The sequence below is a fragment of the Pinus tabuliformis genome, chromosome 2_2, assembly GCF_031772625.1.
Source record: "Pinus tabuliformis cultivar Carrire ecotype Pingquan chromosome 2_2, CPIR1, whole genome shotgun sequence".
Lineage (NCBI taxonomy): Eukaryota > Viridiplantae > Streptophyta > Pinopsida > Pinales > Pinaceae > Pinus > Pinus tabuliformis.
The window spans coordinates 803,593,141-803,655,640 of record NC_142300.1 but is presented as its reverse complement, the minus strand read 5'-3'; the positions used below and the strand labels follow the sequence as shown (position 1 = coordinate 803,655,640).

Here is a 62,500-nt window from a genome sequence, read left to right as displayed (position 1 = left end):
ATTCTCAAACTCTTTCTTAGTTTAGAAGTTCATCGAAGAGAAAAGATTGTTTAAATCATCTTAGGTGCATCTTTTTAGTGATTTCGGGTCGAGTCTTTACACCACGAGTTTCATCTCCTCCATCTCTTGACTTAAACAACAACCACTAAAATTAACGCTTAAAATAAAATTCACCTAGTAACATTTTATTTCTAGGGCTCTGATACACCAACTTAGCTTAGGCTAGTGTCTTGGAGTAGGAGAGTAATTAACTCTCCAAGACAGTAAAAACAAATAAGTAGTTGTATCTTGTGGTAGGAAGAAATCCAATTGTTGCATTTATGCTCTGGGAAAGCTCCTCTTAAAGGAGAAGCACGAGATCATGTCCGAACCAGTGTGGGAATCAATCCTTCCTCATTGGGAATGACGCCAGATATTCACGTATTAAAAACGGTAAACCTCAGATTAACCATTGTCGAGGAGCCTGGGGTCACTTGTTGGTAAACCTTGGATTATGTCAAGGAGCCTTCAAGGGGATTGAGCTTGCTACTCTACCCTTGCGTGCGTATCAGATCGTAGACTGTTCTCCCAGGTGTATTTGTCTCAGTTGGTAACCTTAGAGGCCATATTCTTTAGGATTCTTCCCAAGGTGACAGTGGTGGGAAGATCCCACTGTACCTGGAGCAGACGTCAGCTAGACTCACTTGGATTTTCTGGGGGGTTCACTTCACTCGAGATAGTTAAGTGGAGGAACTTGGTCCAGTCTATTCATTAAGCAGGTTGCCGGGGTAACTGTTCCAACCTCCATTTCTGTACTGAATTCTACGACGTTGGATTTCATCACCAACTAGTGTTTTTGGTCCGGAAAGTTACTGTTTGTGTGTGTTTGATCTCTAGATTCTTTAGGCGTGTGATTCAAATTTGTTTGGTTCTTTAGAGGCTTTAGGTATTTTTCATTGAGATTTCACTTTGTTTACGTGTGAAGTAGTTAAAAGTTTTTAACTGTGGCTGAATTACCAAGACAGTCTCGTAGACTTCGGGGCCAATCTCCTGAGTTTGTAACCGTGGCTGATTTATTGAGGAAGTCTCGTAGACTTCGGGGCCAGCCTCCTGAAGAAGTCCCAAGCCAGCTTGAAGGCTTGAAAGTCCTCGTAACTCCTAGTGGTAGTAAAGTTGGGTCACCTGAAGAAGGAGAGTCTTTATTGGTTGTATATCCTGATTACCAAACTCTAGTGACAGGTTATGATCCGTAATCGATTTCAGTTTCCAAACTTGCTGGTAGCTTTTCATCTACTAGTGATATAGGTGAAGAACCTGAGATATCTGAACCTATTACTCCAACATCAGGTTTTCTCTCTCTAACTTCTAGTGTTCCTGATTCACCTAGGGTAGAAAGAGTACCCAAGATCTTCCTTCTGGACTTATTACTATTGAAGAACTTGCTTCGGAAGAAGAAGTAGGCATCCCTATCCCTGAAAATCAACCTATTCTTGATCTAAGGGAGCGTGAATCAATTTTTTACAGTCCGCCTAGGAGTACTACTTGGTATCTTTCTTTGACTAATTATTTGGAAAACCCAGGGTTAAGTTTTTCACCACCTCGTGCTCCTTATCATCCTAGAGGATTTTATACTCCTGTAAATATGTCAGGTCAGTCATCCATGTTTACTCAATCGCCTGAATCGTTTTTGTACAGCGGTCCTTCTGTTACCTTTCTAGTATCAATCACTTTCTGGTACTTTTTCGGGAGCATCTCCTCAACCCATTGAGCAAGGGTTATTAACTGGAAGCAATGGTACAAAGCCGTTGAGTGTAGAAGACATTCTTATGATGTCAGGTTCTATTCCCAATTCTCAACCTCAGGGTGGCCAGTTACTGCCTAGGGGGAAGCCTCAATTAACGCCTGGGGGGCAACCTCAAGGTACACAATTTGCATCTGGGGGACAACCTCAAGGATAGTACATACCTACAGTACAGTACGTTCCTCAAGGTCAACCCCAGACTCAATATGTACCCCAAGGTCAATCCCAGTATCAATTTATCCCTCAAGGTCAACCCCAGTATCAGTACTTGCCTCAAGGGTATCTACCCCAAGGTCAGTACTCAAAACAAGGTTTCCAACCACCCCAAGGTCAATCTTATGTTCAAGGAACAGGAAATGTACCTTTCAATTATCAATCCTACCCTCAACCCGGTTATGGTCCTCAATATTCCCAACTTGTTATGGGTCAGTAACCCAGAATGAACATAGTGTGGGATCCATCACAAACCCAACAGGTGTTGCAGCCAAGTGTACAGTTGTCATCTCAAACTGGACAACCCTTATTTTCTGGTACACCCCAGCAACCAGTGCAGTCTAACATTCAAAATTATGTACCTTCGGTAGTTTCTTAGTCAGGGCCTACTGTGCCTCGTACTCCATCTCAAACAACTGTTGCAACTGCCGCAACATCTGTTCAATCTACCCAACCTACTTCTGGAGTATCGATAGCTCCGGTTTCTACTGTTCCTGTATCTACTCCTCAGACATCTTTACCACCGTCTGGATCCACGATTCAAACTACGGTTCAGATGCCTGTAGGACAACCTGGCTTAAGTACGGTTGTCACAAGTCAACCACAATTCACCTACCAACCGTACCAGGGACAGTACCAATTCGGTCCTGCTGTCCAGCAGCCATTTTATCAGTATCAACTGTATCCTGGGTACACTTATCAACAACCTCAACAACCCCAGTACGGTCCGGTTAATCCTGGTTTTCCGGGAGGATACAATATCCCGAACGCGATTCCTATTCCTAGTTATCTTGAATATCCTCCTCTTGGGGCTGGTCTCATGACCTAGAGTTTTAGGGATCCTAATCGGCAGTTACCATTTATCGAAACTTTCGACTTACTAGACTTGTCGCGCCTAACGAACGATCCCATTAATTATCTTCCGTTTTGGCCGCCAATGCCGAATAAGTTGCCCAGTGACATTCCCAAGTTCGAAGGTAAATCAGGAGAGGACCCGTCGAACCATGTGATGACTTACCACCTTTGGTGTGCATCTAACTCCATCACAGATGATTTGATCCATCTTAGACTTTTCCAGCGCACTCTAATTGGTCTCGCAGCCAAGTGGTACATTGAGTTACCGCGAGGCACTTTTTATAATTTTAGTCAGTTAGCTACCTCGTTTTTAACTCATTTCCAGTTGCCAGTCCGATATGACAATGGCACAGAATTTTTAACTTCGCTAAAACAGTCGACATCCACGTACATTTCAGATCATATTCATGAGTGGAGACGTCAACGTCGTTTAGTGAAGGTATTTATTCCGGATCAAATCTTGGCTGAGTGGTTTGTAAAATCTTTGTTGCCAAAGATCACTGAAGATGTTGCTAAAGCCGGAGTGGTTACTGAGGAGCAAATCATTGCTCAAGCACAGTACCTTGACTTAGTTTATACTCAGTCAGGTACGTTACACGAAAAAATCCCCGATCTTCCCAAGTCAAATCAAATCGATGCAGCTCCTTCAGGATCTCATGTCGCTGATGGTATGATTGGCACAGTTAACACTAAAGGTAAGAAGAAATCCTCCAAGAATTCTTCTCCTATTATAACCTTGCCTGATTCCCCAACAGGAGATTCTTCTGTAGAGATTTCTGCCGATATTCACGTTGTAGAGTCATCTACAGCTAAATCAAAATCCGGTGGGAAGAAGAAAGGAAAGAAGAAGAATAAAACGGACAAAAGTTCAAAGGAGAAACCTGAAAAGGCGGAATCTAATGATGAAAAGCGTAAACATCATTATCCATGTTTCATTTGTGACGATGAACATTTTACAAGAGACTGCCCTCATCGTGCAGAGGTTGCGAAGATCGTAAAAGGTTCCCAAACTCTTGTTGTTTTGAAGGATCCATTTCCAAGTCAAGACAGCAAAATGATAGATTCTTCCTCGAGTGCCAATGAAGAACCCATATTGATGATGTCCCATGTTAGGATTGCGACTCGATCGCAAGATTATGGTAGTAAAAGTCCTGTTGATGGCAAAGAAGCAGAATCTTATCATTCTAATCCATCAACCTCAGCTCCCGGTTCTGATCCACTACAGATCGAGAAACCTAACCTGGACTTGGTAATCAAACCGCCCGCCAAGGGTATACTTCAAAAGTCAGCTTTCAATCCACATGCGAGAGCGGCTCAAAATTATAACATTGTTGAGGATTTAGCTATTTCACCCTTGGAATTGTCGGCTTTGGAAGTGTTGCAATCATGTCCAGCACAACGTAAATTACTTTTGTCAGCTATAGGAGCTGTTGACGTTCAGGACCCGAACCTAATAATTTTCGATCTAGAAAATAGTACACTGTGCCTCCCTCATCAAATGGCTTTCCAGATCCCAGTGATAGTCAAAAATAGGCCTATTCATCGGACTGTAATTGATGAGGGAGCCTCAACGTGCATTATGTCGATACAGTGTTGGAGATTGCTTGGTTCTCCTTCACTAAATCAATCTCCGACGATTCTTAAGGCCTTTGATGGCCGTGGGTTTCATCCTTTTGGCATTCTATAGGATTTGCCTATAGGGGTTGAAGGAAAAACCGTTAGTCTAGATGTGGAGGTGGTTGATGCCCCTCTAGACTACAACCTTCTCTTGGGTCGAAGTTGGTCTTATGCTATGACAGCGGACGTTTCATCGGTCTTTCGAGTAATAAAGTTTCCACATAATGGAAAGATCATAACAATAGACCAGCTTGCTTACTTTTCATCCGACCCAGCCTCTTCGGAGAGTATTCAGCATGTTGGTAAAATGACTATCCCATATAAGGATGTTGGAGTAGGATTAGTTAAAGATGTCGGTTTACTGGGAACTTTTCCTTTTCCTCCAATCAACGCATCATCTTCATTTGCAACTATTCATATGATCACATCAGACACCATTATTTATGATGATCCTTGGATCATCCCTTCTAAATCTGAGATAGACTCATTTGGTAATTCCATGCCTTTGAGTCCATATGAAATTTCCTATGAAGCCGTGCAGTCTTTTGCCGACCTGGGTTCAACCGAAATTGACTTAATGAATGTGGTCCGTGAGGAATCACTTTTCACATCAACCTCGGATTTAACTACGTTTTCTGAACTTGTTCACTCTGATGAGCAAATTCGTGAAATCCTATGTGTAGATGATTTACCATGGGAAGATCTCCATCACATATCTTCGTTTTTACCTGAGGATGATCATTTTGAAAATGATTTCTCATCAATTTTTACAACTGAATATGTCAAGGAACCTCAGAATCCAATGAAACATCCCGATTCAGAGTTAAATTTGGGAAACATCTCTCGAACTATTCCTATTGACATTTCAGTTAAGCCCGGAATTGTTGAAAACATTCATATAGGTGCCTCGTGTACAGATGACGAAATTCAATTATATAAGGCCCTATTTCAAGAATTCTGTGACGTGTTTGCATGGTCCTATGAAGAAATGCCAAGAATTGATCCCGCAATTGTTGTTCATGAGATCAAGACTTACCCAAACGCTAAACCCGTCCGGCAACGTTTGCATCATATTCACCCACGAAAAGCTGCTGCAATTAAAGCAGAAGTTGAAAAACTGTTGAAAGCAGGTTTCATTTATCCAATCTCGTTAATGGATTGGGTATCGAATATTGTTCCGGTTAACAAAAAGCAGGGAACAATAAGAATATGCATCGATTATAGGGACATTAATCGAGCCTGTCCAAAGGACAATTATCCAACTCCCTATATCGATCAAATCATTGATGATTGTGCCGACAACGAAATATTTTCCTTTATGGACGGTTTTTCCGGATACAATCAAATCAACATTCTACCTGCCGATCAACCAAAAACGGCTTTCATTTGTCCATGGGGGACATTTGCTTATTGTAAATTGCGTTTTGGGCTTAAGAATGCCGGAGAAACTTTTCAAAGGGCGATGTCTTATGCATTTCATGACATCAAACCCATTGTGTAACCGTATCTCGATGATTTTCCTGCTCACTCTTTACACCGAGCTGATCACCTTGTCCATTTACGAGCAATATTTATGAGGTGTAGGCATTATCGTATTCGGTTGAACCCACACAAATGTGTCTTCTGTATAGAAACGTTTCGATTGCTGGGATTTGTAGTTTCTAAAGCCAGCGTTCGCGTTGATCCCTCAAAGGTCGAAGCTATCATCAAATTACCTCCCCCTTTAAGTCTTCGCCAACTCCAAAGTTTGCAGGGGAAAGCAAACTTTTTACGACGATTCATTCCTAACTACGCCGAGGTTACAAAGGGTTTTACCCGATTGTTGAAGCAAAACACTCAATTCTCTTGGGATGAGATAGCTCAGAAATCTTTTGATGCACTCAAACACACGTTGACCCATGCACCGTTGTTGCATCCTCCCAACTACAACCAGGATTACTTCTTGTATCTCGCCGCCTCCCATTCCACCAATGGAATGGTCTTAGTTCATGAATATGAATTCAGAACGGAACATGTGATATATTACCTTAGTTGAATGTTAAATCCAACTGAGCTAAAATACTCACATGTGGAGAAACTGGCATTGGCAGCCGTTCAAGCTGTCCAACGTTTTCGTCACTACATTTTACTACGTAAAACTACGGTAATTTCGGATTGCAACCCTATGATCTACATTTTGACCAAGCAATTGCTAGGGGAAAAGTACTCTAAATGGATCGTTATCCTGTAGGACTTCGACTTGGAGTTTGAGAAATCTAAGTCTAAGAAATCTTTAGTTTCTGCGGAGTTAATGTGTGACTTCCCGCATGCTGACACAGAAACTGTGGCAGAGGAGCCCATTGCGGACGAATCTTTGTTTCTAATCAACACTTTAGATCCGTGGTATGGGGATATCATTGTCTATCTCCAGACCCAATCCTTTCGGCCAAAAATTTCAAGGTCAGAACGTCGGAAAATTCATTTCCAATCCCAACAATTCAAAATTATTGGAGATAGTCTTTATCGACATGGGGCGGACTCTATTTTTCAACGTTGCTTAACTCACGAAGAGGCTGAAAGGGTTCTAAATGACGGTCACTCTGGAGCGTGTGGCGGTCATATGTCTGGGTATGCCACAACCCAAAAGATATTTCACGCTGGCTATTTCTAGCCGTCCTTGTTTAAAGATTGTATTACGGAGGTCTGAAAATGCCACAACTGCAAGATTTTTGATCGTAAGATGCGTGCTCCACGTTCTCCTCTCCACCCTATAATTTCCGTTGGTCCTTTTGCCAAATGGGGTATCGATTTTATTACATGTAACCCTCACTCGGCCGAGGGGCATGCGTATATCATCCTTGCGGTAGATTATTTTACTAAGTGGGCCGAGGCGATGCCTACATTCGAGGCAGATGGCAAAATAGCTGCAATTTTCATGTTCAATCATATAATTGCTAGGTTTGGTGTCCCACAAGCGATAATCACTGATCATGGGCATCAATTTCGAAATGTTATGATGACCGAACTTACAGGCCAGCTTGGTTTACGTCACGATAGTTCAACCCCTTATTATCCACAAGCGAATGGTTTGGTTGAATCCATCAACAAAGTTTTAGTTATCATGATCCAACGAATCATTGGGATTCATCAGTCGAATTGGCACAACATGTTATTTTCAGCACTTTGGGCGTACCGAACTTCAGTAAAAACATCAACAGGGTTCACTCCTTTCCAACTAGTCTATGGTTTGGAAGCTGTGTTACCCATTGAATGCGAAATCCCGTCACTGCAAATGGCCATCGAGTTACTTCCAGCCACTTCTGAAGAGGAAAATCGTTTGTTATACTTAGCTCAATTAGATGAGAATCGACGTGATGATGCATTGGCAATCGAGACTCACACAAAACGTATGAAAGCTCAGTATGATCGAGATGTGACCCCTCGAAATTTTTCGGAAGGAGACCTAGTGTTATTATATGATCAAGCCAATGATAAATTAGGCGCTGGAAAATTTGTTCCTATGCGGCATGGTCCCTATATTTTCAAGCGAAAGCTAGCAAAAGGGGCCTATGAATTGGTAGACTTTGATGGGGACTCTTTAGGTAAACCCAGAAATGGTCTTTACCTGAAGAGGTATTATGCTTAAAAGAATGGGTATGGAGATTTTTTAGTTAGGTTAGTTTTTCTTTCTAGCTAGTGTGTTTTACATTAAAAAGTGTGCTTAGCTTAGAGAGTGTTTTTCCATCATTATTCCTGCTTATCTTGGTTTTACTCTTGATATTGCAGATGTCGATGCCTCTCCAAACATACATCGAATTTGCTGATGGTGCTTGTCGTAATACACGGAACATCTCTTCTGCAGCTTGGGTTATCTATTCGCCCTCTGATGAGTTAGTTTCTATGCATGGGGTAAGCCTCGGTCAAACAAAAAACAACATTGCAGAGTATAGTGCAGTGATTGAGTTATTATCTGAATCTATTTCATTTGGGATTCGGAGTTTGATAGTGAGGTTAGATTTTGAACTCGTTGTATTACAATTTAATAGAGTGTATGCCATTAGAAATCCAGTGTTATTGAGATTATTCTTGAGAGTGCGTCTCTTGGAACGTGAATTTGATTACATTGAATATTAGCATATTCTAAGGTCTTTAAATACATTAGCAGATGCAATTTCTTCTCGAATGTTAAATAGACATTTGCAACAATCATACATGTAAATTTAAAACCATTTCATAACATGATTTACAAGATAAGCCGGTAATAGTGATATCTATATAGGAGTTTGTCAAAAAATACATTGTCCTCGATCATAGGTTGAAAAACACCTTATGATCGGCAAAAATGATAGGTACAAAAAACCAAAATGTCACATGTGCCCACAATAGGCGATCATCCTATCACTGGTGATGATCTCTATAAGAAACCACTACCCGCGCCACCTTGCAACGGAACCTCCTAAAAGGTCCCGGGACTCCAATCACATAGCGCTGAAGTCGACGAGGAATGTCTTCTATAGTGGTCTCAGGAATATCCCCTGTCAAGCGCTCAAGATGACCCTCCAACTCGGCCAAAACCTCTGCTGATTCATCCTGTGGGGCTGGTGTGGGTGCAACTAGTTGCCTCCTCTCGAAAGGCCGGAGAGTGGCTGGTCGCTGTGGACCCACATCTACATTTGAAATTTTTACTATCAGTTTTGAGACGATGGAAAAAAAAAAAAATAGAAAAAAGTTGAAAAGGATTTTACCTGACTCGTCCCACTGCTCTCCTGGTGGAAGAGCCATGTCTGGGTCACCACGAAAATCTATCCCAGCATAAGGGAAGTCCTGAATGGAAAAGACCTGGTTTTCCAACCATTGGAAACACTCAGGTTTGAACCGAGCAACCTCTTTCCTCTCGTCTAGGTGACGGGCCATGACTGCGACCCATCGCATCAGTTTGGGCTCTCGAGGAAGCCCAGCTCCAACAGTAAGGTGCTGTGGAATCAGCATAGGAACCCTCTCCAGGCCAAAACTCATGACCAAAGCCCCATAACCAAAGGTCTTTAGTCGTCCGCTCTTGGCCCTGGTCAGTTGGCCTTTCACATTGGCCAGCACAGCATTGCACCAGTTGAAGATGGTTCCTCGAAAGAAATCAACTGCCATACGCATCTCGGATCCGGTGGCAATATGTAATGCGGCAACTCCGCAAAGTCTGGTGACAGTAAATGCAATCACCATGAGTTCAGGATGGGATATGGTATTTATGTCTATCCCTTTGTCTCTAGCCTGGCCGTTGCAGTACTCTAGCCGGAGGCTATCAACGGACTGGCCACCTGGCCTAGTCCTATGCAGAGTCAAGTCTTTGCCTCTCTTAGGCAAACTAGTCAAGAAATAAATGTCCACCGTCTCGATTTCGAGCCGGTGGCTACCAATGAAAAAGCACTGGTCCTGTATGCTCCATCTTTCAACCAGCCACTGTAAGAAATCCACCTGAGCCCTCATGCCAGGAATGGTCCAGAATTTGTACAGTCCGCACGCCCTCAAAGCATCAAGTGAAGGCTGATGATTCCATGCGGCAACATCCACGTCCTCATGCTCTCATTCATGCCAATCTAGCATGACGTACTCTCTGCATCAAGTATAAAGATTAATTAAATTGCTAGAAAACATTTTGGTTGGTCCATTTTTGAGAATTTTTGGGTTCAAAACCCTTGCAGCAGGGTACGCACCCTCCAAGTTAGACACAGTGTGTGGGTCCGCACTTTGTCTACACGGAAGGTGCGGACCCCGAGCTTTTTCCCAATGGAGAAAAAGTCGGGGTCCGCGGGTCCGCAATGGTAAACCTGCGAACCCTGCGCGCGGGTTTTGCGCCTAAAAACCCTCCCAAAAAATGAAATGAAGGACTAAAACAAAAAACTAAACGGTTGGAAATGAAGAGTAGGATGATGTGGATTACCTGGAGAAGACGACGCTCGATTCCGACGGTTGGATTTTCCACAATCTTCACGGGAAGTTTTCTAAGCAAAAGGACTATTTTCTCACCCAAACGCAAACGGTAAAAATCAATCGACAAAGGCCCTTTTTATAAGTTTTTTGAGTAAATAAATCGCAAATTTGTTTATGTTTCACTTTGAAAAGGTCTTTTGCGACGCTTTTATCTATTTCAAACAGGTATGAGTAATGTTTGTGTTTTTGTGTAGAATAAAGGATTATTCAGGCGAAATCTATCATTTTTGACAGAAAAACATGTAGAGTCATCTTTAAGCTCTTTTCTGACTCCTAAAACATGAAAAGATTGCCGAGTGTTTCTTTTAAACTCGTTAAAATTGAATTAAAAGACGGTCCACTTATAGCTCTTTTTCCGACCGTAAAAACGTGAAAATATTGCCGGATTTTTGTCGTTTCAAATTCGATATTGGTTATAAAACGACGTGTCATTGATCGCTTTTTTACTTTTTTGGGTCAAGGGCACTAATAAAGAAAAGTAATCCTTGGTCGTAAAAGATCAAGCGGTTCTCTCAAGTATTATTTTATACTTTTTCGGGCTTGGGAGACACAAATTTACGAAAAAGGTCAACCCTAGAGTCTTCTTAAGTTTTTTCAGACTCTCTAAAATTGAAAAACGCCGAGTTTCTCCTATACTAGACTCATTAAAATTTCACAGTAAAGGACCTGTTCAATTACAAACAGGAACGAACCACTCCTTCTTAGGGTTCGAATTTAAACTAAGTTGGACTCATCCGAAGGATGAGCTTATAATCAAGCAAATGTTATCCTCCTCAAGCTTGTCAAAAATAAAGAGGTACTTGCCAGAAATGGTCGGGGAAAAGAGAGAAAAACGAATCTGTTTGTCATACTTTGTAACCACTCTTGAACACGACACTTTTATTCACCTGGGTTGGGAAATCCTTTGCCTAACAGTTGATCAAACCACATTGAAAGTCTTCAGTTGGTTTCTGGGTATTAACTTTGAGTCAATTGTCACCAAGCCATCTATCGTGTCGTTATGTGTTCAAGAGGTCACTGCCAATAAGCCATTCATCTGCAAAATATCTGTCATCCATCTTGACCATCCCTGAGTCAGTCCTTGCAACTAAATTCCTTGAACTTGATCTATGATTTCGTGTTGTGGGCTTTCCTACGACGGATCGCTTTCTGTCAACATCAGCTCATTATCTAGAAAGATGATCTAGGAATCGTCAGTACCTTGAGATCTGCATGCCTCAATGGCGGGTTTCTCGCCTTCGATGACAGTTTACATCATTGACTTTCGATCGAAGGATTCCATGATATGTTCGATATCAACACATTTATTCACATCTCATGGATTGTACTGGGTACTTTGAGAGCCATTGACATCACTGGTGGTTTCTCTCACACTTGTTAACAGTTTACATCATTGACTGGTAATCAAGTGATTTCTACCATGTTCGACATCAACACATTTATTCGCATGGATAGAATCGTACTATTTCGGGAAGTAGAAATGAATACTCTGGATCTAGTTTCCACCATCCAGGTTGCGAGGAATTTTGTATTTATTATGTTGTGGACTATTAATAAACAGATGGTTGCGCCCATACTATGTTCACATGAGTCTATACTTGTGATGTTTTACAAGATCATTCCTACATCAGAGCAGTAGATAGTTTTCTAGTTAGTTTTGGTCTGAGTATGGGAATGCCTACCTCAGCGATGATATGATCTCATATATATATCTTGCATTGAATGTTTTTACAGGTTTCGACCGGGCTCTCCACAAGATGATCCTCGAAATGATAGAGTACTTCACTCTTCCTATATGATAAATGAAATCCTCATTTATTACAGACTTCACACTTTAGGGGGCAATCTGTTACACAAAAATATCGTCACCATGATTATTTGCAGTCAGTATGGGTCTATCATCACTTGTACTGTCCTCCTAAGCAAGTCTAAGACCTCAGCTCTTCAAATCAAGCTTTGGAAATGGGAGAAAGACATTAAAAATCAATGTAACTCTGGTTCCGAACTTTCTCTCATGGTCACCTGCGATCCCGAACCTTCTGTGTACAAAATCTGCGTACCTACCCGCTCTGTCCCTAACGGTGTAGGTGCGAACCCCTGTGAAAGTCAAAAAGCGCAAGTTTTATCTTAAAAAACTCACTTTGGGTTAACTCTAGAGTTTTCTAGAAGGAATTTTGATGTGGATTGTTCACTCTGAGGTGGTTCATGCATCCCAAAAGAGAAGGAGCTAATCCCTTGACTAAAGGAGCTATCCCTTTGAAGGAGGGCTTTATCCCTTTGAAGGAGGACCTAGTAACTTCCCTCCATTGCACTATAAATATAGGCATTGGGGTGAGGACTAAGGAGGTTAGAAGCTGAACATTTTGAGGGTAAATGCTGGTGAAATTAAGACTTCCTAGTTGAGCTTAAGAGGAGAGATCACATACCTTTTTGGCTTCATTGGGGAGTGAGTGAAACTTGTCAAAGTAGAGGAGACTTCTTGTTGGACCCTGGGAGGAGCTTGTTCAGCGTCAAGGCAAAAGGTTGTAAGGTTCTTCTTCCTTTAAATGAATACAATCAAATTCATTTTTCTCAACAAGTATCTTATGTTATTTGTTTCATGGACTCCTTGACTTTCATGTTAAATATGTTTTATGCAATTGGTTTTTCAGGTGCTATTTAATTTGTTTGCCTTGTTTGTGTTTGCAGATTCGCGAAAAGGAGCTCATTGGAATCAAAGGAGCGAGGGCATCCACAAGCTTGCATTGGACCAAAGGTAGGCCCTAAAAACACTTGTTTGTTATTGTTTATTAAAGCATATTTAGGGAAAGATAGTGTCTGGTTGGTTTGCTTGTCATTAGGTCTTCTTTTAGATTCTAGGAAGGTCTATCTTGTCCGCAATATCGACTCATTCCGTGTGACACGCCCAAAATTTGGGGCTTCCATGTCGCACCAAAAATTTGGGGTTTCCATGCCACACCCCGGCGCCCAAAATTTGGGGCTTCCATGTCTCGCCAAAAATTTTGGATTTCCACCCGGTGCCTAAAATTTGGGGTTTCCACTAGGAACCTAAAACTCGGGGCTTCCATGTTGAACCAAAAATTTTGGGTTTCCACCCGGTGACTAAAATTTGGGGGTTCCGCCCAGCGTAGAAAAAAAATTGGGGTTTCCATGTCACGCCTAAAATTTGAGGTTTCCGCCCGACGCAAAATTTTTTGGGGTTTACAAGTCGCGCCCAAGCCTGGGGAAACTTGGGGTTTCCATGTCACGCCCCGACTGAAACCGGTGGCGCCCAAGCCTGGGGAAACTTGGGGTTTCCATGTCGCGCCCTGACCGAAACCGGAGGCGCCCAAGCCTGTGGAAACTTGGGGTTTTCGAGTCGCGCCCCGTCGCCCAAGCCTGGGGAAACTTGGGGTTTCTGAGTCGCACCATGACCGAAACCAGCGGCGCCCAAGCCTGCGGAAACTGGGGGTTTCCATGTCGCACCACGACCGAAGCCAGCGGTGCCCAAGCCTGTGGAGACTCAGGGTTTTCCATGTCCCGCCCTAGCGCCCAAGCCTGGGAAGCTTGGGGGTTCCATGTCCTGCCCTTGATGGAACCATGGTTTCTGCATTCTACGGCACAAGGGAAACGTAGGGAACTTGGGGTTTCCATGAAGATGTAAACCAGCTCGCAAGTCTCCAAAACTTTGGGTGTTTCGAAACCACTGCCCAAGTCTGGGGAACTCGTAGTTTCCATGTCGCTGCACACCCTGAATCACCTGAGAGTCTATGGAACTTCGGATTTCCATGTTGTGGGGCCACAAAGAGCCGCCAAAGTACTGGGAACTTGGGGTGTCCATTTCACAGCACGATGAAAACTGCTACCCAAGTCAGCAGACACACACGGGGTTTCCATTTCGTGTCACAACAAAAATTGCTGCCCAAGTCTGGGAAATGCGGTGTAAGGACCTGCGGTTTGGTTTCTCCCCATTGGTGCGAAGTTCGAACTCTACGATCGAAATGTACGAAGTGACAAAAGTATAATATGTGCATTAGAGGTGGAGCGATGGTTGGTTTATAGCGTGGGAGTGTTTGGCATAACCCACGGGTCAACTTACATGTTGTGGTGACTTGAACAAAGGATTGTTTGCTGACCAACAATCGGATGGCAATTTTGCGACGTGTAAAGGACGTTTTGGCACATGGTGGTCGAGTCGGCCTGGGCAGCGACTCACCCAACCACTCGTATAAATATGGCAAGGCGTTGGAGCATTTGGCATTCATTCGAAGATGGACATTCGAACATGAGCATTTGGTGATCAAGAAAAAAGTGTGAAGTAGTGGAGTAGGTCACAAAAGAGGCGCGGGCATATATGCACTCGCTTTTGGGCAAGAACACATGATACACACAGGTTTCGGTTATCGGGTGAGGGCGCGGGTAAGGAAGGCACCTGCTGTTGGGTGTGACACGGGGTGTCTCGGGTAGGTCACTCGCCCATCGTGGAAGAAGAAATGCGGAGGTGTCTCGGGTGACTCGGGTAAGTCGCCCGCCCATCGTTCAAAAGAAAATGCGGGGTGACTCGAGTGAGGTCGCCCGCACGTTGTGCAGCAGTAAACGAGGTTCGGTCGAGGAGTACGGTTGGCAGCTCGTGTGAGGGCGCTCCCGCCCAGCTCGGGCAAGGAACTTGGTTGGCACACGGAGGTGTTGCCTATTTGTAAAATTGGCTAAGTATGAAACTTGGTGTTTCCCAAGTATGCTTGTAAAGCCTCGTAAACATTGTAGATTTGAATAATATATTGTATTCGGGCAGACTCATTTTTCAGGGATTTTCCCCTCCCTTTATACTGTGCAATTGTGTTCTTCATGTATAATTGCTGATGATAATGAATGTGTATGGGTGTTCATTGGTAAAAAGGAAACATAATAATACTTGGTTGCGAAAAACAAACTAAGTAGACTAATGGTTAGGCGTAGTCCATGGACATAAGTATTGGTGAAAAGAAAGTGTTTCGTGGTGCTGCACCTCGCCAAGTATGGCTGAAAGACTACTGTAGGCCTGGGGGATGTGACATGCGGGGTTCCCATGTCACTCGCGCCGCGTTGGGCATGGCGCACGCCCCTTGATACCTGCATGATGGGCGAGCCACCGATGGAAGGCGTGCGGGTGACCCTTGTTGCGTGCCTGGATGAAAGAGGTGACCATGTGCGGGCGAGTTAGGATGCGGGCAAGTGTGCGACGTGCGGTGATGGGTGTAATCAGCGAGGTGTTGGAGCCAACCCATGGGTGCAACGGTGCACATGAAGGGATGCGGCGGTTCATTGGAATGGGGCGTGTCGAGGTTATGTGGTAGGTCAGCCGGACATGCATGTTGATGGAGCCGACCCTTGTTATCCTTGAGAGACATGGCCCTTGGGCGAAAGGATGCATATAAGTAAGGAGGATGGCGTTCGATGAAGGGACATCAAACTCAGACTTCCACATCGTAGAACAAGTGCAAAGGAAGGAGTTGGGCGAAAATGGAAGGAAGAGAAGGACGCGGGTAGGAGGGCCGCACCGGTGGGCCGATTATAGAGGGTGGGTCAGGCATGGTAACACGGATAGGCAGAGCGGGGCAGGTTACCATCTGGGTAGGCAGGACGCACTGCATGCGAGCCATGCACCCTCACTATGGACCGCACCGACGGGCAGAGTTTGGGCGCCGCGAAAGGGAAAGTCGGGCGGATAGGTTCGCAGTTCAGGTGTGGAGTTGTGTCGTGCAGGCCACGGGCCAGTGCAGCATGACCACACGACACGACAGGTTGAAAGAATAATTGAAGAAGATAAATTTATGGTAAGTTATTTTCACTGCATTGTTAAGAACACTTATTGGAAAATTGACCGAGTGTTGAAGTAGGCGTAGACCGTGTACTCAAGTATTGGTAAAAAGAAAAAGTACGGCGGTGCCGCACCTGCTTATGCGTGGTTGAAATACTACCACTAGGATATGAGCGTGACATGGGGTCTCGCGGTCCCTCCTCGACAAAGTTCGCCAAATTTCGGGGAACCCGGGGATTCCATGTCTCACCTTGTCGAAAGCATCCCAAGTGTAGGAAATTTGGGGTTTCCATGTCTCGTCGCAATGGAAATCGCCCCAGGTGCAGTAAACTTGGTGTACATCGAGCCTGCAACCTCACACCAAGAAAAAGGCTCGGTTGGTTAAGAGAATGAAGGTTTCTTCATTGGTAAAGGATCTCGCTAAGAATCAAAGGTTGGAGTCTCTTCTAGAGCTAGTCCACCATGGACTATCAAAAGCTGAAAGAAGGACAGAGTGTCAGGGAACGAAGCGCCGAAGAAACAAAGTGCAGAGAGGAGGAAGGACTCGACTTGTGCTTGGGGGATATAATTGTCAAGGGTCTAGGGCTTCACAATGACCAATAAGAAGCTTACGCAAGGGTTTTCCTCTGAGAGAGAGAGAGAGGTTTTTCCCTGGCAGATAGCCAACATCTTGTGTTCTTGTTCTTATGTTTTTGGCACCAGTTTGATGAAAGTAAACACACATGCATTAATAAGAAGAGAAGAAGTAAAAGATAACACGATAAATTGTAAAAGAGCTTCACAAATTGTTATCAAGTCTAGAAGAATCCCGCTATACCCCATTGCCCTAGATTCTTCAACGCGGTATCAGAGCTAAGGTGACACATCAAGGAAAATGAATCTCAAGAACATCCGCAAGGTTGAAGCGTCAAGCCAAGAAGTCTCAATCACATCAAGGACAAGAAGGTCTACCATATATCATTCATCATGGAAGACTACAAAGAAAGAAGAAACACCTTGTATAAAGGCACCTACAAGAAGAACAAATCAAAGAGGGACCTACATCAAGCTACACCATCTTGAAGAATGAAAGGCACTACGAGTCAAGTCATCAAGCAAGTCCATTTGAAGAAAGCAACTTGAACAACATCAAGATCTAAGGAAGGCAAGCCATCAAGTCTTCAAGAAGAAAGCAAGTTCACTACATCTCAAACTCTATCAACTAAGTATATGTCCCCTTTTGAGTATACCTCAGTGTCTTTTTGCAAGGAAAGTGACAAATTGGTTGGGACCACTACATGCCCAAAGTCCAACGGTTTGGATGCCAAGAGTATGGACACTACAAAAGGGATTGTCCTAAACTTAAGAAGGACAACAACAACAAGAGAAAAGGGGAAGAAGCTCATGTAACTCAAGAAGTGAAAGAAGACGACAAGAAGAAAAAGAAGGAAGATCCTCCTATGACTAAGTCAACCTCTTTGCTTAAAGTCTTCTTTCAAAGGGGGTAGAGGTCTCATTGGGGGTCCCGTTTATGGGATTCAAGAGAAGATGATATACAAGCGAGAGCAGATGAAGCAAGAAAGGATACACCAATCGAGGAGAACTATCAAATAAAGCCGCGATGATAAAAGCATAATCAAGATGAGGTATGTATGCATCAAAGTTTAAGTCATGTCATCATATATATTGATTGGGTCATGGGAAAATTTCTAGAATAAAAGGATATCTTTCACCAACGACATGCTCGGAGGCATGTGCTACAGTGGAGTAAAGGTTAATCAATCTAATAAGAAGCAAATGAAGAGCATCGCGGTCACAAAGAATAACTATTTGAAAATATTCCTCAACATCTCTCGAAAGAAGGCACGGAAAATCTGACAAAGGAAGAAAAAGATAAAGGACCCTTGACACCTACGAAGGCCTTGGATATAGTAAGGCACAGATAATTGATTCGACTCTACAAATATGTCATGATGAAGAGCAATATCACGATGAAGTCATGAAGGGCCACTAAATCAAAGTACGGGAACAAGCGAGTACAACTAAGCATCCATGTGATAAGTGTTATGAAGGATAGACAAGGAGACAAAGGAGTAGCTAGATGACAAAAAGGACCTGATATATATCAAGAAGGCCACTTTCCACGAAGGGAGCAATGACATGACAAACCAGGGGGGAAATTGATCGATGGCCGGTACCCTAGCAATAAGAAGTTCAAACAAAGACTTCATGACAACGAAGGAAAGAAGGAGATCAAGCGATTCAAGGACCCATGAAGAAGACATTGTTGATGAATGGACAAATCCCTAGCTAAGAGGGAGTTCTAACAAGTTCCCAACTACAAAGGAGCTTTGGCAAGTTCCTTGTCAGAGGAAACTTGGGCATGTCATCCCCAATCAAGGGGAAGAGATAGACACAATATTCTTGTCTTCACTTGGCAAGAAATAACGGGAGGATTGGGCAATCATTTGGCATCTGATGCTCTTTGACTATGTGTAGGGCACCCAAGACAAGAGTAGGCAAGAGGAGCGATATTCTTTGAGGGCTGGGAACCCAAGACAAGAATTGTCCTGGAAGGTCATACTCAGGGAACACCTCGGTGGCTATGTACCTTTAGAGACAATGACCAAGGTGTTTATAAGCCATTGCCCTCGCCAACATTGTGCTCTGATCTTATGAGAGATAAAGCTGTTAGTCAAGGCCTTGCTATGAACAATGTTGGCTAATATGATGCTATAACAGATTGGTTGCCAATCCGGTTTCTCTTATGTGAATTATTCAAGATTGAAAAATAGCCAAACACCTTGTAATGATTTATGAATACCTCCCTAGTTAAGACGGGGTGTTGAAGAAAGTGTAACTGGGTTCGGTCTTCATAAATGTACTTTTGATATTTGTATTTATTCAAGAAAAGAAATAAATAAATATATATATATATATATATATATTTATCATTGAGTTTCTTGCTCATTGAAATAGGCCTAGCACATGTTAAAGTGTTATAAAGACTCAAAAGAAAATGTTGAAGCCCTTAAGGGCATGTTACCCCAGGTATATTTATGTATTAGAGTCAAAGATATTCCTACCCTCGTGCCTTCGTTCGGGTCGTGCACCCGTTCAAACCCTAAATTTCCTTCGGGCGGGCTAGGTCATCCCGTGCCATGCCGTGTGTGGGGGTGCGCAAGCACACGTGGGCGTGATGAAAATTCTAAGTCATGACCACCCGTGTGCTTTCTTTTTTCACGTCGTGCACCCATGGAAACCCCAAATTTCATTCGAGCGATTTGGGTCGGCTCGCCCAGGGCGGGTCGGGTCGTGCCGTGCCATGTGTGGGTGCCCCGACACACGTGGTTGTGCCAAAAATTCTAAGTCGTCACCGCCCATGTGTCTTCTGCACATTCGTGTTGCTCGTTTTCCTGACGCTCCCTCGGGCCTTCGTTCGGGTCATGCACCCATGGAAACCCCAAATTTTGTTTGGGCCATGCACACATGGAAACCACAAATTTCATTAGGGTGGGTCGGGTCGTGTTGTGTGTGGGTGTCGTGCAAACGCGTTCGGGCGAGTCGAGTCGGGTCGGGTCAGGTCGTGCCGTGCGTGGGTGCCCGGGAACATGTGGCCATGCAAAAAATGTTAGGGAGTGACCACCCGTGTGCCTCTTGCACGTTCGCGCGACCCATTTGCCCAACGCTCCATTGTACCTTCGTTTGGGCAGGTCGGGTCGTGCCGTGCGTGGGTGCTCGAGCACACGTGGCAGTGCCAAAAATGCCAAGTCATGACCCCCCATGTGCCTTCTACATGTTCGTGCGGCCCGTTTTCCTGACACTGCCTTGTGCCTTTGCTTGGGTCGTGCACCCATGGAAACCCAAAATTTCGTTTGGGTTGTGCATATAAGGAAACCCCAAATTTTGTTCAGGTTGGGTCATGTCGTGTCGTGTGTGGGTGCCCATGCAAACGCGTTCGGATGGGTCGGGTCGGCTCACACAAGGCAGGTTGGGCCATGTCGTGGTGTGTGTGGGTGCCTAGGCACACGTAGCCGTGCCAAAAAAGCTAAGTCGTGACCGCCCGTGTGTCTTCTACACATTTGTGTGGCCCGTTTGCCTGATGCTACCCCGTGCCTTCGTTCAGGTCGTGTGCCCACGGAAACCCAAAAATTTTGTTCGGGTTGTGCGCCCATGGAAACCCCAAATTTTGTTCGGGCGGGTCGGGACGTGTCGTGTGTGGGTGCTCATGCAAATGGGTCGCGTCGGGTCAGGTCGTGTCGTGTCGTGTCATGTGACGACGCCCAAAGCACATGTGGCCATATAAAAAAATTTAAGTTGTGACCGGGGCTGGGCTTTGTGCACGATCGTGCTACCCGTTTTCCCGAATCTCCCCTGTGTCTTCGTTTTGGTCATGTGTCGGAGCCCATGTAAACTTGTTCAAGCGGGTCATTTGCCATGTAAACACTCGTTCGTGTGGGTCATTTTCCATGTAAAATCGTTCGGGTGGGTCGTTTTAGGGCGCCCATGTGAACTCGTTCGGGCGAGTCGGGTGAGATCTTCCGTGCAAAAATGTTCAAGCGGTCAGGCGAGGGCGTCCGTGCAAACCCGTTCGGGCGGGTCGGGTGAGGTTGTCCGTGCAAACTCGTTCGGGCAGGTCGGGTGAGGGTCTCTGAACAAACCCATTCAGGTGGGTCGTTCGGGTGAGGGCGTCTGTGCAAACTCATTCGGGCGGGTCGGGCAAGGGTGTCCATGTCAACTCGTTCAGGCGGGTCAATTGAGGATGTCTGTGTGAACTCGTTCGGGCGGGTCGTTTGAGGGCGTCCGTGTGAACTCGTTCCGGTGGGACGTTCGGGCGAGGGTGCGCCCGGGTGAACGAGCCCATATCAAAAATGCTAAGTTGTGACCCGAGGTTGGCTTTATGCACGTTCATTCAGCTCGTTTGCCCAGCTCTCCCTTGTCGCTTCGTTTCAGTCGTGCGGGCGGAATTCGTTCAGGAGGGTCGTTTAAGGGTATCCGTGTGAACTCGTTCAGGCGACAACATGCCCGGGCGAATGATCCCGTATCAAAAATGCTAAGTTGTGACGTGAGGTTTGCTTTGTGAACGTTCATGAAGCTCGTTTGCCCAGATCTCCCTTGTCGATTCGATTCGGTCGTTCGGGCGGGCCATTTGAGGGTGTCTGTGTGAACGTGTTGGGCAGGTCATTCAGGCGAGGGTGCACCCCGGTGAACGAGCCCGTATCAAAAAATGCTAAGTTGTGACCTGAGGTTGGCTTTGTGCACGTTCGTGTAGCTCGTTTTCCCGGCTCTCCCTTGTTGCTTCGTTTCGGTCACTTGGGCAGGTCGTTTGAGGGAGTCCGTGTGAAATAATTTCGGCGGGTCATTCAGGCGGTGGCGAGCTTGGGCGAACGAGCCTGTATCAAAAAATGATAAGTTGTGACTTGACGTTGGCTTTGTGCACGTTCGTGCAGCTCGTTTGCCCGACTCTCCCTTGTTGCTTTGTTTTGGTCGTACGGGCGGGTCGTTTGAGGGCGTCCGTGTGAACTCGTTCGGGCGGGTTGTTCGGGCGAGGGCGCGCCCAGGCGAAGAAGCCCGTATCAAAAAATGCTAAGTTGTGACCCGAGGTTGGCTTTGTGTACGTTCATTTTCCCAGCTCTCCCTTGTCGCTTCATTTCGGTCGTTCGGGCACCCATGCAAAATCGTTTGGACGGGTCGTTTGAGGGCGTCCATGTGAACTTGTTCAGGTGGGTCGTTCAGGCGAGGGCGCACTCGGGCAAACGAGCCCGTATCAAAAAATGCTAAGTTGTGACCCGAGGTTGTCTTGTCGTTTTGGTGTGGCTCCCTGGCTCATCCTGGTCCCCTCGTGCTGCTCCAGATGACACCAACGATAGGTTTTCTCTTCGTGTGAATGGTGGGTTGGTAATCGAGTTATGTTTTCACATTTGCTTGAACGATGGCCTCGGGTCATCTGTAGGGCAGCCGATTTTCACCTTCTCTCCATCCCCACTCGGTAGCGCATGAGCGGTAATGTTGGCCAGGCTCGTCCTGGGAGGCATATGTGAACAATTCCCCTTCCACTCTCCAAGTTCTTGGAGCTGTATGGGATATTGTGGTGTAGCTCCCTGGCTCATCCTGGTCCCCCTCGTTCCCCTCCAGATGATACCAACGATAGGTTTTATTTCCGTGTGAAAGGTGGGCTGGTAATCGAGTTGTGTTTTCGCGTTTACCTGAATGATGGCCTTGGGTTGTTTGTAGGGTGGCCGATTTTCATCTTCTCTCCATCCCCACTCGGTAGCGCATGAGTGGTAATGTTGGGTGTAGGGTGGACAATTGCTCTCAAAGTTCTTGGAGCTATTGGGGCTATTGTGGTTTGGCTCCTTGGCTCGTCTTGGTCCCCTTGTGCCCCTCCAGATGATACCAGTGACATGTTTTCTTTCTGTGTGAAAGGTGGGTTGGTTATCGAGTTGTGTTTTCAGGTTTGCCTGAACGATGGCCTTGGGTCATTTGTAGGGTGTCTGATTTTCATAATCTCTCCATCCCCACTTGGTAGCGCATGAGCGGTAATGTTGGCCATGCTCGTCCTGGGAGGCATATGTGAACAATTCCCCTTCTGCTCTCCAAGTTCTTGGAGCTGCATGGGTTGTTGTGGTGTGGCTCCTTGGCAGGCTTTTGTGGTTGGAAATGTTAAGTCACAATGTTTATGGGCATTTGTTGTTTTGATTGTGTATGCGCTCCTGGTCTAATGGGGAGGAGGCTTGCTATGTCGATGGTGGGGGCTATCTGGAAGAAGGATTTCGAGGTGGAATGCTTTGACCTCCATCCTTTGCGTGGAGGTGGCCGTAGGGAAAAAATTTTCATCGTCCAGTTGGTAAAGCTGTGGGAAATCTCCTAGGTTGCCTGTACGTAGGGTGCGTGGGGTGCGGAGCTACCCGATCCCTCCTCCTATTCGGATATGTGTTATTGCATTGTGTAGTGACCCTCTTGATTTGCATTTATTTCCTTCCTTTGACTTCGCATCATGGTTGCCACAGGCGGTCAAGTGATTGAGCTCCACCGTTGCTACTGTCACGGGTGGACTCCTAGGTGGCCTCGGTGCGTGGCGTGGAGGGTCCGGGGGCATTTCTAAGAGAGGTTGTGGGCTCGGTTGGTCTTGTTTTATTTCCTTTCGTTTCCTCTCTACATTGATGCTGCCGTAGGCGATCATGTGATCGAGGTCCATCGTTGCTTCTGTCTGGGTGGACTCCTAGGTGGCCCCTATGCGGGGAGGGAAGGGGTGGGTTGGGGGGCATTGTTTTGTATGATTTCCTTCCCTTGCCTTTGTGTCGAGGCTGCCACAGGTGATCATCTGATCAAGGTCCACTGTTGCTGCTGTCCAGGTGGACTCCTAGGTGGCATCGGTGCGGGGCGGGGAGGTTTTTATGGCCTCTCTATGATAGGATTTGTGTGGTCGGTCATCCTCTTTTTATTTCCTTCCTTTTCATTCGCATTGAGGTTGCCGCAGGCGGTCGGGAGATCGAGGTCCATCGTCGGTGTTATCCGGGTGCACTCTTAAGTGGCCTCGGTGCGGGGTGTGGAGGCCTCTGGAGGCATTTCTAAGGGAGTGGGTGAGTGATCGCTCGTTTTCTTGTTGGTTGGGCCGTGGCTGAAAACTCCAGAGTGGCCTTGGTGCGTAGTGGCTTGGCAGGTCTGCCCATTTGTTCACCATGTCCTTGGCATGTTGCGTGTGCTTCCTTCTTGGAATGCAAGAGGTGTAAGGCATAAAAGTCTTACATGATATTTTGACATCTCTTTTACTTGATGGGTGTTCAGGTGGCTGTTGGTAAGAGAGCACCTGGAATGCCCTTTGAAGTATGGTCGCAAGGCTGAAACTTAAAGGAATTGACGAAAGGGCACCACCAGGAGTGGAGCCTGCGGCTTAATTTGACTCAACACAGGGAAACTTACTAGGTCTAGACATAGTAAGGATTGACAGATTGAGAGCTCTTTCTTGATTCTATGGGTGGTGGCGCATGGCCGTTCTTAGTTGGTGGAGCGATTTGTCTGGTTAATGCTGATAACGAACGAGACCTCAGCCTACTAACTAGCTGCGTGGAGGTTCCCCTTCGCAGCGAGCTTCTTAGAGGGACTATGGATGTTTAGGCCATGGAAGTTTGAGGCAATAACAGGTCTGTGATGCCCTTAGATGTTCTGGGCCGCATGTGCGCTACACTTATGCATCCAACGAGTTTTTATTCCTGGTTTGAGAGGATCGGGAAATCTTCTCAAATTGCATCATGATGGGGATAGACCATTGCAATTATTGGTCTTCAATGAGGAATTCCTAGTAAGCGCGTGTCATCAAATCGTGTTGACTACGTCCCTGCCCTTTGTACACACCACCCGTCGCTCCTACCGATTGAATGATCCGGTGAAGTGTTCGGATTGCATCGACGATGGCCGTTCGCTGCCATCAACGTCGTGAGAAGTTCATTGAACCTTATCATTTAGAGGAAGGAGAAGTCGTAACAAGGTTATCGTAGGTGAACCTGCGGTAGGATCATTGATAGTAGAGGTTTTCTTTTTTGGTTCAGGTTGGTTGGGCATCGATTGCAATGTGGGACTTTGTGGTGCATCTCTAGGGGAGTGGGTTTTGTGTTTGGCGGGAACATTGTTGGTTGCTTGTCAAAAGGTAACGCTTGTTTTTTCATGTGTGCTTGCAAGCCATGCTTGTGCTTGTCCCACCCATCCTTTGTTTTTCCTCCCCCCAATGTGTTTCTGCAGGGGAAGCCTATTTCTTGGGATCCCTTCCGATGATCCTTTCAACCGGGCATGGTTGCTACAAAGTTGAGGTGCTTGGTAAATACGATGGATAAATTTGGACTCATTCGTAGCGGTGGTGCTCGTTCTTTTGTTCATTGGAAGGCATGGGCCAAGGGTGCGGGCTTCCATAGTTGGTTCTCTCTAAAAGGCGGCAGCGGTTGATGTGTTGCTTGGGTGAGCTTTTTCGCTGGTGGTTGGGTCAAGGGAGTGGTTGCGCGCGCGCCTGATAGCTCAAACCTTCCATGAGGGGAGTTGTCAGGGTGCGGTCAGTATGGGATGGATGAAGAGCGGTTCAACCCATTGGGCTGGCCACCCTAGTCCCTTCTGACCATTCCTCGACATGCCCTCATAGAAGGGTTGGGTGTCTAGGTAATGAAAAACCCATCCCTCGGTTTGAGCTCCATTGAGATCGCATTTTTCTCCGCTGACGGGCATGAGGGTGGCAATCTTATCTCATGCCTTTATCGTCGAGGGAATTCCCCGTCCTCTCGTGAGCCACTCCCATTCTGAGGGAAAAATAAGTAGCGGGTTGTGTCTTTGTTCCTCCCTTTGGATTGTGGGTTTTTTGTGGGACTTGCATCATTTATTTGTTTCGTGGTGTGCGCTTTGCGAACGTCCCTCTCTCTAGTGGCATTGCACCATTGATGTATTTGTGGCCTGCAGCTTTCTCCAGCATTGAGTGTCGGCCCGTGACAACTCCTCTTTGGAGTTTTATTCTTTGACCCACGTTGACTCTCTCACTGGAAAGTTTGTTGGGTGTTTTGTACACGGAGGGGTGCAATAGAGGGGTGGGTTTGTGTTATGGGCAACAATCTATTTGTCGTTTGAAGCCTTGTGCTGCTGGTTTGGGGAGTTGTTTGCCTCTCAGTGATGTACCTAGACACTGGTCTCATCGTGGCCATCGTCTTTTCTGTTGGTCAACTTTGGGTTCTGATTTATTTGCTTGGTTGTTTGCTATGTTGTAAAGCTAGAAAGGGTGTTGTGTTGAATGCATGTGGGAGGGTGTGAAGAGGTGGGGCACTTTTTTGATTGGGTGCCTTGTTTGATTTCTTTTTGGTTAGCGAACATCTGCTTGGCGTGTTGTTGAGATTCTCTCTTTTCTTGGGATCTTTGTTTCTTTGGTGTTGTTTTCTTCCCTTCTTCCTTTTGCCCCTAGCCTTATGGAGGAGAGGTGGGATTGTTGTGGATTGGTTTTTGAGAAGGAAGAAAAGCAGTGCGAGTTCCAAGGGTGGCCACCCTAGTCCTTCTTGATCGTTGTCCCCTGCAGTTCCCCCCTTTTTCCGAAGGTGCGGGGTTTGGGAAGCTTGTTCTCTGATTGAGCCTCCCCTTGTGAGCTGGTAGCCACATTTGATATCTCTTACTTTCCTGTTGTTTTCTTCCCTTCTTGCTTTTGTCCCCTTAGCTTTATGGAGAAAAGGTGGGATTGTTGTGGATTGGTGTTCAGGAAGGACGAAAATCAGTGCGAGTTCTGAGGGTGGCCACCCTGGTCCTTCTCGATCGCCATCCCCTGCAGTTCCCCCCCTTTTTGTGAAGGCACGGGGGTGGGGAAGCTTGTTCTCTGTTTGAGCCTCCCCCTATGAGATGATGGAGGCGTTTGATATCTCTCTTTCTTTCATGTTGTTTTCTTCCCTGCTTCCTTTCGGCCCCTAGCTTTACGGAGAAAAGGTGGTGTTATCACTGAAAATGCTGTTGTCAAAAATTTTTAGTCTAGCTTAAAGTCAGGGTGTTTTCGCAGCGCCTGAATTCTATTTAGCAGTTTCGCAGCGCCAGGATTCTTTTTAGCAGTTTCGCAGCGCTACCTGTTTGAGTGGTTTCGTAGCGTGCTACGAAACTGGAGATTTGATTGAGTTTTCAGTGGAGGCCTGAATCATAGCATGTCTATTGTACACTGACTGCAACTGCTGTGGATGAGGTTGATGTGCTTAAAGGTCTAAGGTTGACTAAAGAATATAACTCTGGTGTTGTTGCATATGATACTCTGATCTATGGATTTTGCAAAATGGCCAGAGCAATCTGAAGAGCTATTAGGGTTGATTGTCGATTCTCTCAAGGCATTTGATGGTGTAGTTCCTCACGGTGGCCAAAGAGCATCGCACAGTAACATTCCTTCATACCAGCTACATAAACAACATAGGAATCAAGTTGTTGTTTCAAATCTTTGGAATTGAGAAATATGGAGATGAATGTCGGTGATTTCTCCTCCATAATCATAGTTGGAGTATGCGTAATGGAAAAGAAGGTTCCTTCTGCTGCCAAGAAGTACATCCTGGATTGGCTGAGGGAATTTGGTGAATTTGAGATCATAATATTTGGAGACATCATCATTCTTGAAGAAGCAACGATGAAGTGGTCAATTTGTGATTGTTTTTATTAAACCAGCTATCCTTTTGAGAAAGTTGAAGCTTATGCTACTCTTTGAAAGCCTTTCCTTCTGAATGAGCTTAGATCTTAACATCCTCTCCATGATAATCGAAAGGTATATGAGCGCCTTCAAAATTTTGGCATTCCCACTCCAAGTATGCACTTGTAAACGGGCATTACCTCTATCAAGAGTTGGACTATTTTGTGGAGCAAGGGATTTTGTTCAAGTCCATGAAAAGTGAATTATGAAGCCTTTTGTGAAAAAAACAGTTCATGGATATGATCACAGTGTTATGATTTACTACCCAAGTTCTGCTGGTGGAGGAATGAAAAAGCTACTTTAAAGGGTTGGAAATCATTCATGTGAGTTTTGTCAAGATTTTAGAAATGTACGATGGAAGGGTCAGCCTATTGATTCCAGTTAAAGGGAATGATAAGGAGCGCATTTCCTGGAGTTGATGTGGAACTTTCAAATTATCCCTCCACCATTATCAAAGTGTGGGCTCAGCAAGTTTGTGCCAGTGTTACAGATAGGCAGCATTGTGTTTATTGCTGGCAGAAGAAAAAAGGGACACCGAGAATTCTGTTTGGAATCGGTGTAAGAGATTTGTTTCTTCCCAGCCATTGAGTAACATATATTAAAGTTCATCTATGCATTCTATGAAACATGAACTTTTCAGCCAGAAAACGAGATATTAGAGGCCGAACTCTTCTGGTGTTGATTTTATAATTATTGTGCATTGGTAACATGGTATGAGGCTAGAACTTTTCTCAACAACCATAGCCCCTGTATTTGTCATCACAATGGTCCGAATGGTAGCAATGTAGAAGAAGAGTTTAGTAAATGAATTCTTGAAGGACGAATGGTATCGTTTGAGAATTTGCGAGCCAAGCTTTTGCTAGAAAAGGGATTTATCTGTGATTTAAGTCACACCCTGCTACCTAAAAAATCAAGCAAATCCTCTTTCATGGCTTATGCGAAATGCATTGCAGCCGTTTCTTCAAGGCACACGGGCTTTTAAAATAACTGATATAAATGAAAATGGCGTGAATGTTATTAAGCACGTTGTTTCATTATTAATGAATATATTGAAGGCATGAAAGTGCTCGTATGAAATGCAGCGATTAATGCCAAGTGTCAAGTAGCTTTATAAAGAATTTGATTGCCATAAGGCCGCCATGGTTAGTGACACTGGGATAGAGATGTGGCGCAAAAGCTGGAATGATATTGATTGATGTCGTTAAAAGACGAGTGCGCATTGAATAAACACAGAAGGAAGGTTAGATTTGGAGGAGAGATAGAATGGCGCTTTTATAATTTGCAAGGATTAGTTCAGGGTTTTCTAGAATCCGTCTTTCGGGCAAACTGTTAATATTGATGAATATTTGATAGATAAAAGAGTATCATAAAATCGCTGCTGTCGTAGTGTTGCTCAGGTGCGCGCTATACATTTCATTCTGTGGAAGATAATCAGATCAGAGGATTTTTGTTAAGATCCTTCGATCTTGTGAAACGCATATGATTAGAGTTCTTTCAGATATGGTAAAATAAAGCTCGTTTTTGGGGGTTTCAATTGTGGATTGAATCGTGCAGAAGTTGTGAATTTTGATCTTGTAGATTGGCTACCACATGGTGGGTTTGCAGTGGAAATGTTTCTGATATTTACAATAAAGATTTGGATCGTTGATCAGCAAGCAGGAACCCAAACGCTCCCAAGGGAACAGAAGGCTAGAGTTTGCATGGTTAAATTGTTGAAGCCATGAAGCCACATTTAATTGGAATGACAGGTCTCGGGGAAATCCATTGCCGTTGTATTGAGCGGCCATATTCACTGGTATGCTTGGGAATAAGTTGGGAAGGTACAACATTTATAAAGGAATAACTTTAACTTATGGAATGGAAGGTCACCGTGCTAAGATATGATTTAGAACTTTCATCTTTCTTATTCCTTAATTGAGAGGGTGTCATCTTCACAAATTTGTTTGCTAACCAATCTGCCATCTGTAACATGTTTGCAATCTTCATAATACTGTCATGGAATGTTGCTTTCTATCTTGGGATGGGATTCAAATCGTGTTGTTAAGAAATCTCGTTTTTCAGAGGATGAAGCACGTTTCTATATTGCAGAGATTGTGGATGTCCTAGAATACCTTCACAAAGTAGGACTGATACACCGAGATGTAAAGAGAATATACTTCTTCAAACCAATGGAAAACACCTCAATTTCAATTATTCCGACTACTTCAAATGAGAAGCCCTGCACATTTGTTGGTACAGCTGCCTGCGTTCCGCCAGAGGTCCTTAAGCATGCACCTCCAACAATTGGAAACGATCTATGGGCACTGGGTTGCGCGTTGTATCAGATGCTGTCTGACATATTACCTTTTAAAGATAGCAGTGAGTGGCTCACATTCCAAAGGATCATGGATAGAGATTTCAAATTTCCTGAATATTTTTCTTTTGAAGCATGGCACCTTATTGATTGTTTGCTGGATATGGACCCATCTAAAAGATTGGCTTCTGGCCCTGAAGGGTATGCTTCTCTCTAGAGTCATCCTTTCTTCAAGGGAGTTGACTGGGATAATGTTAGGAGTATGCTGGCTCCAAAGTTAGCCCCACCATTAACTGTGACTCTAAATGGGAGAAATTTCTAGATCCAGGGGAGTTCATTGTGATGGTTTCATTGGTTAAGAAAATTCGGAAACTTTACAACAAAAAGATGCAGCTGATTCTGACAGACAAGCCGAAGTTGATATATGTAGACCCAGTTAAATTGGTACAGTAGGTTGAGATAGTTTGGTTTGATAATCCTAAGGAGCTTAATGTCCAAGTGTTGAATTCTTCCAACTTTAAGATCTGTACTTTGAAAAAGACCACCTCATTTGAAGATTTGAAGACAGCAAGGAATACTGCAGTGACTTTATGTTCCAGTTGGGATTTATGAAGCTTTTTATTGGTTTGATGCTAATCAAGTTGGCTGTGATATTTAATGACAGAAGCAAGCTTCATCTTCTTAAAACTATTTAGGTTCCTAATAGCTGTACAAATGTCTGAAGAGATCATGAATCTAAGCAGAAAACGCTTCAAAGATACATAGGTTCTGTTTTGACATCTACAGCAGTTTCGTAGCGCGCTACGAAACTGCTGTAGAATGTTGTTTTGTGGAAAAACAATGAATTTTGATGATGAGGTCAGTTAATGGTAAAAGAAGGTCTCAAACTCAGGCAGGGAGATCATACATGGGTTTCATAACAACTCAAACAGTGACAGGTGTAGGTCTTGAAGGGAAAATAAAATATTTTGTTTATTTTCATAAAGTTTTCTCAAAGGCAATTTATGACCGAGCTACTAGGGTATTGGTGGAGTTACCAGAATGTTCGGTTGATACACCTGTTGGTCCTTAAAGTATCCAGATCATATAGCATATGGTGGTTATGCGTTGTTAATTGAAGGTTCAAAGAACTCGGAGTGTGCTCTTTAAATGATGAAGAGGAATGGAAGACAGGGGACCGTGGATATAGGGTGATTAATTTTATCAATTAATAAGCTGTCTTACAGCTAGCATCCGAGACCAGCTTGCTCGGTGAATGCTCCCTTAACATATCTTAGCCATAATGAAAATCATACAGCTGTCCAGCATCCAAGAAAGCATCAAGTCTGCGAGGAGAATGAAATTAGTATTTTAGTTGGATTAGGATTGTGTGTAATTTTAGTTCAGCATGTTTGTAATTAATGCAGTAGTTAAAAGCATGTAGGAGTAGTTAATAGCCACCTTCGAGGCTCCCCTCATGCTGGAGGAGGAAGCTCGAGGTGTTTTAGTTTGCTTGCCTATATATGGGCCAAGGTTAGATGTAGAAAGGGTTGGATACTTAATAGAAAAAGTGTGTTGTTTTGGGCCACTGTAAGACCTTTTTTGACAGTAATAGTAAAACAGAGTTATTCTCTTCTCAAGATTCTCGAAGGATTGTCATGGTCAAATGAAGTGATGATGTGTTATACCTTATGTTATTTTATGGTTTTGTTGTATGCAATCACTCAGAATTCATAATTATATGCTCTGACTTCCTGTGTATACAGCAAGCTATGTGTGGTGGAATATGTTTGACTTGTAATGCTAAGAGCCTTGATTTCTATGAGATCACTGTGTTTTTCTTGTCTACTTGATATTATAGACTCCATAGCCCAATGAGATATCGTTTGGTGTGTTTCCAACCAGTTATATTTTCATAAGTAAATGAAGAGTTAGCCATCTAGTGTGTGAAGGATTTTATCAAGAGTTTTGAGAGAGCCCTCTCTGATCAAAGAGGCTAATCTTTGGTCTAAAGATAGGTTGAAATAGTTACATGAGACCATGCTTAGTTGCAGCCCCTAGTACTGGTTTTGTGATAACAGGTGGGATTGTTGTGGATTGGTGTTTGGGAAGGACGAAAATCAGTGTGAGTTCCCAGGGTGGCGACCCTAGTCCTTCTCGATCGCAGTCCCCTACAGTTCCCCCCTTTTTGTGAAGGCATGGGGTTGGGGAAGTTTGTTCTCTGTTTGAAGCCTCCCCTTGTGAGCCAGTAGACACGGTTGATATATCCCTTTCTCTCTTGTTATTTTCTTCCCTTCTTCCTCGTGGCCCCTAGCGTTACGGAGAAAAGGTGGGATTGTTGTGGATTGGTGTTCCGGAAGGATGAAACATAGTGCGAGCTCCTGGGGTGGCCACCCTCATCCTTCTCGATCGCCATCCCCTTCAATTCCCCCATTTTGCCGAAGGCACGGGGCTTGGGAGGCTCGTGCTTTGTTTGTGCTTTGTTTTCTACCCTTTTATTCCTTTTGGTCCCTAGCTCTATGGAGAAAAGGGGGAGTTATTGTGGGCTGGTGTCAGGGAAGGGATAAAAGCAGTGCGTGCTCCCAGGGTGGCCACCCTAGTCCTTCTCGATCGCTGTTCGATGCATTTCCCCCCTTTTTGCGAGGGCGTGGGGCTGGGGGAGATTGTCCTCTATTTGAGCCTCCCCCCGTTAGGGGGTTAGACAACTTTGTTTCTCTTCCTCTCATGCATTTTTCCTTCTTTTTCCCCTTGGCCTTACATTTGTTGTGGGGGGTGTCCCTATTCAGTTTTGTGGTCGATTTTTTGGTAATAAGTGGAAACGACTCTCGGCAATGGATATCTTGGCTCTTGTTATGATGAAGAACGTAGTGAAATGCGATCCTTAGTGTGAATTGCAGAATCCCATGAATCATAGAGTTTTTGAACGCAATTTGCACCCGAGGCCTCGGTTGAGGACACGTCTGTCTGGGCGTCGCATCCCATTCAAACGCGCTCCCTGCAATATGCTAGGGAGTATCAGAGCTGGTCATCCGTGCCCCATGCGGTGCAGTCGGCTGAAATACCTCAAGCGATGTTTCGTGGCATGCGTCGGCGAGCGATGATCTTGTCCCCTTGGATGGGCAGTCGGCGTTAGCCGATGCGGGATTTGTGTGGCATCGGTCGAACTTGCTTTGCTCTCTCTTGTCCTCCCATGGGGTAGGGTGGATTTAGCTCCAACTTTGCGACCTCAGCTCAGGCGAGAACACCCACTGAGTTTAAGCATATAATTAAGCGAAGGAAAGAAACTTACAAGGATTTCCCTAGTAGCGGCGAGCGAACCAGGAAGAGCCCAGCACGAAAATCGGGCGGTGGCGCCGCTTGAATTGTAGCTTGTTGAAGCGGCCTTAGCGGAAGAACTGGGCCAAGTCCCTTGGAAGGGGGCACCTGAGAGGGTGACAGCCCCGTCGGCCCGGGACCCAGCCACATCACAAGGCGTTGTTGGTGAGTCGGGTTGTTTGGGAATGCAGCCCTAATTGGGTGGTAAATTCCGTCCAAGGCTAAATACGGGCGAGAGACCGATAGGGAACGAGTACCACGAGGGAAATATGAAAAGGAATTTGAAAAGAGAGTTAAAGAGTGCTTGAAATTGTCAGGAGGGAAGTGGATGGAGACTGTCGGATGTGGAACGGCTCAGGATGGTCCGCCGCTCGACTTGAGGTGCAAACCAACACGGGCTGTTGCATTGTCACAAGCACGGGTGGATTACTGCCTGTCAGTTTGCTGCTGCGGTGGTCAAGGAATGAAGTGTGCGCCCTTGTGGCAGGCCGTGTGCACCTGTGCACTCGTGGTGTTGGTTGGCGGGCTTTCCATTCGACCCATCTTGAAACATGGACCAAGGAGTCTAACATGTGTGCGAGTTGGCGGGTTTGAAAATCTGCGAGGCGCAAGGAAGCTGACGGGCGAGATCCCCTCTCTGGGGTTGTGCATCATCGACTGACCTTGAGCTTATACGAAGGGTTTGAGTGCGAGCACACCTGTTGGGACCTAAAATATGGTGAACTATGCCTGAGCAGGGCGAAGCTAGAGGAAACTTTGGTGGAGGCTCGTAGCGATATTGACGTGAAAATCATTCGTCTGACTTGGCTATAGGGGAGAAAGACTAATTGAACCATCTAGTAGCTGGTTTCCTCTGATTTTTCCCACAGGATAGTTGGAGCTCACACGTGAGTTTTATCGAATAAAGCAAATGATTATAGGCATCGGGGGCGTAACGCCCTGGACCTATTCTCAAACTTTATATAGGTAAGAGGGTGTGACTACTCCATTGAGCCATGCCGTGGAATAGAGAGCTCCAAGTGGGCCATTTTTGGTAAGCAGAACTGGCGATGTGGGATGAACCGAAAGTCGAGTTACAGTGCTGAATTGCACACTAACCTAGATCCCACAAAGGGTGTTGGGTTATTAAGACAGCAGGACGGTGGTCATGGAAGTCGAAATCCACTAAGGAGTGTGTAACAACTCACTTGTCGAATCAACTAGCCCCGAAAATGGATGGCGCTGAAGCGCGCAACCTATACTTGACCGTCAGAGCAATTGCCTGGCTCCGATGAGTAGGAGGACATGGGGGTCATTGAGAAACCTCAGGCGTGAGCTTCGGTGGATCAGCCCCTGGTGCAGATCTTGGTGGTAGTAGAAAATATTCAAATGAGAACTTTGAAGACTGAAGTGGGGAAAGGTTCCATGTGAATAGCACTTGGACATGGGTTAGTCGATCCTAAGAGATGGGGAAGCCTTGTATCAAGAGTGCACTTTGCACGAGCATCAAAATGGAATCAGGTTAATATTCCCGAATCGGGACATGGCGGTGGGAGGCAAAATTAGGAAATCCGGAGACATCGTCAGGGGCGCCGGGAAGAGTTATCTTTTCTTTTTAAAAGCTTGCCCACCCTGGAATCAGTTCACCTAGAGATAGGGTCCAGTAGCTAGAAGAGCACCGCATGTCTTTCGGTGTCCGATGTGCCCTCGGTAGCCCTTGAAAATCTGGAGGACTGAGTAGCGTTCATGCTCGGTCGTACTCATAACCACATTAGGTCTCCAAGCTGAACAACCTCTGGTCAATAGAACAATGTAGGTAAGGGAAGTCGGCAAAATGGATCCATAACTTCAGAAAAGGATTGGCTCTGAGGGCTGGGCCTAGGGGTTTGCGCCCTTAACTCGTGGGTTGTCGGCAGTCTGCCTGAACTGCTCCCACGGTGAGGGTGGGCAGTCGCGTGCCGATTGGGCTATGGGCGTAGAATTCCCCCTGCCGGAGGCTTTTCCCTAGGCATCGAACAGTCGAATCAGAACTGGTACAGACAAGGGGAATCCGACTGTTTAATTAAAACAAAGCATTACGATGGTCCCTGCGGATGCTAACGTAATGTGATTTCTGCCTAGTGCTCTGAATTTCAAAGTTAAGAAATTCAACCAAGCGCGGGTAAATGGCGGGAGTAACTATGACTCTCTTAAGGTAGCCAAATGCCTCTTCATCTAATTAGTGATGCGCATGAATGGATTAACAAGATTCCCACTGTCCCTATCTACTATCTAGCGAAACCACAGCTAAGGGAACGGGCTTGGTAGAATCAGCGGGGAAAGAAGACCTTGTTGAGCTTGACTCTAGTCTGACTTTGTGAAATGACTTGAGAGGTGTAGAATAAGTGGGAGTTGTTTTCGGCACAAGTGAAATACCACTACTTTTAATGTTATTTTACTTATTTTGTGGGGCGGAGATGGGGCACTGCCCCTGTTTTTGGCCTTAAGGCACGTTTCGGCGGTTCGATCCGGGTGGAAGACATTGTTAGGTGGGGAGTTTGGCTGGGGCGACACATCTGTTAAAATATAATGCAAGTGTCCTAAGATGAGCTTAATGAGAACAGAAATCTTGTGTGGAACAAAAGGGTAAAATCTCATTTGACTTTGATTTTCAGTACGAATACAAACCCTGAAAGCGTGGCCTATCGATCCTTTAGATTTTTGGAATTTGAAGCTAGAGGCATCATAAAAGTTACCACAGGGATAACTGGCTTGTGGCAGCCAAGCATTCATAGCGATGTTGCTTTTTTATCCTTCGATGTCGGCTCTTCCTATCACTGTGAAGCAGAATTCACCAAGTGTTGGATTGTTCACCCACCAATAGGGAACGTGAGCTAGGTTTAGACCATCATGAGACATGTTAGTTTCACCCTACTGATGAACTGCACCACAATAGTAATTCAACTTAGTACGAGAGGAACCATTGGTTCACACAATTGGTCATTGCGCTTGGTTGAAAAGCTAGTGGTGCGAAGCTACCATGTGTCAGATTATGATTGAACGCCTCTAAGTCAGAATCCACGCTAGAAGCGGTGCATGTCACTCTTCGACTGTATCTCGACCCGCAGTAGGGGCATCGCTTTGTCGCCCCCAGGGGCCCGTGTCATTTGCAAACCGCGACCGTGAAGCATCTCGATCAGGGCAGCTTTGAAGTTAAATTCCAAATGGCAGTTGAGAAGAATCCTTTGCATATGACTTAAATATGTGACAGGGTATTGTAAGTGGCAGAGTGACCTTGCTGCCACGATCCACCGGGATTCAGCCCTTGGTTGCCTTGATTCAAAGCTTCGCTCTTGTCACAAAAAAAATCCGGGCAACCCTCTCACGTCTCTGCCTCTTCTCCAGACGATAATTTTTCATTGCTTGGGGGCAGGAAATTTTGGGTTTCCACGCCGCGACAGAAAAGGCGTCGAAGCCCGGGAACACTGGGGTTTCCATGTCGCGCCCCGGTGCCCAAAATTTGGGGTTTCCACCCGGCACCCAAAATTTGGGGCTTCCATGTCTCGCCAAAAATTTGGGGTTTCCACTTGGCGCCTAAAATTTTGGGTTTCCACCGGGCGCCCAAAATTTGGGGCTTCCATGTCGCGCCAAAAATTTGGGGTTTCCATGCCGCGCCCCGGCACCCAAAATTTGGGGCTTCCATGTCTCGCCAAAAATTTGGGGTTTCCCCCCGGCGCCTAAAATTTGGGGTTTCCACTGGGTGCCTAGAATTCGGGGCTTTCATGTCAATCCAAAAATTTGGGGTTTCCACCCGGCGCCTAAAATTTGGGGGTTTCGCCCAGCGTAGAAAAAAAATTGGGGTTTCCATGTCGCGCCTAAAATTTGGGGTTTCCGCCAAGCGCAAAAATTTTTGGGGTTTATAAGTTGCGCCCAAGCCTGGGGAAACTTAGGGTTTCCATGTCGCACCCTGACTGAAACCAGTGGCACCCAAGCCTGGGGAAACTTGGGGTTTCCATGTCGGGCCCCAACCGAAATCGGCGGCGCCCAAGCCTAGGGAAACTTGGGGTTTTCGAGTCGCGCCCTGTCGCCCAATCCTGGGGAAACTTGGGGTTTCTGAGTCGCGCCACCACCGAAACCGGTGGCGCCCAAGCCTGTGAAAACTGGGGGTTTCCATGTCACACCAAACTTGGGGTTTCCATGTCGCGCCATGACCGAAGCCGGCGGCGCCCAAGCCTACGGAGACTCGGGGTTTTCCATGTCGCACCCTGGCGCCCAAGCCTGGGAAGCTTGGGGTTTCCATGTCCCGCCCTTGATGGAACCACGGGTTTCTGCATTTTACGGCACAAGGGAAATGTGGGGAACTTGGGGTTTCCATGACGATAAAAACCAACTCGCAAGTCTTGGGAACTTGGGGTGTTTCGAAACTGCTACCCAAGTTTGGGGAACTCGCTGTTTCCATGTTGCGGCACACCCTGAATCGCCCGAGAGTTTGTGGAACTTCAGATTTCCATGTCGTGGGGCCATGAAGAGCCGTCAAAGTCTGATGAAATCGGGGTGTCTATTTCACAGTGCGATGAAAACTGCTACCCAAGTCAGCGGACACACACAGGGTTTCCATTTCGCATCACAACAAAAATTGCTACCCAAGTCTGGGAAACGCGGTGTAAGGACCTGCGGTTCGGTTTCTCCACGTCGGTGTGAAGTGTGAGCTCTATGACTGAAATGTGTGAAGGAACATAAGTATAATATGTGCATTAGAGGTGGAGCGATGGTTGGTTTATAGCGTGGGAGCGTTTGGCATAACCCACAAGCCGACTTACATGTTGGGGCGACTTGAACAAAGGATTGTTTGCCGACCAACAATTGGATGGAAATTTTACGACGTGTAAAGGGTGTTTTGGCACGTGGTGGTCAAGTCGGCCTGGGCAGCGACTCGCCCAACCACTCGTATAAATATGGCAAGGCGTTGGAGCATTTGGCATTCATTCGAATATGGACATTCGAACATGAGCATTCGGTGATCAAGAAAAAAGTGCAAAGTAGTGGAGCGGGTTGCAAAAGAGGCGCGGGCATATATGCGCCCGCTCTCGGGAAAGCACACACAATATGCATAGGTTTCGGTTATTGGGTGAGGGAGCGGGTAAGGAAGGCACCCACCGTTCGATGAGACATGGGGTGTGTTGTGGGGAAAAATGATTATTTAGGACGATCCTATCCACCTAAGGTGTGACAGTACCTTAGAAACAAACGAATACAGCTATTACGATTCTTTCCTTTATGAAATGTGAAAGAGGGGAGATTGGCATACTTACCGTTGTCTTCCGGTTGTCCCTCGATCTAGATCCTCTTCTCTTTTTGTGTCCACAGCTACTTGCCTCCTCGCCTGATCAAGAGAACAGCTACTTGAATCTCACGAGATCACAAGAGAACAGCTACTTGCAACAAGAGCGGAACACAATACAAAGTCAAATATACATATTCATAAATGATTCAGGATTAGAAGTAAATCAAATACACTAATGCAATCATACAAAATACACCAACATATAGGGAAGAATCAAGATAGCTTTATTGAAAGTAACAGGATTCAGGAAGAGATACAACCCATAGGGCTCCAACCCAGCATCTCCTTCCCAGCAGAATGGAATTCCTTCTTCAGCTCCTTTCAAAGCATAACACACCCAATGTTTCTAGCCACAAACCAACAACAATTCTTTGCAAATACCAAATTCCAGCCTCCCTAGACCTCATGAGAGAGATCTATATATAGGAGTTTTGGAGAAAGGATGAGTCAGCTTGATGCTGGTATGAAGCTGACTAGTGTCCTCTCCCACTTCAGTTCTTGAGTCCACTTGGAGGTTATTGCTTCCACTTGGAGATTTGGAACCTCTTACTCATCACCAGTCGAATTCCCTGATCCAAGTGTCATTTTGGAAGCTTCCTGGGCATTGACACCTTGAGGAATGACTGTGCCACTTGTCTAAACTCGCTCAGCGCAGGTAGCCTTCTTTGCAGTTGACATTCAACGTAGGTAGACAGTGGAGCAGTTGACATTCAGTGCAGATGCTCAGTGGAGCAGTTGACATGATCCAAAATTGCCTTGTTTTGAGTGTTTTCAGGTGGAGAACTTTTGTTCAGTGCTGTGGCTTGCTGGCCTTGTTCCTCTAGGGGTAGGAACAACATGTTTAGGGACTTTGGATCCCTTGATTATTGACATTTCATGCTCAGTTATGCAAGGCACAAAAATGTCTATAACAGTTGCCCCCTAAAGTATGAGGCCGTTTATCGGGTGAAATGCTTTATCCAGGAGGGTCTGAAGTTCATCCATCTGCTGGGAGGAGACCTGTAATAAAATACAATACAATACATTATGATTCATACTTGCTTTCATGATCTAGCTGAGGCAGGCATTCCCATGCTCAGCTTTATAAATTCATTTTTTTACATAGAACAGACGATCGTCTGATGGTAGACTGATAATTTTGGTGAAAATTATCATCCTTTGAATAGGATGATCATCTGTTGCAATGATGTACATGTCAAATGTCTTTATTTTTCCTGAATATATATCGCAGCCTGGATGGATGAAAATAGATCCGGGGTCTTCAAACTCGTTCAATCTTCACTCTAAGTACAAGTCGATCCATGTGAGAATTGCGCTGAAGTCGAACATGGAAAGACATCGCTTGATTACCGGCCAATGATGTAAACCGTTAACAAGCGCGAGAGGAATCACCGATAATGATAATGACCCTCAAGGTACTGTAGTACAATTCACGTGGTGTGAATAAAGGACTTGGCGTCGAACACCACGCAAAATCTTCTGGTTGAAGGTCACTGATGTATACCTGTCGCCAGAAGTGAGAAACTTGCCATTGAGGCATGCAAGCTTCAAAGTACTGAAGGGGTTGTTCCTAGATCAACTCCTTGGATAATGAGCTGATGTCAACAAGGAGCGATCCATCAAAGGAGGGCCTTGATGAATCCCACATCAGTGACACGGAACGGAGCTAATGATTTTAATGGAGGTGAAAACAATCTGTGACATATGATTCAGGGTGGCGGTCATGAACGGATGAAGGATAATGTATGGCAGTGGATGGGATCCGGTTGACTCTTTCTGAATGACTTCTCTTGAACATATGGCGACACTGATGCGATGGATTGGTACAATTACCCCAAATATGGATGGTATGGCAAGACCATGGTGATGTGACCGGTGAATGACACAACCCAACCCGAATGTGATACGGAGGAAAAGTGTCATGTTCAAGAGCGACCTGCTACCATCAAAGTTTTCTTGATCTTTCCCAATTTTTCCCCAGTCATTGCTGACCAGTACCTCTTTAATTTTGTCAAGCTTGAGGAGGATAACATATGCTTGTTCTATAACCTGCCCTTCGGGCAAGCCCATCGCTATGTTTTAACGAGCCTAGCGATAGGGAAACTCGTTCTCGTCTAAAGACAAGTTTGTCGCTATTTAATCATTTTAACGAGTCTAACGACAATGATAACTCGGTCCTTTTCATTTTTAGAGAGTCTGAAAAGGTACATAAAGTCAACTCCAAAATTCCTTTTTCGTCACCTAATCCCTTAAGTCCGAAAAAGTATAAAACAATACAGAAGGGATGAGTTTTCGATAACTTTAACGAGCCGAATAAAACAAGCGCTTGACCTTTTTGTGCAATAATCCCTCAGGTCCAAAAAGATTAAAATCTAGAGGAGGGATAGCTCTTCCTGTCCTTTAGCGAGCTGGAAGGCCAAAACTCAGCAATCTTTTCATTTTTTACAAGTCAGTTGAAAAGAGCTTAGAGAAGACTCGTCTTTTGAGGAACGAGTGATAAACAGGGATAGCAACTGATTCCAGGTACAGGTTGGAATTTTCCAATCACGGCAGTTTCACAAGGATGGCTAGGTGAAATCACTCTTCGCAGCTGTTCCTCAAAATGGGTAAACAATCATATGGAGGTGAACGATCGGCCAAATGAAAAGTGGAGGTGGCAGGTGCAAACACGACCAAGGCTCTTATGGCTGATAAATTTACGATCACAGTGGTTATTTACCGGGATAGGTTCATTTTTTAGTTAAAAATGAGCTTAAACTCTGGAGGAAACATTGCTCACTGCTTATATTTATTTTTTAACGAGCATGAAGACCGCGTTAAAACTTCTCGGATCTTGCGTTTATTTTTTAATGAGCATGAACTTTATGCTAAAACTGCTCGATTTACCCAGTCTTTTGATAAGAGTGTCTCATAAAGATTCTATTTTTTATGGAGCTTCATCTCACTAAGCTTTGCTCCCCATCCTTTCTTTATGCAAGTTCGGAAACGGTTAACCTAAAAAACAGATAAATAACCGCTCTTTCCTTGCACTCCAAAAGGTTTGCATGCCCTCAGGTATAAAATACAATTTCAAGGTTGCCCCTCCTCCTTCCCACCTCTGCTTTTCTTTGGGTGTTCACAGCTACTTGTCGTCTTGCTAGTCCAATTTTAATGATACTTGTCTTCTCGTTAATTTTAACGGGTCTATACGATACTTGTCTTCTCGTCAGCCCAACTTTTAACAGATTTTTCACAAGATCGCAAGAGAACAGCTACTTGCAACAAGAGGGCAGCTACTTGCGACAAGAGAAGAACACTACTCAAAGACAAAACATTTGTGTTATTGAGGGAGGCTTACATCTTTATAGTTACCCAAAGATTGTCTCGTTAGATAAAACACTTCCTTGGCCTACCTTTTTCAGGTTACCTAAAGATTGTTTCGTTAAACAAAACACTTCCTCGGCGATGCCTACCGAAGTAGACAGAGGTGAGTGACTATTGTCAAACACGTAACTTTGACAAAATAATCTTATTCCAGAATAACCCCTCTTCCAACCACGGACGGGGTACGGACCGGTCATATTCTCTCGCGGAAATTCTACCTTATACCCAAAGTTCCCCTGCCGAAGCAGGCTAGGATGCATGCCCCCTGGGTTCCAGTCATATCCTCCCGGATTACTCGTGCTCATCAGGAGGACGGACCGTGGGTTGAGACACTTCTTGCATGAATAGACCATTTAGGGATGGCACATGACTATTTGCGATGTGTGATCCGGGAAACGAAAGTTGGTCTACGAGCTTGACCATTCTTCCTTCATGCGGAAAACACATTACTCTAAAGAGTGAGGAGACTACAGCTCCCATGCAATATATATAGTCTCGTCCAAGGAGTAGGTTATAATCCAAGGGTCCTTGAACGACCATCACGTTCATTTGAACGGTCTTCCCTTTCAATGTTATAGGCACATTGGGGAGGATCCCTAAAGGTCGACTGGTTCCTTTATCAAAACCTGATAGATATCTCATCTCAGGTAAGAGTGCTGGCGAACCAAGCGCTCTCCAAGCAATAGAGGAAAGGATACTCACAGATGCCCCCTCATCAATGATAGTGCCAGCCATTACCATTCTGTATATTTGACAAATAATTCTGAATGGCACACTGGCTGGCAACCGGGGTCTGCCTAGTTGATTCCAATCAAAGGATACAACCAGGTTGCTTGGTGGTGGGACCGAGTATACGGCCGGATAGCGCTCTAATGAACTTCCTTCCTGCGACAAAGGAATGGTGGAATTGCCCCCTTGATCATCAGAGTCAGTGCTGATGAAGAGAATCTGGACGGTGTCGTCTTGATTCTCCTCTGTGATAGTGTCATTCGAAGATGGAGCCTCGGAAGGAAAAACCGGGTCAACTGCCGTATCAACCTTTTGAATTTCGTCAGGCATGGATCCAGACGGTTCTTCTTCAATGACAGGTGCTTCGGCTGACCATCTAAGTGGCTCAGCCAGATTCTCAACTAGTGAGGGACTTGGCTGGAGTCTTTGATATCCAGGAGGAAGATTCGCTCGTAAAATCGAGTGATCTTCCAGAACTCTTTTTGCCTCGTCTAAGAAGGGACAACGGCGGATGGCGTGATCGCCTTCACACAGTCTGCAGGGAAATTTAACTTTCCCATTCTATCCTGGAGCTTCACTCCCACTAGTTGACGGTGAGCAGTCGACATGGCTATCAGAGGTCGATGCTCCCGAATTGTGCAAACGGGGGGACCAGTCTCTTAGTATCCATGGGATACAAGGACAATCTCTATGGAAGTGGTCTCCCCTACATATGACGCATGGCGATTTAGGCCTTACGAGTGCGGTGTGTGGATTTTTGTTAGATGACACTTGTTTGCCCCCAGTCGCCTTAGGCTCCTTCTTTTTCTTTTCTTTCTTCTTCTTCTCCTTCTTCTCCTTAGGAACCCGATTTTTTGATCGACCAGTTCCGTCAAGCGAAGAGGAAGGAGGGGAGGAAGATGAAGTGGAAGGCTAGGAGGCAACTCTTATCTAATCTAACTATTGACTCGACTGTTCAGGAGTGGTGGTATTATGAACGACATTGGTTGAAAAGAGCCAGACTGGTAGGCCAATTGTCAGTCCTGGAAGTGACAATGTGGCCATGTGGGGCGCACCAACATCTCCCCAAGAGGAGAAGGGACTAGGATTTCTACCCAAGGGAACTCCTTGGTTGGTGTGCTCCATCTTTTCAACCTAAAGATCAACGCAGGATTAAAGGGTGATTGTTCCGTTTAAAATAAATTGTTAACGACGCTTTTAGACACAACTTGCTTTTTCAGTTTTAAAGAGTCGAGAAAAAGCTAAAGATGACTCTAGTCTCCTTCGATGTTTTAACGAGCCTGAAGTGACAAATGCTCGGATGGACTTTTTCTGTTATAGAGTCTGAAAAAGGCCAAAAGGAACTGCTCTGGAGATCTAGGCAGAGGGTGTGCCAAACTTTTCGCAAAACTACAGAATACGTTTTACGGTATGGGTGGTCGATCTTCGTGAATTCTGTGTTCACTGCATTGCGATCAGTAGGGCGACCGACATGGCTTCCTAAGGATAAAAGATATATGCCTATAGGGGTTTCCCAATATATACGTGACGGTACGTGGGAGCACAATCCGTATTAGTGCCACCGACTCTCAGGAGGAATCACCCACCTTCTTCTAGATTGACAGTCACTATGTTTAACGACGTCGGAACACGTCTCTAGCCTAGACCTCTATGTTGTGCATTATGTTACAAAGCGTTGTTAGGTTCATTCAGTTTATTTTAGGTTGATATTTTTAAAGTTTGCCTTTCAAGGTTCACCACGAGATGTATGATACAAATTCCTAAATGCAGTCTAAGATGATAAGCAAGCTTTTCAATCTTTCAACTTTGAAAATCCTAGCTACTAAGGGAAAAGAGAGCGACTATCTTTTCTCAAAGAGCATTCAACACACTCTAATGCACTTTCCCTAAATCCAACATGCAAACTTATCAAATGAAAAATGCACAATGCAGGTGTTTGTTTTCACTTTCTTAGTATAAATGCCTACAAAGAAAGCTTTTTGCACAACTTTGAATTTGCTTTTACAATGACCAAAATAAACAAGTTCACTTTCTTCGAAATCAACAAGGGTAGAAGAGATTACAATCACTTTGCGATTTTCGAAATAAAGACTCGTTTTTGATACTTTGAAAAGAACAAACTCAAACCAATAAGCAAAAGTAAAACTATGATCAATCTGAACAAACAGCCAATGAACTCTCTTCTAAGATCAATCTCAATCAGATCTGAATCAAAAGCTACAGAAAGACCACTTTACTTATGCAAAGGAAGACTGTAAATGATGCCACAAACACATAAAAACATTTACAATCTTTTTGTACAAAAATGGGGCGGAATTCAGGCAAAGAAAAGGGTTATCAGACCAGCACCTACACTTGGTTAAAGGCTGCAAAAACAGAGATCAAAACAGGGCAAAAAGGACAAAGAACCCCAGCTGCACAAGGCCACACTGGTTCAGCGCAGGTACAACACTGTCAGTTTGACATTCAGCACAGGTACCCCCTTCGGGACCTGCGTTGAAATGCAGACTGCCTTCACAGTGCCTGCAATGAAGAGAGAAACTCTCGTTTCTCTTGGTTTCCGGGTCACAAAATGCTCAAAAATACATTGTTTCAGGCCAAATCAGAAACACAAGCAAGGTATAAACAGAGGGATTCTTTGATAGGGTACTAAAGACTATCACAAGGATCAATCAAATCGTTTGTGGATCTAGTTTAAATCATAGACAAGTCCAACATACTGGATCAAAGCAGCAACTTTTACTTTGCATCCGGGAAAGATGCAGTTCAAGGATTGCTGTCAAGTCTATGAAGTAAACAAATGATGGAAACACAAATGAAATGAATAAACAAGTTCTTCCCCAGTGGAGTCGCCAATTTGTTGTGGGGAAAAATGCCTATTTAGGACGATCCTATCCACCTAAGGTGTGATAGTACCTTAGCAACAAACGAATACAGCTATTATGATTCTTTCCTTTATGAAATGTGAAAGATGGGAGATTGGCAGACTTACCGTTGTCTTCTGGTTGTCCCTCGATCTAGATCCTCTTCTCTTTGTGTGTCCACAGCTACTTGCCTCCTCGCCTGATCAAGAGAACAGCTACTTGAATCTCACGAGATCACAAGAGAACAGCTACTTGTGACAAGAGAACAGCTACTTGCAACAAGAGCGGAACATAATACAAAGGCAAATATACATATTCATAAATGATTCAGGATTAGAAGTAAATCAAATACACTAATGCAGTCATACAAAACACACCAGCATATAGGGAAGAATTAAGATAGCTTTATTGAAAGTAACAGGATTCAGGAAGAGATACAACCCATAGGGCTCCAACCCAGCATCTCCTTCCCAGCAGAATGGAATTCCTTCTTCAGCTCCTTTCAAAGCATAACACACCCAATGTTTCTAGCCACAAACCAACAGCAATTCTTTGCAAATACCGAATTCCAGCCTCCCTAGACCTCATGAGAGAGATCTATATATAGGAGTTTTGGAGAAAGGATGAGTCAGCTTGATGCTGGTATGAAGCTGACTAGTGTCCTCTCCCACTTCAGTTCTTGAGTCCACTTGGAGGTTCTTGCTTCCACTTGCAGATTTGGAACCTCTTACTCATCACCAGTCAAATTCCCTGATCCAAGTGTCATTTTGGAAGCTTCCTGGGCATTGACACCTTGAGGAATGACTGTGCCACTTATCTAAACTCGCTCAGCGCAGGTAGCCTTCTTTGCAGTTGACATTCATTGCAGGTAGACAATGGAGCAGTTGAAATTCAGCCCAGATGCTTAGTGGAGCAGTTGACATGATCCAAAATTGCCTTGTTTTGAGTGTTTTCAGGTGGATAAATTTTGTTTAGTGCTGTGGTTTGCTGGCCTTGTTCCTCTAGGGGTAGGAACAACATGTTTAGGGACTTTGGATCCCTTGATTATTGACATTTCATGCTCAGTGATGCAAGGCACAAAAATGTCTATAACAGGGTGTCTCGGGTAGGTCGCCCGCCCGTCGTGGAAGAAGAAATGTGGAGGTGTTTCGGGTGACTCGAGTAAGTCGCCCATCCGTCATGCAAAAGGAAACGTGGGGTGACTCGAGTGAGGTTGCCTGCCCGTCGTGCAGCGGTAAACGAGGTTCGATCGAGGAGTACGGTTGGCAACTCGTGTGAGGGCGCGCCTGCCCAGCTCGGGCAAGGAACTCGGTTGGCACACGGAGGTGTTGCCTATTTGTAAAATTGGCTGAGTATGAAAATTGGTGTTTCCCAAGTATACTTGTAAAGCCTCGTAAACATTGTAGAGTTGAATAATATATTGTATTCGGGCAGACTCATTGTTCAGGGATTTGCCCCTCCCTTTATACTGTGCAATTGTGTTCTTCATGTATAATTTTTTATGATAATGAATGTGTATGGGTGTTCATTGGTATAAAGGAAACATAATAATACTTGGTTGCGAAAAAAAAGCTAAGTAGACTAATGGTTAGGCGTAGTCCATGACCATAAGTATTGGTGAAAAGAAAGTGTTCGGTGGTGCTGCACCTCGCCAAGTACGGCGAAAGACTACTGTAGGCCTGGGGGCATGACACGCGGGGTTCCCATGTTGCTCATGCCGTTTTGGGCATGGTGCATGCCCCTTGATACCTACACGATGGGCGAGCCACCGACGGAAGGCACACGAGTGACCCTTGTTGCATGCCTAGATGAAAGAGGTGACCATGTGCGGACGAGTTAGGATGCGGGCAGGTGTGCGATGTGCGGTGACGGGTGTAATCGGCGAGGTGTTGGAGCCAACCCATGGGTGCGATGGTGCACACGAAGGGACGCGGCAGTTCGTTGGAATGGGGCGTGTCAAGGTTATGTGGCAGGTCAGTCGGGCATGCATGTTGATGGAGCTGACCCTTTTTATCCTCGAGATACATAACCCTTGGGTGAAAGGATGCGTATAAGTAAGGAGGATGGTGTTCGATGAAGGGACATTGAACTCAGACTTCGACATCGTAGAACAAGTGTGAAGGAAGGAGTTGGGCGAAAATGGAAGGAAGAGAAGGATGTGGGGAAGAGGGCCGCACTGGCGGGTGGATTACAGAGGGCAGGTCGGGCTTGATAGCGCGGACAGGCAGAGCGGGGTGGGTTACCGTTTGGGCAGGCAGGCCGCACTGCATGCGGGCCATGGGCCCTCACTATGGACCACACCATCGGGCAGATTTTGGGCTCCGCAGAAGGGAAAGTCGGGCGGACAGGTTCGCATTTCAGGTGTGGATTTGTGTTGTGCAGGCTGCATTGTTGAGAACACTTTTTGGAAAATTGACTGAGTGTTGAAGTAGGCGCAGACCGTGTACTCAAGTATTGGTAAAAGGAAAAAGTATGGCAGTGCCCCACCTGCTTATGCTTGGTTGAAATACTACCAGTAGTATAGGAGCGTGACATGGGGTCTCCCAGTCCCTCCTCGACAAAGGTTGCCAAATTGCGGGGAACCTGGGGATTCCATGTCCCGCCTTGTCGAAAGCATCCCAAGTGCGAGAAATTTGGGGTTTCCATGTCTCGTCGCGATGGAAATCCCCCCAAGTGCAGTAAACTTGGTGTACATCGAGCCTGCAACCTAAAATCTCGAAAAAGGCTTGGTTGGTAAAGAGAAAGAAGGTTTCTTCATTGGTAAAGGATCTCGCTAAGGATCAAAGGTTGGAGTCTCTTCTAGAGCTATTCCACCATGGACTATCAAAAGTTGAAAGAAGGACAGAGTGCTAGGGAACGAAGCGCTGAAGAAACAAAGTGCAGAGAGGAGGAATGACTCGACTTGTGCTTGGGGGATATTATTGTCAAGGGTCTAGGGCTTCACAATGACCAATAAGAAGCTTATGAAAGGGTTTTCCTCTCTAAGAGAGAGAGAGTTTTTTCCTGGCAGATAGCCAACATCTTGTGTTCTTGTTCTTATGTTTTTGGCACCATTTTGATGAAATTAAACACACATGCATTAATAAGAAGAGAAGAAGATTAAGATAACACGATAAATTGCAAAAGAGCTTCACAAAGTTATCAAGTCTAGAAGAATCTCGCTATACCCCATTGCCCCAGATTCTTCAATGCAGTATCGGAGCTAAGGTGACACATCAAGGAAAGGGAATCTCAAGAACATCCGTAAGGTTGAAGCATCAAGCCAAGAAGTCTCAATCACATCAAGGAAAAGAAGGTCTACCATCTATCATTCATCATGGAAGACTACAAAGCAAGAAGAAACACCTTGTATAAAGGCACCTACAAGAAGAACAAATCAAAGAGGGACCTACATCAAGCTACACCATCTTGAAGAATGAAAGGCACTACGAGTCAAGTCATCAAGCAAGTCCATTTGAAGAAAGAAACTTGAACAAAATCAAGATCTAAGGAAGGCAAACCATCAAGTCTTCAAGAAGAAAGAAAGTTCACTACATCTCAAACTATATCAAGTAAGTATATGTCCCCTTCTGAGTATACCTCAGTGCCTTTTTGCAAGGAAAGTAACAAATTGGTTGGGACCACTACATGCACAAAGTCCAACGGTTTGAATGCCAAGAGTATGGATGCTACAAAAGGGATTGTCCTAAACTTAAGAAGGACAACAACAACAAGAGAAAAAGGGAATAATCTCATGTAACTCAAGAAGTGAAAGAAGATGACAAGAAGCAAAAGAAGGAAGATCCTCCTATGACTAAGTCAACCTCTTTGCTTAAAGTCTTCTTTCAAAGGGGGTAGAGGTCTTGTTGGGGGTCCCATTTATGGGATTCAAGAGAGGATGATATACAGGTGAGAGCAGATGAAGCAAGAAAGGCTACACCAATCGAGGAGAACTATCAAATAAAGCCGCAACGATAAAAGAATAATCAAGATGAGATATGTATGCATCAAATTTTAAGTCATGTCATCATATATATTGATTGGGTCATGGGAAAAGTTCTAGAATAAAAGGATCTCTTTCGCCAACGACATGCTCGGAGGCATGTGCTACAGTGGAGTAAAGGTCAATCAATCCAATAAGAAGCAAATGAAGAACATCGCGGTCACAAAGAATAACTATTTGACAAGATTCTTCAACATCTCTCGAAAGAAGGCACGAAAACTCTGACAAAGGAAGAAAAAGATAAAGGACCCTTGACACCCACGAAGGCCTTGGAGATAGTAAGGTACAGATGACCGATTCAACTCTACAAATATGTCACGATGAAGAGCAATACTACGATGAAGTCATGAAGGGCCACTAAATCAAAGTACAGGAACAAGCGAGTACAACTAAGCATCCATGTGATAAGCGTTATGAAGGATAGACAAGGAGACAAAGGAGTAGCTAGATGACAAAAAGGACCTGATATATATCAAGAAGGCCAATTTCCACGAAGGGAGCAATGACATTACAAACCAGGGGGGAAAGTGATCGATGGCCGGTACCCTGCCAAGAAGAAGTTCAAACAAAGACTTCATGACATCGAAGGAAAGAAGGAGATCAAGCGGCTGAAGGACCCACAAAGAAGACGTTGTTTATGAATGGACAAGTCCCTAGCTAAGAGGGACTTCTAACAAGTTCCCAACTACAAAGGAGCTTGGGCAAGTTCCTTGTCAGAGGAAACTTGGGCATGTATTCCCCAATCAAGGGGAAGAGATAGACACAACATTCTTGTCTTCACTTGGCAAGAAATAATGGGAGGATTGGGCAATCATTTGGCATCTGATGCTCTTTGAGGATGTGTAGGGCACCCACGATAAGAGTAGGCAAGAGGAGCGATATTCTTTGAGGGTTGGGAACCCAAGACAAGAATTGTCCTGGAAGGTCATACTCAGGGAACACCTGGGTGGGTATGTACCTTTAGAGACAATCACCAAGGTGTTTATAAGCCATTGGCCTCGCCAACATTGTGCTATAATCTTATGAGAGATAAAGCTGTTAGTCGAGGCCTTGCTATGAACAATGTTGGCTAATATGATGCTATAACAGATGGGTTGCCAATCCGGTTTCTCTTATGTGAATTATTCAAGATTGAAAAATAGCCAAACACCTTGTAATGATTTATGAATACCTCCCTAGTTAAGAGGGGGTGTTGAAGAAAGTGTAACTAGGTTTGGTATTCATAAATGTACTTTTGATATTTGTATTTATTCAAGAAAATAAATAAATAAATATATATATATATATATATTATATTTGTCATTGAGTTTCTTTCTCATTGAAATACGCCTAGCACATGTTAAATTTTTATAAAGAGTCAAAAGAAAATGTTGAAGACGTTAAGGGCATGTTACCCCAGGTATATTTATGTATTAGAGTCAAAGATATTCCTACCCTCGTGCCTTCGTTTGGGTCGTACGCCCATTCAAACCCCAAATTTCCTTCTGGTGGGCTGGGTCATCCCATGCTGTGCCATGTGTGGGGGTGCGCGGGCACACGTGGGCGTGCCAAAAATGCTAAGTCATGACCACCCGTGTGCCTTCTTTGTTCAGGTTGTGCGCCCATGGAAATCCCAAATTTCGTTTGGGTGATTCGGGTCGGCTCGCCCAGGGCGGGTCGGGTTGTGTCGTGCCGTGTGTGGGTGCCCTAGCACACGTGGCCATGCCAAAAATTCTAAGTCGTCACCGCCCGTGTGCCTTATGCACATTCGTGTGGCCCGTTTGCCCGACACTCCCTCGGCCCTTCGTTCGGGTCATGCACCCATGGAAACCCCAAATTTCGTTTGGGCCGTGCACACATGGAATCCCCAAATTTCGTTCGGGTGGGTCGGGTCATGTCGTGTGTGGGTGCCGTGCAAACGCGTTCGGGTCAGTCGAGTTGGGTCGGGTCATGCCGTGCCATGCATGGGTGCTTGGGAACATGTGGCCATGCAAAAGATGTTACGGCGTGACCACCCGTGTGCCTCCTGCACGTTCGCGCGACCCGTTTGCCCGACGCTCCATTGTGCCTTCGTTCGGGCGGGTCGGGTCGTGTCGTGCGTGGGTTCTCGGGCACATGTGGCAGTGCCAAAAATGCTAAGTCATGACTCCTCGTGTGCCTTCTACACGTTCGTGCGACACATTTTCTCGACGCTGCCTTGTGCCTTCGCTCGGGTCGCGCACCCATGGAAACCCCAAATTTTGTTCGGGTTGTTCATACAAGGAAACCCCAAATTTTGTTCGGGTCGGGTCGTGTCGTGTCGTGTGTGGGTGCCCATGAAAACGTGTTCGGGCAGGTCGGGTCGGCTCACACAAGGTCGGTCAGGCAGTGTCATGCCGTGTGTGGGTGCCTAGGCACATGTGGCCATGCCAAAAATGCTAAGTCGTGACCGCCCGTGTGTCTTCTGCACGTTCGTGTGGCTCGTTTGCTTGATGCTCCCCCGTGCCTTCGTTCGGGTCGTGCACCCACGAAAACCCCAAAATTTCATTTATGTCGTGCGGCCATGGAAACCACAAATTTCGTTTGGGCGGGTCGTGACGTGTCGTGTGTGGGTTCCCGTGCAAACGGGTCAGGTCAGGTCGGGTCGTGTCGTGTAGTGTGACGGCACCCAGAGCACACGTGGCCATATAAAAAATGCTAAGATGTTACCGGGGGTGGGCTTTGTGCACAATCGTGCTGCCCGTTTTCCCGAATCTCCCTTGTGACTTCATTTTGGTCGTGTGTCGGAGCCCATGTAAACTCATTCGAGCGGGTCATTTGCTGTGTAAACACTCGTTCGGGAGGGTCATTTGGCATGTAAACCCGTTCGGGTGGGTCCTTTGAGGGCGCCCATGTGAACTCGTTCGGGCAGGTCGGGTGAGGTCGTCCATGCAAAAATGTTCGGGCGGGTCGGGCGAGGGCATCCGTGCAAACCCGTTCGAGCGGGTCGTGCGGGGGCGCTCGTGCAAAATCGTTCAGGCAGGTCAGGCTAGGGCATCCGTGCAAACCCGTTCGGGCGGGTCATTCGGGCGAGGGTGTCCGTGCAAACTCGTTCAGGTGGGTCGGGCGAGGGCGTGCGTGTCAACTCGTTCGGGCAGGTTGTTTGAGGGCGTCCGTGTGAACTCATTCGGGCAGGTCATTTGAGGGCGTCCGTGTGAACTCGTTCGGGCGGGTCGTTTGAGGGCGTCCGTGTGAACTCGTTCGGGCGGGTCGTTTGAGGGCGTCCGTGTGAACTCGTTCGGGCGGGTCGTTCAGGCGAGGGCACGCCCGGGCGAATGAGCCCATATCAAAAATGCTAAGTTGTGACCCGAGGTTGGCTTTGTGCATGTTTGTGTAGCTTGTTTGCCCGGCTCTCCCTTGTCACTTCGTTTTGGTCGTGCGCGTGGCCATGCAAATTCGTTCGGGCAGGTCGTTTGAGGGCGTTTGTGTGAACTCGTTCGGGCAGGTCGTTCAGGCGAGGGTGTGCCTAGGTGAATGAGCCTGTATAAAAAATGGTAAGTTGTGACCCGAGGTTGGCTTTGTGCACGTTCGTGCAGGTCACTTGCCTGACTCTCCCTTGTCGCTTCATTTCGGTCGAGCAGGCGAACATGAAAATTTGTTCGGGAGAGTCATTTCAGGGCGTCCGTGTGAACTCGTTCGGGCAAGGGCACACCCGGGCGAACGAGCCCGTATCAAAAATGCTAAGTTGTGACTCGAGGTTCTCTTTGTGCACGTTCGTGCAACTCGTTTTCCTGGCTCTCCCTTGTCGCTTCATTTCGGTCATTCGGGCAGGTCGTTTGAGGGTGTCCGTGTGAACTCCTTCAGGCGAGTCGTTCGAGTGAGAGCACGCCTGGGTGAATGAGCCCGTATCAAAAAATGCTAAGTTGTGACCCAAGGTTGGCTTTGTGCACGTTCGTGCAGATCGTTTGCCCGTTTCTCCCTTGTCGCTTCGTTTCGGTCGTGCGGGCGGCCACGAAAATTCGTTCGGGCGGGTCGTTTGAGGGCGTCCATGTGAACTCGTTTGGGTGGGTCGTTCGGGTGAGGGCGCGCCTGGGCGAATGAGCCCGTATCAAAAATTATAAGTTGTGACCCGAGGTTCGCTTTGTGCACGTTCGTCCAGCTCGTTTGCCAGGCTCTCCCTTGTCGCTTCGTTTCGGTCGTTCGGGTGGGTCATTTGAGGGCGTCCGTGTGAACTTGTTCGGGCAGGTCGTTCGGGAAAGGGCGCACCCGGGCGAACGAGCCCGTATCAAAAAATGTAAGTTGTGACCCGAGGTTGGCTTTGTGCACGTTCATGCAGCTCATTTTCCCATCTCTCCCTTGTCGCTTCATTTTGGTCGTTCGAGCGCCCATGCAAAATCGTTCGGGCGGGTCGTTTGAGGGCGTTCGTGTGAACTCGTTCGGGCAGGTCGTTCGAGCGAGGGTGCGCCCGGGCGAATGAACCCGTATAAAAAAATGCTAAGTTGTGACCCGAGGGTGGCTTTCTGCATAGTCGTGCAGCTTATTTTCCCAGCTCTCCCTTGTCGCTTTGTTTTGGTTGTTCGGGCGCCCATGCAAAATCATTCAGGCGGGTTGTTTTGAGGGCGTCCATGTGAACTAGTTCGGGCGGGTCGTTCGGGCGAGGGTGCGCCCGATCGAACGAGCCCGTATCAAAAAATGCTAATTTGTGACCTGAGGTTGGCTTTGTGCACGTCTGTGCAGCTTGTTTGCCCGGCTCTCCATTGTCTCTTCGTTTCGGTTGTTCGGGTGGGTCGTTTGAGGGCGTCCATGTGAACTCATTCGGGCAGGTCGTTCGGGCGAGGGCACGCTTGGGCGAACGAGCCTGTATCAAAAAATGCTAAGTTGTGACTCGAGGTTGGCTTTGTGGATGTTCGTGCAGCTCGTTTGCCTAGCTCTCCCTTGTCGCTTCATTTCGGTCGTTCGGGCGGGTCGTTTGAGGGTGTTTGTGTGAACTCGTTCGGGTGAGGGCATGCCCAGGCGAACGAGCCCGTATCAAAAAATGCTAAGTTGTGATCCGAGGTTGGCTTTGTGCATGTTCGTGCATCTTGTTTTCCCGGCTCTCCCTTGTCGCTTCGTTTTGGTCATTCGGGTGGGTTGTTTGAGGGCATCCGTGTGAACTCGTTCGAGCGGGTCGTTCGAGGGAGGGCATGCCCAGGCGAATGAGCCTGTATCAAAAAATGCTAAATTGTGACCCGAGGTTGGCTTTGTGCATGTCCGTGCAACTCATTTTCCCGGCTCTCCCTTGTCCCTTCATTTCGGTCGTTCGGGCGGGTTGTTTAAGGGCATCCGTGTGAACTCGTTCGGGCGGGTCATTCAGGCGAGGGCACACCCGGGCGAATGAGCCCGTATCAAAAAATGCTAAGTTGTGACCCAAGGTTGGCTTTGTGCACGTTCGTGCAGCTTGTTTGCCCGGCTCTCCCTTGTCGCTTTGTTTCGGTCGTTTGGGCGCCCATGCGAAATTGTTCGGGCGGGTTGTTTGAGGGCATGCGTGTGAACTCATTCGGGCGGGTCGTTTGGGCGAGGGCGCACCTGGGCGAACGAGCCCGTATCAAAAAATGCTAAGTTGTGACCATAGGTTGGCTTTGTGCACATTCGTGTAGCTCGTTTGCCCGACTCTCCCTTGTCGCTTCGTTTCAGTCATTCGCGCACCCATGCAAAATCGTTCAGGCGGGTTATTTGAGGGCGTTCGTGTGAACTCGTTCGGGTGGGTCATTCGGGCGAGGGCGCGCCTGTGCGAACGAGCCCGTATCAAAAAATTCTAAGTTGTGACACGAGGTTGGCTTTGTGGACGTTCGTGTAGCTCGTTTGCCCGACTCTCCCTTGTCTCTTCGTTTCGGTCGTTCGGGCGGGTCGTTTGAGGGTGTCCGTGTGAACGCGTTTGGGTGGGTCGTTCAGGCGAGGGCACGCCCAGGCGAACAAGCCCGTATCAAAAAATGCTATGTTGTTTCCCGAGGTTGGCTTTGTGCACGTTCGTGCAACTCATTTGCCCGGCTCTCCCTTGTCGATTCGTTTCGGTCGTTCGGGCGGGTCGTTTGAGGGCGTCCGTGTGAACTCGTTCGGGCGAAGGCGCACCTAGGCGAATGAGCCCGTATCAAAAAATTCTAAGTTGTGACCCGAGGTTGGATTTGTGCATGTTCGTGTAGCTCATTTGACCAGCTCTCCCTTGTCGCTTCATTTCAGTCATTCGGGTGCCCATGCAAAATTGTTCGGGCGGGTCATTTGAGGACGTCCGTGTGAACTAGTTCGGGGGGTCACTCCGGCGAGGGCGCGCCGAGGCGAACGAGCCCGTGTCAAAAAATGCTAAGTTGTGACCTGAGGTTGGCTTTGTGCACATTCGTGCAACTCGTTTGCCCGGATCTCCCTTGTCACTTCGTTTCGGTCGTTCGGGCGCCCATGAAAAATTGTTCAGGCGGGTCATTTGAGGGCGTCCGTGTGAACTCGTTCGTGCGGGTCGTTTGAGTGAGGGCGCGCCCGGGTGAACGAGCCCGTATCAAAAAATGCTAAGTTGTGACCCGAGGTTGGCTTTGTGCACGTTTGTGCAGCTCATTTTCCCGGCTCTCCCTTGTCACTTCGTTTCGATCGTGCGGGCGCCCATCCAAATTCGTTCGGGCGGGTCGTTTGAGTGCGTCCGTGTGAACTCGTTCGGGTAGGGGCGCTCCTGGGCGAATGAGCCCGTATCAAAAAATGATAAGTTGTTACCCGAGGTTTGCTTTGTGCACATTTGTGCAGCTCGTTTACCCGGCTCTCCCTTGTCGCTTCGTTTCAGTCCTGTGGGCGCCCATGCAAATTCGTTCGGGTGGGTCGTTTGAGGGCGTCCGTGTGAACTCGTTCCGGCGAGGGCGCTCCCGGGCGAACGAGCCCGTATCACAAAATGTTATGTTGTGACTCGAGGTGGGCTTTGTGCATGTTCATTCAGCTCGTTTGCCTGGCTCTCCCTAGTTGCTTCGTTTCGGTCATTCGGGCGCCCATGCAAAATCGTTCGGGCTGGTCGTTTGAGGGCGTCCATGTGAACTCGTTCGATCGGGTCCTTCGGGCGAGGGCGTGCCCGGGCGAATGAGCCCGTATCAAAAAATGTTAAGTTGTGACCCGATGTTGGCTTTGTGCACATTCGTGCAGCTCGTTTACTGAATCTCCCTTGTCGCTTCGTTTCGATCGTTCGGGCGGGTCGTTTGAGGGCGTTCATATGAACTTTTTCGGGCGGATCGTTCGGGCGAGGGTGCTCCCAGGCGAACGAGCTTGTATCAAAAAATGCTAAGTTGTGACCTGAGGTTGGTTTTGTGCACATTCGTGTAGCTTGTTTTCCCGGCTCTCCCTTGTCGCATCGTTTCGTTCATTCGAGCGCCCATGCAAAATTGTTCGGGCGGGTCATTTGAGGGCATCCGTGTGAACTCGTTTGGGTGGTTCGTTTGGGCGAAGGAGCGCCTGGGTGAACGAGCCTGTATCAAAAAATCCTATGTTGTGACCCGAGGTTGGCTTTGTGCATGTTCGTGTAGGTCGTTTGCCTGGCTCTTCCTTGTCGCTTCGCTTCGGTCATTCGGGCGGGTCATTTGAGGGCATCTGTGTGAACTCATTCAGGCAGGTCATTCGTGCGAGGGCGCACCCGGGAAAACGAGCCCATATCAAAATTCCCAAGTTGTGATCCAAGGTTGTCTTTGTGCACATTCATGTAGCTCATTTTCCCGTCTCTCCCTTGTCGCTTCATTTCAGTCGTTCCCGCATGTCGTTTGAGGGCGTCCGTGTGAACTTGTACGGGCGAGGGCGACCCCAGGTGAACGAGCCCGTATCAAAAAATGCTAATTTGTGACCTGAGGTTGGCTTTGTGCATGCTCGTTCAGCTCACTTTCCTGGTTTTCCCTTGTCGCTTCGTTTCGTTCATTCGGGCGCCCATGCAAAATCGTTCGGGCGGGTCGTTTGAGGGCTTCCGTGTGAACTCGTTCGGGTGACAGCGCGCCTGGGTGAACAAGCCCGTATCAAAAATGCTAAGTTGTGACCCGAGGTTGCCTTTGTGCACGTTCGTGCAGCTCGTTTGCCCGTCTCTCCCTTGTCGCTTTGTTTCGGTCGTTTGGGCGGGTCGTTTGAGGGCGTCCGTGTGAACTCGTTCGAGCGAGGGTACGCCCGGACGAACGAGGCCATATCAAAAATGCTAAGTTGTGACCCGAGGTTGCCTTTGTGCACATTCGTGTAGCTCATTTGCTTGGCTCTCCCTTGTCACTTCATTTCAGTCATGCAGGCGCCGATGCAAATTCGTTTGTGTAGCTCGTTTGACCGGCTCTCCCTTGCCGCTTCATTTCGGTCGTTCGGGTGCCCTTGAAAAATCGTTCGGGTGGGTCATTTGAGGGCATCCGTGTGAACTCATTCGGGCGGGTCGTTCGGGCGAGGGCGCACCCGGGCGAATGAGCCCATGTCAAAAAATGCTAATTTGTGACCCGAGGTTGGCTTTGTGCACATTCGTGCAGCTCATTTGCTCAACTCTCCCTTGTCGCTTCGTTTTGGTCGTTCGGGCGCCCATGCAAAATCGTTCAAGCGGGTCATTTGAGGGAATCCGTGTGAATTCATTCATGTGGGTCGTTTGGGCGAGGGTGCACACGGGCCAACGAGCCCATATAAAAAATGCTAAGTTGTGAACCAAGGTTGGCTTTGTGCATGTTCATGCAGCTCGTTTTCCCGGCTCTCCCTTGTCGCTTCGTTTCAGTCCTGCGGGCGCCCATGCAAATTCCAGATGATCCGAGCGACAAGTTTTATTTCCGTGTGAAAGGTGGGTTGGTAATTGATTTGTGTTTTTGGGTTTGCCTGAACGATGGCCTTGGGTCATTTGTAGGGCAGTCGATTTTCATCTTCTCTCCATCCCCACTCGGTAGAGCATGAGCGGTAATGTTGGCCACACTCGTCTTGGGAGGCATATGTGAGCAATTCCCCTTCTGCTCTCCAAGCTCTTGGAGCTGTATGGGTTGTTGTGGTGTGGCTCCCTCGCTCATCCTGGTCCCCCTCATGCCCCTCTAGATGATACTAGTGACAGGTTTTCTTTCCGTGTGAAAGATGGGTTGGTAATTGAGTTGTGCTTTCGGGTTTGCTTGAACTGTGGCCATGGGTTGTTTGTAGGGTGGTTGATTTTCATCTTCTCTCCATCCCCACTCGGTAGCGCATGAGCGGTAATGTTGGCCATGCTTGTCCTGGGAGGCATATGTGAACAATTCCCCTTCCGCTCTCCAAGTTCTTGGAGTTGTATGGGCTGTTGTGGTGTGGCTCCCTGGCTCATCCTGGTCCTCGCGTGCCCCTCCAGATGATACTAGCGACGGGGTTTGTTTCCGTGTGAAAGGTGGGTTAGTAATTGAGTTGTGTTTTTCAGGTTTTCCTGAATGATGGCCTTGGTTCATTTGTAGGGCGGCCGAATTTCATCTTCTCTCCATCCCCACTCGGTAGCGCATGAGCGGTAATGTTGGCCATGCTTGTCCTGGGAGGCATATGTGAACAATTCCCCTTTCGCTCTCCAAGTTCTTGGAGCTGTATGGGCTGTTTTGGTGTGGCTCCCTGTCTCGTCCTCGCCTGCTCGTCCCCCTCTAGATGATACCAGCGACAGGATTTATTTCCGTGTGAAAGGTGGGTTGGTAATCGAGTTGTGTTTTCGGGTTTGCCTAAACGATGGCCTTGGGTCATCTGTAGGGCAACCGATTTTCATCTTCTCTCCATCCCCACTCGGTAGCACATGAGCGGTAATGTTGGCCATGCTCGTCCTGGGAGGCATATGTGAACAATTCCCCTTCTGCTCTCCAAGTTCTTGGAGCTGTATGGGCCGTTGTGGTGTGGCTCCTCAGCTCGTCTTGGTCCCCGCATGCCCCTCTAGATGATACCGACGACAGGTTTTCTTTCTGTGTGAAAGGTGTGTTGGTAATCAAGTTTTTTTTTCCGGTTTTCCTGAACGATGGCCTTGGGTCATTCGTAGGGCGGCCGATTTTCATTTTTTCTCCATCTCCACTGGGTAGCGCATGAGTGGCAATGTTGGCCAGGCTTGTCTTAGGAGGCATATGTGAACAATTCCCCTTCCGCTCTCCAAGTTCTTGGAGCTATATGGGCTATTGTGGTGTGGCTCCCTGGCTCGTCCTGGTCCCCTCGTGCCCCTCCAGATGATACCAGCGACAGGTTTTCTTTCCGTGTGAAAGGTGGGTTGGTAATTGAGTTGTGTTTTCACGTTTGCTTGAACAATGGCCTTGGGTCGTCTGTAGGGCGGCCGATTTTCATCTTCTCTCCATCCCCGCTCGGTAGCGCATGAGCGGTAATGTTGGCCATGCTCATCCTAGGAGGCATATGTGAACAATTCCCCTTCCACTCTCCAAGTTCTTGGAGCTGTATGGGCTGTTGTGGTGTGGCTCCCTAGCTCGTCCTAGTCCCCTCGTGCCCCTCCAGATGATACCAGCGACGGGTTTTCTTTTCGTGTGAAAGGTGGGTTGGTAATTGAGTTGCGTTTTTGCGTTTCCTTGAACGATGGCCTTGGGTCGTCTGTAGGGCGGCTGATTTTCATCTTCTCTCCATCCCCACTCGGTAGCGCATGAGCGGTAATGTTGGCCATCCTCGTCCTGGGAGGCATATGTGAACAATTCCCCTTCTGCTCTCCAAGTTCTTGGAGCTGTATGGGCTATTGTGGTGTGGCTCCCTAGCTCATCCTGGTCCCCTCGTGCCACTCCAAATGATACCAGCGACAGGTTTTCTTTCCGTGTGAAATGTGGGTTGCTAATCGAGTTGTGTTTTCACGTTTGCTTGAATGATGGCCTTGGGTCGTCTGTAGGGCATTCGATTTTCACCTTCTCTCCATCCCCACTTGGTAGAGAATGAGCGGTAATGTTGGCCAGGCTAGTCCTGGGAGGCATATGTGAACAATTCCCCTTCCGCTCTCCAAGTTCTTGGAGCTGTATGGGCTGTTGTGGTGTGGCTCCCTGGCTCGTCCTGGTCCCCCTCGTGCCCCTCCAGATGATACCAGTGACAGGTTTTCTTTCCATGTGAAAGGTGGGTTGGTAATCGAGTTGTGCTTACACATTTGCGTGAACGATGGCCTTGGGTCATTTGTAGGGTGGCCGATTTTCTTCTTCTCTCCATCCCCACTTGGTAGCGCATGAGCGGTAATGTTTCCCATGCTCGTCCCCGGAGGCATATGTGGACAATTTCTCTCTAAATTCTTGGAGCTATAGGGGCTGTTGTGGTTTGGCTACTTGGCTCGTCTTGGTATCCTTGTGCCCCTCCAGATGATACCAGCGACAGGGTTTCTTTCTGTGTAAAAGGCGGGTTGGTAATCAAGTTGTGTTTTTGGGTTTTCGTGAACGATGGCCTTGGGTTTTTTGTAGGGTGTCCGATTTTCATCATCTCTCCATCCCCACTCGGTAGTGCATGAGCAGTAATGTTGGCCATGGTCGTCCCGGGAGGCATATGTGAATAATTCCTCTTCTTCTCTCCAAGTTTTTGGAGCTGCATGGGTTGTTGTGGTGTGGCTCTTTGGCTCGTCCTGGTCCCCCCCGTGTCCCTCCGGAAGATACCGGTGATAGGTTTTATTTCCATGTGGAAGGTGGGTTGGTAATCGAGTTGCTTTGTTGGGTTTGCCCGAACTATGGCCTTGGGTCATTTGTAGGGCGACCGTTTTTCATCTTCTCTCCATCCCCACTCGGTAGCACATGAGTGATAATGTGGTCCATGCTCATCCCCATCCCTCTTTCCCATCCCAACGATAAGAATGTTGAAAGTTTTCTCGGCGCTACTTTGAGCCTTTGTTGTTGCGGTCCTAGATGGAAGCCCCAAAACTCTGTCGTACCTATGTCACTATCGTGCCCCTCGATTGTTGTGAATAGAGAATTTTGATTGGGCTGGGCAGCCATTTGTGGCTCCATTGAAATTGGCTCTTCATTATATTGTTCACCTCCTCCCTATTTGGTGCAAAGGGTTTTTCTTTTCATGTGAAAGGTGGGTTGGTAATTGAGTTGGTTTTTCGAGTTTGCCTCAAGAATGGCCTTGGGTCGTTTTTAGGGTGTCTGATTTTCATCTTCTTTCCATACCCACTCGATAGCGCATGAGCAGTAATGTTGGCCATGCTTGTCCCCGGAGGCATATGCGAACAATTCCCCTTCTGCTCCAATTTTTGGGATTTGTATGGGTTGTTGTGGTGTGGATCCTTGTGATGACTAGCCTCTTCATTGTTTGACTATTTATGGTGCCGGCGTCTTGTGCTTGTACTCTTTCCATGTTGGAATTGTCGGTTGAGACGCATACATTTAAGAGGGACATAGAAGGGTTTTGGTTGTAAACCACCCATCGTCCCTCTTGCTTGCTTTTTCCGTCGGGCGATGTAAGGCATTGTTCTCCTTATTGTAAAGTCAAGGGTTGGCATTCCTTTCAAAGTGCACATTTTTCGTGGTTGCGTTGGCTTTGAGGTTTTGATAAATGTGTTGGCCCATATTTTTGATCGAGGGGTTGACTTTTCCTTTGCATCTTGCATGCGTGGCAAGATTTTGCGGTTGGAAATGTTAGGTCACAACGTTTATGGGAATTTGTTGTTTTGATTGTGTATGCGCTCCTGGTCCAATGGGGAGGAGGCTTGCTATGTCGATGGTGGAGGCTATCTGGAAGAAGGATTTCGAGGTGGAACGCTTCGACCTCCCTCCTTTGTGTGGAGGTGGCCGTAGGGGAAAATTATTCATCGTCCGGTTGGTAAAGCTGTGGGAAATCTCCCAGGTTGCCTGTACATAGGGTGTGTGGGGCGCGGAGCTGCCCGATCCCTCCTCTTATTCGGATATGTGTTCTTGTATTGTGTAGTGACCCTCTTCATTTTCATTTATTTCCTTCCTTTGCCTTCGCATCATGGTTGCCACAGGTGGTCAAGTGATCGAAGTCCACCATTGCTGCTATCGTGGGTGGACTCCTAGGTGGCCTCGGTGCACGACGTGAAGGGTCGGGGGGCATTTCTAAGAGAGTTTGTGGGCTCGGTTAGTCTTGTTTTATTTCCTTCCGCTTCCTCTCTGAATTGACGCTGCCGTAGGTGATCATGCGATCGAGGTCCATCGTTTCTGCTGTCCGGGTCGACTCCTAGGTGGCCTCTCTGCGGGGAGGGTTGGGGGGCGCTTGTTGTTTCAATTTTTTATGCGCTCATCGTCCAATGGGGAGGAGGCTTGCTACTATAGTCATCGATGGTGGGGGCTATCTGGAAGAAGGATTTCGAGGTGAAACACTTCGACCTCCCTCCTTTGTATGGAGGTGGCTGTAGGGGAAAATTATTCATCGTCCGGTCGGTAAAGCTGTGGGAAATCTCCTAGGTTGCCTGTACATAGAGTGTGTGGGGTGCGGAGCTGCCCGATCCCTCC

The 62,500-nt window shown here is 46.6% G+C and overlaps 2 non-coding genes and 2 pseudogenes across 2 annotated transcripts; all 4 read left to right on the top strand.

The window, feature by feature from the left end:
- Nucleotides 1-23,954: 23,954 nt before the first annotated feature.
- Nucleotides 23,955-24,705, top strand: LOC149195362 (18S ribosomal RNA; annotated as a pseudogene; the record flags this gene model as incomplete).
- A 4,658-nt stretch (nt 24,706-29,363) lies between these two features.
- On the top strand, nt 29,364-30,268 carry LOC149195361 (3-phosphoinositide-dependent protein kinase 2 pseudogene; annotated as a pseudogene).
- A 2,187-nt stretch (nt 30,269-32,455) lies between these two features.
- On the top strand, nt 32,456-32,609 carry LOC149195360 (5.8S ribosomal RNA). Its single transcript, XR_016255289.1, has one exon. It is a non-coding gene; the product is annotated as a 5.8S ribosomal RNA (ribosomal RNA).
- Nucleotides 32,610-32,856: 247 nt separating this feature from the next.
- On the top strand, nt 32,857-36,251 carry LOC149195359 (25S ribosomal RNA). The gene has a single exon (XR_016255210.1). It is a non-coding gene; the product is annotated as a 25S ribosomal RNA (ribosomal RNA).
- Nucleotides 36,252-62,500: the final 26,249 nt, after the last annotated feature.